This window comes from Ictalurus furcatus, chromosome 8, assembly GCF_023375685.1.
Source record: "Ictalurus furcatus strain D&B chromosome 8, Billie_1.0, whole genome shotgun sequence".
NCBI classification, from domain to species: domain Eukaryota; kingdom Metazoa; phylum Chordata; class Actinopteri; order Siluriformes; family Ictaluridae; genus Ictalurus; species Ictalurus furcatus.
Genome location: NC_071262.1, coordinates 2963389 through 3035477, shown reverse-complemented (window position 1 = coordinate 3035477; position 72089 = coordinate 2963389). Strand labels below are relative to the sequence as shown.

General features: G+C 41.3%; 5 protein-coding genes across 6 annotated transcripts in view; 2 read left to right on the top strand and 3 right to left on the bottom strand.

Annotated features, from left to right (window-relative positions):
• Positions 1-18360: 18360 nt before the first annotated feature.
• On the bottom strand, positions 18361-35590 carry rhogd (ras homolog gene family, member Gd). Its single transcript, XM_053630320.1, has 4 exons — positions 31419-35590; positions 29142-30268; positions 26399-26757; positions 18361-19772 (listed from the first exon to the last, which is right to left on the bottom strand). Exon 2 carries the CDS (start codon positions 30237-30239, stop codon positions 29664-29666), a length of 576 nt encoding a protein of 191 aa, XP_053486295.1. The 5' UTR covers positions 30240-30268; positions 31419-35590; the 3' UTR covers positions 18361-19772; positions 26399-26757; positions 29142-29663.
• Positions 35591-38619: 3029 nt separating this feature from the next.
• On the top strand, positions 38620-46482 carry si:ch211-274f20.2 (calnexin). The gene is made up of 14 exons (XM_053630874.1): positions 38620-38868; positions 38957-39030; positions 39180-39238; positions 40392-40533; positions 40809-40890; positions 40995-41187; positions 41491-41680; positions 41936-42049; positions 42978-43134; positions 43620-43817; positions 45386-45505; positions 45675-45777; positions 45878-45951; positions 46046-46482. The coding sequence occupies exons 1-14, from the start codon at positions 38797-38799 to the stop codon at positions 46055-46057; spliced, it is 1590 nt and encodes a 529-aa protein (XP_053486849.1). The 5' UTR covers positions 38620-38796; the 3' UTR covers positions 46058-46482.
• Positions 46483-47240: 758 nt separating this feature from the next.
• sybl1 (synaptobrevin-like 1) lies at positions 47241-56309 on the bottom strand. The gene is made up of 8 exons (XM_053630873.1): positions 56167-56309; positions 53970-54124; positions 53780-53837; positions 53165-53302; positions 49360-49450; positions 49077-49144; positions 48889-48981; positions 47241-48727 (listed from the first exon to the last, which is right to left on the bottom strand). Exons 2-8 carry the CDS (start codon positions 54113-54115, stop codon positions 48659-48661), a joined length of 663 nt encoding a protein of 220 aa, XP_053486848.1. The 5' UTR covers positions 54116-54124; positions 56167-56309; the 3' UTR covers positions 47241-48658.
• Positions 56310-57083: 774 nt separating this feature from the next.
• polr1d (RNA polymerase I and III subunit D) lies at positions 57084-69343 on the top strand. Of its 2 annotated transcripts, XM_053630639.1 has the most exons (6): positions 57084-57177; positions 60732-60829; positions 61614-61690; positions 66256-66338; positions 68371-68444; positions 69024-69343. In XM_053630639.1, exons 1-6 carry the CDS (start codon positions 57136-57138, stop codon positions 69031-69033), a joined length of 384 nt encoding a protein of 127 aa, XP_053486614.1. In that variant the 5' UTR covers positions 57084-57135; the 3' UTR covers positions 69034-69343. The 2 variants fall into 2 exon arrangements, with proteins under 2 accessions (XP_053486614.1, XP_053486615.1); XM_053630640.1 differs by lacking the exon at positions 68371-68444 and having other exon boundaries at positions 57086-57177; positions 69024-69342.
• Positions 69344-71300: 1957 nt separating this feature from the next.
• Positions 71301-72089, bottom strand: part of LOC128611259 (endothelin receptor type B) — an 8318-nt gene continuing 7529 nt past the window's right edge. Inside the window, exons 6-8 of the mRNA XM_053630638.1 lie at positions 71968-72089; positions 71624-71732; positions 71301-71533 (exon numbers count right to left, since the gene is read on the bottom strand). The exon at positions 71968-72089 is cut by the window's right edge and continues 12 nt beyond it. Coding sequence (XP_053486613.1) covers positions 71396-71533; positions 71624-71732; positions 71968-72089 — 369 coding nt within the window. The 3' untranslated portion in view covers positions 71301-71395. The remainder of the gene's footprint in view (positions 71534-71623; positions 71733-71967) is intronic.

Here is a 72089-nt window from a genome sequence, read left to right as displayed (position 1 = left end):
GAGGATTTAATTGTGATGCACAGACATGTAAATGAAAAGTGATGGAACGCAACCATTTAACACGGAACAGAATCAGATGAAGACTCATTTGTGTAAGTGCTTTATCGCCCTTCCTCGTTTTGTCAAAGAATGCAGAAAAGTGAGTTCCCTGAGGGCTGCAGCAGGGATGAGAGAGGGAGAGGGGGGAGGATAGATTAGCTGAGGAAAAAAAAAGGTCTTGTGCTCCACTGAACTGCACTGTTACACATCTGTCCCTGCCATTAGGTTCACGCCATGTAATGTATCAGTTCGCTGAATGTTAAAGGGGAAATTTCTCATTTTTGTTGCCGTGGGTCATGTGAAGCTAAATGTGTACAATTTGTTTCACAACAAGAGTCATTTTCATCCAAGAGCTTCACAGTTCATCTACTCTAATACTCCTATAAGGGACAGACTGGGATTTAAAATCATGTGAGTCAAGCATTCGAAAGTGTGGACAAACAACACTGTCTGGCTGTGCGTTCAGACAAGAGTGCTGGAAAGCTGGATAAAGTACAGACAGGAAAAGTACAGCCCAAATAGCAAACATTGAGGATTAAGAACATCTGGCTTCCTCTTCAGATAGCCTTGCCAGAGTCCTGTTAAAAAAAAAAAAAAAAAACCCCAACATATTTCATTTAACTTTGCAGAAAATAAAATGTTCAGTAAGTAACACGCTATGTTATCAGGTCATAGAATACACTTGGCTGATTACGTAATAATTTTAGTTTGCATGTTCTCCCCGTGCTGCGGGGGTTTCCTCCGGGTACTCCGGTTTCCTCCCCCGGTCCAAAGACATGCATGGTAGGCTGATTGGCGTGTCCAAAGTGTCCGTAGTGTATGAATGTGTATGTGATTGTGCCCTGCAACGGATTAGCACCCTGTCCAGGGTGTACCCCGCCTTGTGCCCGATGCTTCCTGGGATAGTCTCCAGGTTTCCCCGTGACCCTGAAGTAAGGATAAGCGGTATAGAAGATGGATGGATGGATGGATGATATAGTTGATGTCTACGTATACATGCAAAAATATCCAAGAAATGAGACGCTTTCCTAACGCATCTCGAGGCACCGTCGTGTTCCAAACTCTCTTCTGCAATTAAAAATGTGGCGTGGAAGAAAGAAAATACGTAAATAAGTGCACGCAGAGTGTTTCACTGGGAATCATAACCTCCTCAAATCTCCCTCCTGACATGACAAACACAAACAGAGGGCCCATAAACGTGATTGAGACGGCACTTAGATGATGTGGCTGCCTGCCTAAAAGCTCTGTTCCAGTCGGAGATTATAGCTCCATTCACGGCGAACGTGGTGACATTTACAGCCGTAAATCTGTGGGAGGAAACCAAGCTTTTATTCGAGCACACGCACTATTACCCTGCATTTAGGTCACAGGAAAAGCTTGCATCTACACAGATGTCATGCTGTTTTCTCCGCCACTGATCAAGTGTTGAAAGTACTAATGCTAATGTAAGAGTAACAACATACATACATACATTCATAAATAAATAAATAAATCAATAAATCTTTCTAATACCTAACAGTGTGTTTGATCTTGAGTCTTTTTTTTTCTTTTTCTTTCAATAAAAGGCAGCGTGAGATTCCACACGGATTCGAACGTGGCGTTTTTATCGCGTTTAAACCGCGCACGGTTCGAGATTAAGACAGATGAAAACAGATATAAATATGCATGCTGATGCATACTAAGTGCTAAGTATGCTGCGACAATAAGACCTAAGCTTTCCTTGCGTAAGCGCGTCTCAAATCGTGATCTGGAAAATATGTCTGGCCTAGAATTAACACGTTTTTGTGTTTTGTTTTTTTTTCCTTCAGCGTTTAATCCCAACCGTGCACTGTTGGCTGTATGCATCACACTCTGCAGTACTCCACTGCTTTCCCAAAGAACACGAACGTAACGACAGGCGAAGCTCTGCTAACTCTACATCAGACATGTTGGATTATCTCTGCAATCTGCCAGAGAAGGACGATTTTCTCTCTCTCTCTCTCTCTCTCTCTCTCGCAGCTCCCCACCTACACACGTACACCTACTCTCTTAAACGGTGTTACTAAACTCATACCATGTCGTTTGTTCTTCTTAGAGATGGCTGGCAAGTGCACAGTTAAAAACATGAATGGAAAGTAAATTGCTGAAATAGTCACACTAATGTAATCTCTACTGTGGGTGTGAGGAGTGTTATCAGCGCTATGGGAGTAGTATGGCGTCTGAAACACTTATATATCATAAATGTACTGGTGCATTCTATTGGATACTCCTTCCTCAAAAAACAAACATCTGAGAGAGAGATATTTCTGAATAATTCGTACACGACCTTGCATTCACCTTTCACACTAATGTTGCTTCCTGTTTGTCTCTTGTGGACGTTATTGCTTTTGGGTGCTGCTCATCCCATCCATCTATCTATCTATCTATCTATCCATCCATTTTCTCTACTGATTATCCTACACAGGGTCACGGGGAGCCTGGGGCCTATCCCAGGGGACTCGGCGGTGTCAACCCATCACACACACACTCTCACATCCATTTACACACTATTACACAGTTTAGACATGCCAATCATTCTACAATGAATGTCTTTGGACTGGAAAAGGAAATGTACTGTATAATTTATAGGTATTACTCTATAAACGTGAGGGACATTTCAAGTCGCGCTATGAGATTGGTCTGACGAAGGCTATCATTTGGATTGTCCACTTTATTACTTTGTCACATCTAATATGCGTTTTTTTTTTTTTTAAAAATCCGAAATGTTATTTCTGTTGCTGGAATAACTGCTACTTGTCACGAGGAAATGAACGGTCACCTGTCGCTTTGTCACTTCGCTAGTGTGAACACGGTGTGAAACTAGAATGCAGATTTCCTCCGTAACTCAAGGCTTCCATGAGTACTCATTCACTTATTTTGCACCGGAACTGAAAGGGATTCAATAGGGATTGTTATATATTATATGCACCGGGCACAAAATAGGAACACTTTGGGGGAGGGGAAGGGAGGGGAGGGGAAGGGAGGGGAGGGGAGATGGGGTGGGGTTGTTCACACTTGGTCATTTCTCTGACTAATCACTTTTTCTTTCCAAGTCACTGACATTTCGTGCACGGCCTCCTTTAGCCAGAGTCACGTTTGTGCCATATCCTTTCCATTTTTAATTTAAAAATAAAAATAAATAAATAATGGTGCTCCACAAGATACTTTTATCAACAAACCCTGATTGATACGGTTCCCAAAATTCTATACCGGACCCGTTTGTGATAGCTCCTCGGTTTTCCACGTGTCGTTTGCTTAGGTGTGTTCACTCGCAAACTCTGGGGTTTTTCCAAGAACAGGTGATCACGTGAAACTTTAATCGCACACAGGATCATCTACGTATTTCAGTTCCAGTTCCAGGAGTTCATGGTTCCGTAGGGTGTCCTTGGTACTGTATTTTAACCGTCTCGGACTGTTAAAGATTCAATTCTGACTAGCTAATAATCAAACGTCGAGTTAATAGTATGCGCACGTTAACAATGACACGGACGGTCATTTATGAACATCGTTGAATGACGACTGAAAGTTGTTATAAAGTCTTACTGATCAGTTTTTTAATTTATTTTTTAAAAAAGCGATTAATATCAGAAGAACAAGAGAAATAAGGAATCTGCTCCACTCTGTGATGCATTACGGGTTTCAGTCTAGCAGACATGATGAATAGCTGATTCATGGTCCTTCATGGGTGGTTTATCTCACTAGGATTTATTTTATGCATTCACTCTTACAATGGACTTATTTTATTATTGCTGATGAAAACCAGAGTGTCACATGAAAAATATTTGTGTTGCTCGAAAAGGCGTTCAACTTTCTAATATAAAACAATGCAGCTCTGCACCACATCTTAGGGTTCATTTTGCTGCAGTTTCATGGTTTCAATGCGACATCGCCACAGGTACTGATTGCACCTCAGTTACATTCTGCCCAAAACAGTCTGAATAGCTCAAATACACGCTCAAACAATTGCACGAGTCTTAGCCAGGCACGTGATTAAGCATAGAACACTCAAACAGCCTACGTATAACCTTCTGAGGATCTATTGAACCTTTGCGACGTCACCTCATGCCGAACCTGTTTCAGTGACCCCAGAGAAGGGGGATTTCATAAAACATCCCCAATTTGATCTGACTGACAGAACAGGAAAGAAAAGCAGGCTTTTCTGTAAATCACTCTAGATAAGAGATACCTTATATATAAGAATATAATAAGAATATATATATATATATATATATATATATATATATATATATATATATATATATAAAAGGTGGTAGTGGTTTCTTTATCTGTTATAAGCAGTAAGGAATCACAACCTTAGATATATTATTGAATTATTGTAGTAGATTAGAAGTGTTGTACTAATCCGGCAGCGCAGCAATGGCTTCGCCACCTTCATAATCTCTACAAGGGACATATTCAGAATTGGAAACTTAAGTTAAAACTCAACGCCAGTGCCGTTGCTGGGGGTGCCTCCACCGCCAACAAGTCTAATCCTTCTTCTTACTAATTTGCATTGGCAGAAATACCCTTAAAATATACTTTAAAACGTGAAGGAAGCTATTCAAGCTACTGAACTGAAAATATATTTCAATCTATAAATGCGTCTTGAGTTCCTGACCATGAAGGTGGAAGTATTGCATTTTATCTGCAGTAACACTCTTGGAAAAAAATAAAATAAACATTCAGTCTAGTGTCTATGGAGGACAAAACCTGCAAAAAAAAAGAGAAAACTCCTTGCATGTGGGTGTATCCATAACTGCTACAACCGTGGGAATATGCAAAGTGAGGTTGCGGCTGGAAGAGTAAATTCCTCAGTAGTGAAAAGCCCTCATGGATGGTGTTGGTAATGGTGCCTAAGTTCTCTGTAATTTAATCTAGTCTCTCTGTGTTACGCCTCTCCGAGTGCTCCAGAAGGTCCACCATCGTCCTTTTTATTTGGAGATCCTCCAGTACAGCTGGATCTGTGTGTACTTTTCTCTTCGGCCTGTCCCCTCTCTGGCTGTTGAGCTTCACCTTGACAGAAAAATGGGTTGATTGAAAATGGACCAGTACTTACCAGCAACACATTTAAACCCACTGGGACAAAGACCCCCTCAACTAGGTATACATACAGTCCAATAAAATACAAATCAATGAAAATGTTCTGCCATAAAGTTGCCTTACTCATGGAATCCCACACTGTCCAATCAGAAATGTATAAATTATGTAACCGTTGAATAAATGACAGTGATGACTAAACTTACTTGAAGAAGATCTTTTTGGGACTTGACAACCTCTGGTGATGACATCACACCGCAGCCAGCCATGTCTTCATTAGGACTTTGTGACTCAAAGCCACGGAAGCCACGGAAGCCGGAGTTGAACACCGAGTGCTCGAGGCCAGGGAGTCTTCAGCACTGATATCGACCGTTTCGCGCGTGTTGTGGACGACCCAGCCCATATATGTTCGCACAACTCGTAGAACATGAATATACCTCGTTCGTGGCCACTCCACCGTCCAGAGTCCACCTCCTGTCTATATCTCCCCCGGATGCCTTTCAGCTTAGATGTTACATGAGCTTTGTAAATCGACTCTTTCTTGTGCAGGGAATCCTTCCGTCCTGTATTTTCGCTTCTCAGATAATGCGCTAAAAATGCCTCCAAGATGTCAGAAGACTTATAGAGCGGCCTGACTCACGGTCCACAATTCCCTGACACCTCCTGAGACGCTTTATAGTCCGGGGTCACTTGTAGTAGTAAACCAACCTCATCATCCGTCCAGACAAAATCGCTCGACGCTTTCGCCAGCTAGATTGTGCGTATTCACCGCTCTGTGCAAGAATGCTTATGTGCGCAGGAGCGTAGTGTTTCTTTACAAAGTGACATCGCCAACTACTGGCCTGGCATGCATAATACAGCGTTTTTAGTTAGTTTAGTTTAGTTTGACAACGTTGTCGTCTGTACGCAAAAACGTTTTCAAAAAACGCAAAGGAAAAACGTTTGCGTTTTTACTACATCGTCGGCGTGTAAACGTACCCTTAGAATTGTGTACACTTTTGCCAGGGGATTGTACATCAGTGTTTACCTGTGGAAAGTTATTCTGTAATACTTGCGGAAATGTTCAGAGGTGGGTTACAATTATGAGAATTATAAGAGGAGATGGCAAGGGGAAAAAAAAAAAAATCTAATAGGAGTCTAGTATATTGACAATACATTGCTGCGTGAATTGTCCTACTTGCATTTATCACGTTTGCAAATTGGGTTTAATTGAACAATACGGCTTCCGCCTTCATTATTCGCCGGCTTATAAAATAGCGCTTGATTTAGCACTTCCATTTATTTGGCATTATATTTTTTTTCATATCATGCACTGACAGTTAATTGTGTGCACAAACTAATGAAGCCACCAGTCATTAAAATCGAGGTCATGAAATCATAATGTGTTCAGGAGGTCGTGTATTTTATCATGCTCTTAATTCGCTCATTTGGGTGGATGAATTAATAAATTATTTTTCTTCATTCGTTTCCCGAGCTGCCAGATAATGAAGTCGGACGCCATATTGTTCATTTCAACCAAACCTGCGGTGATTAATGTGATAATAACAACTATGGCTACTCCTGCAGCAATATATAGTCAATATACTAAACTATTCGATTTTTATTTATATGCTTGCCATCTCCTTGTTCTAACAATCCCCCTTTTTTTTTTTTAGGCTTAAAGGCAAGAGCTTGCGTTTAAATGTGGTGGACTAGACGCTATTGTAATGATGACACTGATGTTTCTACTCAAGACAGCACCGGGTGGCGTTTATGAAAGCTATGATAGTGACTTGGACAGCAAATTCATATCAAAACGATGCATCAGTATTACAAAATAACGTGACGTAATATTAACACCGTTTAGATGATTTCATATTAGATATTTGCTGCATGTTCCAATGCCAATAGGAGTTAAAGAGAGCACATTGATATACAGCACTTCATTTGAATATTGTGTCTAATATTATTCTCTGTAAATGACCTGCAGCATACACACACTAGCATATATCAGGGCTTCAGTTTATTACAAACATTTTTTATCGTCTATATAAAAAGTAGTACCCCTCACCCTAGCTAGTGTATATGTTAGCTACAGTAACCCAGTATAGGGATTCCACTTTCCTAGTTTGCACTCTTTATAGCCTGTCACCAGTCTCCAAGCACTTTATCTATAGTTAAACACTGGTCTCCAGTGGACTGTGTTCGACTTGGCTCTTATCAATAATTCAGGCTCAGGCAGGCAGGAGCACACAGGTCACCCTGCGGCTTTGAACAGAAGGGCAGGCCAGGCTGGCATTAATTTAATCCTTCCGTCCGGCCCCCCTTGGAAGAGGCTTCTCCCCATGGAGGTGGCATTCATTAGCCGTTTCTGCCCAGCAGTGTGCTCCCTTCGACATCACCCACAAGACCACCAATCATGCATCCATGGTAAATAACTGAACATATGCCCTTTTAGTTACAAAACGAACACCTGTGCCAAAAACGATCCCTGGGCCTGCGTGTGATTATTTAAAAATCATGCAAAATATTGAAAACATGCCTAGCCAAATTGTTTGCTTCCAATTATCTCGCCAATCTGTTTTTCGCTGAATTGGAATGCGAATACTCGTGCTTTCATTCTTGGCGCTTGAGAAATGAGAGAGAGAGAGAGAGAGAGAGAGAGAGATCTGGGATTCACATTCATCTGGGAGACACCTGGATTCATTTGTGAATCATCCCGTGGGATGTGACCACAAAATGGCCTTGCAGACTCTCCCATTTCTTACTTGATGACTAATGGAAGTTAATCTGGACCACCAAGGATATCACTCCAGGTTTAAGAGAGAATATCACTTCCCAATCGTTTCCCCCGTACTGCATTTACTGATACAGCTAAAGCTATAATCAATCGCTTGAATCAATCGATGAATCTTTGTCAATTCCAGACATTTCCAAACTGTCTCCGAGCTTAACGTCACGCTAAACTTAACTGGTTTGTAACCTACAGTACGGTATATCCACTTAAACAGAAGCAGAAGAGTTACCTGTTCGAAACAAATCAAAGGCCCCGCCCAGCATGTACTTGATGTTAATTGCTCTCGGTCTAGTTAGGATTGTTCAGCGCTGTGGTCGTTGCGTGGGCTGACAAATTACCGAATCTATTTTAGTGCTGGAGAATGAGGAGCGAAGCCTGGCATATGATTACTGTCGTCTCTGCTGATGATGGCGGCTCATGCAGTGAGATAGATTGCAAGATTCTTGTACTGCAGATGTGGAAAGAGACCGAAAGCGTGCAGAAGAATGCCCGTGAATATTTTCCACTCATGAGTGACGGACAGGAATTGTCTGGTGATCACATGCATCACTACACATCAGTCAGGGTGTTGAGACATGCATCGCTACACATCAGTCAGAGTGTGGACTGGAGAATGAGAACGATATTTTACCCCAACCAGAATTTATAGAATAGAACATAGAGTTAGGCTACAAATTAGAAGGGTCAAAGAATGGCGAATTACTATCCATTTATCCATTTTCTGTGTTTATCCTACACAGGGTCACAGGAAGCACCTTGGATGGGGTGCCAACCCATCACAGGGCAAAAAACACACACACACACACGATAGACAATTTAGAGATGCCGATCAGCCTACAACGCATGTCTTTGGACTAGGAGAAGAAACCCTAAAGCATGGGGGGACCATGCAAACTCCTTGCACACAGGGTGGATTCAGGAATTGAACCCCCAACCCTGGAGGTGCGAGGCACATGTGCTGACCACTAAGCCACCACGTACCCCTCTGTGAATTATTAGGCTTTTAAAAATTCGTTTTAAAAAATGTCTAATCCTACACGAAGGTGTCAGAAAAGGCTACGGGTTACAACTACACTTCCGGTCGAAAGTTTGTGGACACTTGACTGAAATGTTTCTCATGATCTTAAAAGCCTTTTGATCTTAACGTGTACGATTAAATGTTTGAAATCGTTGTCGTAAAAACGGACGACTCGGAGCGAAATATTCCCGAAAAGCAGCCGGTAAGTGTCCGGCGTCGGTGGGAACTCCTTTAATACGGTTTAAAAAGCATCTCAGGGAAATTCCTCAAGAAATCAGAAAATGAGAAAATGTCAAGAATACATTTCTGGAAATTCTACGCCAAAAAGCGTGTCTACTTTGAAGGTGCTAAAATACTAAATTATTTTTGCTTTATTTCCGTTTGTGTTACTCCAGAGTTTTGATGATTTTATTATTCTTCTTCTAAAATGTGGGAAAAGAATTAAAAATGAAGAACGAGTGCGTCTAAACGTTTGACTGGTCGTGTAAATCAGTAGTAGAACCATGAAAATGACCAAATGAAGCGAGTCATCGCTACTCAGATGTGTTTAAATACGTCATAATTACGTATGTGAGTTAAAACGATCAGAACTCGTGTATTGAACATTGTCTGAAGAACACTGGTTTGATTCAGTTCATGTGACTCAATGTTAAACGACTCAAATAAAATGACTGAAACACAGACCAAACCGTCTCCTAAACACCTCATACAAATAAAAGTCATTGTTGGTGTGTTCTTTCACTCAGCGTTAGCTATCAAATAGTGAACATAGTCCAGAATATAGGCCAGCGGTATTTAATTAGAATTACTAAAAGGTCCCGTTTCATAACATTTTATTCCTTGTAACGTTCCGGACAAGCGACTATCATGACTGAATGGCGACAACAGTCACGTTTAATGCATGAACATTATTGATTTGCTCACGGCTTCTAATCAAATAAAATAAGACTTAATAAACTATATATTTCACAGCTGTTTTATTTTGGCGGTTTGACTGAGTGAGCTGTTTTACTGTTAGCAAAGCTTTATAAACAAAAGACCATTTTAAAATGGACTCCAGGATAAACACAGGTTTATCCCAAAAAAATATATATATATATGTTTGTTAAATATAATTATTGGCACCCCTATGAAGTCATATGAGAAAAAATATGTTTGAAGTATAATTCCATTGATATTTAAAACAATTTTTAGTACACCTGTGTGACTAGGAACAGGAAATTGTCCAACCATGACTTCCTGTTTCACAGGGGTATAAATATAAGGAAACACATAGGCCAAATTCCCTTAGTTATTCATAACAATGGGTAAGACCAAGGAATATAGCTGTGATGTGCGGCAAAAGGTTGTTGAGCTTCACAAAAAGGGGCGTGGCTATAAGAAAATAGCACAAGCATTGAAAATGCCCGTTTCCACCATCAGGGCAATGATTAAGAAGTTCCAGTCAACTGGAAATGTTATGAATCGACCTAGAATTGGACGTGTGTCTATATCGTCTCAACGCACTGTGAAGAGGCTCAACAACAAAGCTCTCCTGGAACCCTGCTAATGCATGGGCTTCCAAGTTGTCTACTGCTATATACAACACTGTGCGTTTAATGCTTGCGCCTAACTTTCCAACAAGTAATGCAAGATCTTGTATAAGTGGGTGAAGGACCTCAGAGTACCCATGCTGTTTAACTGTTTTGACCTTGCATAAAAGAGCTAGTTGTATTACATGAAGGGAAGAACGATATTTAGGGGGCACATTGGCAAGAACCCAATAGACCGCACAAATTTTGTGTTTCTTTTTGGAGGGTCCCGAAGGGTTTGCTACTTCAAAGTCATGAATATACAGGCTAAGGGCAATTCTGAATTCTTCCGCTGTCAAGAGAGTATTCTTTTTAAAGCGCAGCCCATCCTTGTAGCTTTGGTACACATTCGCCTGAGCAATTTCAGATGAGAGTGCCTTCTCTAAAATATCTTCTTTGTTTAACAAGGCTTGGAGCGTTCGAAGTACAGGAACATACACAGTTGACTGTTGGTCTGTACTCATTAGAAATTCCGCAGGCTTCACTAAAGGAAGCTCTCTTGCTATATAAGATGGTTGACAGGGAGCCCTTGCTTGTGTATGTTTGAGTATAGTATTGTTGTCGAGCAGTGCGTTGAGTATTTCCGTCACAACAGACACATCAACATTAGGACAATGCTGGTCAAGTATCTTCTGAACTGTAGCATATATCAAATGGACACCTTGAAGTACATTGAAAGACTTAAATATATAGACATCTATGTCCTGCATCATAGATGCATTTTTTGAATCTAATGTGCTAAACTACATAGCCAGAAATATCACTGAGTGCAGTCCATTTACTCAGTCATTGAACTAGCTGTTCTTGTGCTGTGCAGACCTTAGGGCCATCATTACGGGCATCACATAATAGCAGCTCAGAGGGTTTTGCAAGCTCTGCCAGGTCTCAGCCTTCATAAACACAAATTATAGCCTGCTCACAGTGAGATTAGCGGTCAGGCCTGGGTTATTCAGATTTGATTACCCTCCCCCAGATACTTCAGGCCATTCTATACATTTTGCGCATATATACATTTTTAAATACATCTTGATTTCGTATTAAAAGATAATCAAACTGAAATATTGTTAAAAACGCACATGAAATGGAAATATTGTTATTGCAATAGTTCCCAACGTACTTGATGTACACCACTGTGCAAAACTTATAGATATAAATTCTTTTACAGTTTTTGTCTTAAATGTTAATTATTCAGATAAAAAATACAATTGAACCTGACAGGAATTACCTGCAGAAACTGAAACAAGTGAAACAGATGAAGTCTACAAAAGTTAAAAAAAAAAAAAATCGACTTACGCAACTAGTCAATTTACTTACAATTTCCTGGTTAGCACGTTCGCCTCACACCTCCAGGGTCGGGGGTTCGATTCCCGCCGTGACCCTGTGTGTGCGGAGTTTGCATGTTCTCCCCGTGCTGCGGGGGTTTCCTCCGAGTACTCCGGTTTCCTCCACCAGTCCAAAGACATGCATGGTAGGCTGATTGGCATGTCCAAAGTGTCCGTAGTGTATGAATGGGTGTGTGAGTGTGTATATGAGTGTGCCCTGCGATGGATTGGCACCCTGTCCAGGGTGTACCCCGCCTTGTCCCCGATGCTCCCTGGAATAGGCTCCAGGTTCCCCTGCGACCCTGAAAAGGATAAAGCGGTATAGAAGATGGATGGATAGAACTACATGGCCATGTACTAAAAAGAATTTAGGGAATTTTAAAAGGATTTAATTAAATTAGGTAAGAGTTTACAGTAGTGTCAACATTTGATAGACATCCTTACCCAGAAAGATTTACATTTATTTCATCTATACAACTGAACAGTTTATTCCTGGAGCTCACTAAACTCCATGACATTTTTTTTTTTTTTACAAAAGAAGCAGTTTATTTGCACAAAAAATGGCACTTTAATTAAACAAAAATCTGTTTGGAAAACTTGCTTTGCATCCTAATTTAATTACCCAGCCTCTGTTATGCCTGAGAGAGACCTGATGTCCTTTAACAACTGTCAACATACACATATACCTGTACTCGTTTGCTTACACGAGCCAAACTAGAAGTTGGTACACGTGTATTTACCTACGATGTACTACTGCAGTCTTCCTGTATAAGCTCAGTGGTTGCGTTATACATGCATTTATAGTTTGCATAACTACATACTAGTATTAGTAACACGAAATAAATTTGGAAAGCATCCATAATCTGTACTGTAATATAAATATACACTTATCAACAGTATACAGTATTATACAATATACAACATTATAATACATTTGCATTCTGCTATCTGAAATGTTACTGGTGTGTGTTTCTGTCTTCATTACTAACTGCACCTGATTTAATGATACCACGAAATATATAGAAAAGCTTGAGAGAAATAATAGTCAACATTTCTGAATGGAAAAATACTGCCATAGAGTTCGTTTGCGTAAGGGATGATGTGTGTCGGTGTTTTGAGATAGCACCTAGATAAGGTCAACCGAGGGCGTGAAGTGACAGCAAGCGTGACCTACTCAATATGACGGAGATGCAGAATGGATTCTCACACCATGTTACGGGGGTTTATCTGTCATTCAAGCGAAAGCGTTATCAACTCGATAGAGGTTAATATTTGGTTACTTGACTATGTGCTTTCATGCATGATAAAGACAGAGAGAGTGTGTGTGTAGAAGAAACTGTGTGTGTAGAAGAGAGCGAGAGAGAGAAAGAAAGAGAGAGAGAGAGAGAGAGAGAGAGAGCGCTCTGTTGTGTACTATCCACTCAGTGCTGTTTCCATGGCCACAGCACGAAAGCTGTCCGTCCTGGTCAAACACCCCCCCCCCCCCACACACACACACACACACACACACAGTACCACAAGATAAATTGCACATGATGCTTGTCGCCAGAAAATACCACGATGATTTAGCATTAAAGAGAACATAATCGATGCCAAAAAAAAAGAAAGGAAGAAAAATAAATAAATAAATAAATAACTAAATACAAGTATGTCGTTAGATCATTCAAATGTGATCAGATGAGCTGCACACAAATGGGTATTAACTAAGTTTGTTCCATGTGACTCCGTGAACCCTAGCAACCAATTTGTTTACCTGCTACTTAAAATATCATGGACATATGAAGGCAACCCTGTGTATTCTCCAAGCTTGGGCTTGTCAGGGAGGATTAGGGTCAAGAGTTCACATCCTCGTATACATCATTGTAGACCTAACCTTTGAGCTATTTGTTCCATAACAACTCTCCTCAATCTCTCTCTCTCTCTCTCTCTCTCTCTATATATATATATATATAAATGGTCTGCACTTATATAGTGCTTTTTTAACCTTAGAGGTTCTACAAAGCACTGTACACTGGTTCTCATTCACACACACTCACACACCAGTGGTTGCAGAGCTGCCATGCAAGGTGCTAGCATGCCATCGGGAGCAACTCGGGGTTCAGTGTCTTGCCCAAGGACACTTCGGCATGTGGAGTCACGTGGGCCGGGAATCGAACCTCCAACCCTACGATTGGTGGATAACCCGCTCTACCACCTGATCCACAGCCGCATATATTGCACATCATATCATATTAACCTAATATTATGTACTGCAATAGGTATGGACTCCACAAGACCTCTGAAGGTGTGCTGTAGTATCTGCCACTAAAACGTTCGCAGCAGATCCTTTAAGTCCTGCAAGTTGAGAGGTCGGGCCTCCACAGATCGGACTTGCTTGTCCTGCAAATCATACAGATGTTAATGAAAGGAGTGGAACCTGATGTGGCCTTCTGTTGTTGTAGCCCATCCACCTCAAGGTTTGACATGGTATGTGACATGTTGTGTATACATTGTGTAAATATAGACCATGGATTCATTTTTTTCTTCTTCTTCTTGCTCTGCTGTGCTAATTCTGGATGCTGATGACCACCACTGGGCTCATTACATCATGGTCCAATGCCATCTACACACACATGGGGTGCAGATCTGGTGAAGCTGGGTCTAATTGCTCCCTTTTTATCACTCCCACTGAGCTCAGCTGGTAGCAAGAGCATAACAGAGCTTATCACCATAATAAAAAACAGCTGCTCTTGCTGAGTGACGGAAAAGATAGGCCAGGAAAGAAAAAGAAAACAGAAATGAAAAGCCTGATGAGTGGCGAAGAGTTTATCTCCTGCACCCTTGCTACATTCCCACTCTAACCTCTCGAAAGATTCTTTCCTGTTTCCTTTTTTTCTTTCCTCCGATGTTTACAAGAGCATTCTCTACATATTCCTCTCAGCTCTTTTTTTCCAGCTCGGCCGTGCTCGGCACTTCATTTTCAAGTCCATAAAAGCTGTGCCAGTGACTGTTAGTACAGCTGTTCAAAAGGATGAAAATGGATCTAATTTCCATACAAGAGCAGAGATCTGAAAACCAAATCAGGGTGTTTGTTTAAATGTTTATTTTTCCTTTGGGAAAGGATGGCCATAAGAACCAGAGACAATAACAAGCCAGAAACAACAGACAAAGCCTCACCGAAGCCCACTGAATCCTCAGTCCATAAGAAGATTTCGGGTGTGCCGTAATCTGTAAACATCATAAACATTCACACGCTCTGCTTAGCATGAGCTAACATTCAATATTGCATCATTTCTAAGTCTTTAGGATCCCTTTCTGAACTCCTTGGGAAAAGAATACATTTTTATTGAATTATGAGTTTAAGATAAGATACTCAATTAGAAACAAGTGCACCACAGAGCTGTGGTACACTTACATATACATAAATACACATAAATACGCATTCCTGTTGATAGAAATGATTCGTGTTGTAGTCTATGCCTTGTTTTAATTTGGTGTGCTTCAGTCCTCACTGTCCATGTGAGAGGTTCCAGTTCTGTATATATATATATATATATATATATATATATATATATATATATATATATATATATATATATAAAAAAGCAAAACAACAGTGTGCACTGGATCAAGTGCTATTTTATAAACAGGAAAGAGGACGTGGAATTACTGTTAAATGAAACCAAATTTAAAGTGATCACTGTGATCATCACAACTAGAACTAGTCATACCGCAATACACGGAGAAAATACCAGACTTCCATTAAATGTTTATGTTTAATGTTAATATTTAACGAACAGCGAACTGCACGCAGATGACTTGCAAGAAAATCAACACAAGCATACGCGTAACCCGTCTCTGAACTTTCCCTGCAAATATAATGTCTAGGGGTTTAACTGAATATGGATATTTTATTTGGATTTAACAAATGCAACATAAATGATATGAATACAGATACGAACAATAGATGAAGTATTTGTTTTTTTTGTTTGTTTGTCTTTTTTTTTAGAAAGTTTGTCAGAAAGCTTCAGACTAGGTACGCACATGGGGATCTCGCATGATGAAACGAAAAAGAGAAGAAAAAAAAAAAAACAGTCACGCATTTTTACTTTAATGTGGAATTTTTTAAAGAACAGCTCATGGGGAAGGGTTGCCAGTTTCAGAACATTTCCCCATCCCAGCTACATCTTAAAAACTGCATAAACTGATCGGGCGTAGGAAAAGGTATATTCATCCTCCCCACCCCTTTAAATCTGGAACCTGGCAACCGTGCACACAGAATACAAAAACAGATACGAATATTTCCAGCACTAAACAGATAAAGATACAGACAAAAGCACTGCATTACACCCCTAATGCAATGTCATGTAACTCTTTGACTTAAGTTGCCAGTTGGCTAATTGAGAAACTGCCAAAGGTCATGCCTTTCATGGCATTGGAGGAATGGCTGGAAGGAGCCACATACCCATTCACCATAAAAACCTGCAGTACTTCAAAACAGCCAAATGCCTCAACGCACCTCAAGCCTTCTGGGCCCTGTTCTTCACCCAGTTTGAGTTCACCCTCTCCTACCTATCAAAAACCGACTGGGTGCCTACCATGCTAGCCACTGGTCACCCCCAGACACTCTGGACCATTCACCATTTGCTGTGAGCTAAATTCTGGTGGCCCCACATTACCCAACTTACACTGCTTTGTGTCCTCCTGCTCTGCCTGTGCCCAAGCAAAGGTTCCTCACACCTTACCAGCGAGAAAACTGGTGCCACTGCCCACACCACAATGACCCTGGTCCCACTGGCTTTATCACTGACCTCCCAGAATCCTGCAACAATATCACATATTGATACTCCAAATCACTACACCTCATTCCCCTGCCTGGGTTACGCACAGCCTTCACCACGGCAGAGCTCATGTTCTACCATTTGTTCCGCTATTTTAGCATACCAGAAGATATAGCAAGTGAATATTTGCATAAGCCAAACCAAACAAACAAACAACAAAAAATCCTTCTGGATTTACAATAGCTTTGGAAAAACTGTTTTCCTTCTTACTCACGTGCATATATTGATCACGTGTGTTCCCGACATAGCTCATTGAATTTAATGACGCCCACAAACTCCGTAAAAGTTCAGGTATACAGCACAAAATGAACAATGACGGTGAAGGCTAAAGAAACAGAAGTGGGAGTTATTTTGACTCGAAATGAAAGATCAGAGCAAAGGCAGACATGGAACTTATTTTGATTCACTTCTATAAAATATTTCATAATTGACAATCTTAATAATAAGCGCGAAATCCTCCATCGAATGAAGCATTTGTTTACGGCTTATGGCCGTGCACAGATAGACTGGCTCGTCATCTGCTTTTACATAACAAATGTTTTCCACAAAATCAAAAACTGGTCAATTACAGCTGTGCATTATCAATAACAAACTGTGATCTTAAGCTAGACGAGGTGAGATTTTGTTACTAACACGATATACTGGATAATATGATGTTCCTGAGATGTTGTGAGTCACCCGGACAATTCAGTAATAGCAATTCACAGTCAGAGCTGTTGGAACATAGTCAGGGGTGTCGGACCAAATTAATGGGAAATTTTATGCATATGTCATATGCCGACTCATCCCGTTCTCACTTCAGGCAGGAGCCTCAGACAATCACAATGTGAGAGAGACTCCAATATTACACTTTCAAAAGTATAAAAAGATCAAGCATGGATGGGAGTATAGCTGTAAAAAATATTTGATTTGTTCTCTAATTTGGTGGGAAGCTCGGGAAGGGAATGGCATGATGGTCCTCGATCATTGTGGAGTTTGTATTTGTAACACAGTTGATCAGTGGAAGGTTCGGACGGTTGGATTTGGAAAGTTTGAAAGGTAAGGAACATATTTAAACAAACGGCCAGGATGGGGTCTTTTGGATCTACTGGATTATTCTTATTTGATTATTTCTATGCCAAGTACCAATCACCTTGTCACTATAACCCCAGGTGGTTAGCCTATCCACCGCAATTTCAGCATTCCCATGGACTCCCATGGTTTTTGGTTATTTCAGGTGACTAGTTTATCTCAACACTGCCTTTGAACATCTCAAAGTCAGCATTAATGGTAACACATTTATGAAGAACTGGTATTGTTTGTACGGTTCGAGGATGCCATAACCATTAAGGCATTACCATTCTACTTCCTTTCATTCCAGACCGCCAGGGCAGTTTCTGTCCGAATTAACGGAGGCCGTGTATCAAAGTCATCACAAGCGTTAGCAACACGTCCCGATGGCGCACCTCACCAGATAATGACAGGTAGCACTCATAAACTGGACCAATACCCTATTTTTTAATTGAGACCGAGCTGTAACTCGTCCCAAAAACCGCGTCAGTTATCGCCTACTTCATGCGCTAAGCTTAAGCGCAAATTGCGGTTTAAAGCCGATTTTAAGTGACGGAAACGGTTAAACATAGAGCCGTCAGTAAAACTCGGGAATGAAGACGAATCGCAGTGTTCAGTAGTGAAGATGACGTGTTAATAAAATACGTTCTTTTTATTTTATTTGCTGCGTGCAGACAAAATGACAAACTGGCTGCTGAGATCTGCGTCCATCCATCCATCCGTCTTATATACCGTTTAATCCTTTTCGGGGTCACGGGGAAACCTGGAGCCTATCCCAGGGAGCATCGGGCACAACGCGGGGTACACCCTGGACAGGGTGCCAATCCATCGCAGGGCACACAATCACATACACACTCACACACCCATTCATACACTACGGACACTTTGGACATGCCAATCAGCCTACCATGCATGTCTTTGGACTGGGGGAGGAAACCGGAGTACCCGGCGGAAACCCCCGCAGCACGGGGAGAACACTTCATACATCAAATGAAACTTTTTTTGTTTTTTCGCACCAGCTTCCCGTTTTTTTTACACAGTTCTCCCTAACGTGAATCCGTTTAGCGAAATAAATAAAGAAATAAATACAAAAATCTCATCTACAAAGTGGTCACATTTAATCAATCTGGCACAAACAGTTCCATACATCTGACCCTGAGTGATTCTTAATCACTTAACACTTATCACTTCTAGCGTCGATCAGAGGTTCCTGCTGATGGTAATGATGAGTTTGTTGTTAAAGAACCTGGCATTTCAATCAATTTCGCTGTTGACAAAAGATGTGTTTCTAAACAACCTAACTGTCCACTATACTTTCACCAGTGTCCACAATCCGTTGATGTTATTAAAGCGTTTCAAGTAGTCCATGGTGGAAACATTGCATGTTCTGTTTAACGTGCGGGCACATCTGAAAATTCTCAATCCGCCTGATGAAGAGATAAAAACCACATCGTGGATGAGCTACCCAAAGAAAACCCTTTAAAATATTTCATGGGGACATTTGACAGGGGTGGGCCACTTTTGCAGGCTTAAACGCATTGACCTGGAATAAATAAATAAATAAATAAATAAATAAATAAATAAATAAATAAATCGACGACTGGGTGGTGTGATGAATCCGTTTCGCATTAGACAGATTGATTGTGCGGAGCGTCTGCCATGCGATTCCCTGTGTATCGGTTGTTATTATAGAAAAGATCATGTATTAGAATGGGCACATGAATATAACCCTGTGCTTTGTCTTGCAGCTGTAGCTACTGCAAGGTCATTTTGATTCATCCCAGTGACTCGAACCTTTTGATTCCATTCGCCAAAAAGATTCAGATTCGTTCAGTGACCCTCTCCATAGGTTATATCATTGCACCAGTATAGGAACCACCAGTGGGTGTCTTTTTACATATTATGAGTAAGTCATTGTTTCGTTCGCTCAATACGTTCATTTATAAATGCTAATTTCTATCACAGAAACCGGACAGAAAAAAAAAAAAAAATCACCTGGTCTTTTTCCAGTCTTCAGCGGTCCAGTTTCAGTCAATCCGCGCCCATGATAGCCTCAGGTTCTTGTTCTTGGCTGACAGGAGTGGAACCTGATGTGGTCTTCTGCCGTTCTAACCCATCCACCTCAAGGTTTGATGTGTTGTGAACATAAAATACAATACAGACCATAATAACAGAGATTAAATTGGTATTTAGATTTAAAAACAGGTGCTTTTACTTCTAGCGTTATTTAAAAGTAGAATCCATAAGCTACGTTTTCATTAGCCGGTCAGATGCAGAATAAAACCTTCAGCAAGAGGGATTCTTCATCGTACAGGAGACAACATTGGTCCAGTGCTCCAAGGCCAGTCACTTACCAGACATGCCAAACCGCCCAGTCACCTTTTCCTTGCTGTGAGAGCTCGCAGCATTCGGAAGGGTACTGATGATTTGCTTAGCACCAGCTGCAGTCAGTTGACAGCGAAGTAACAAAATAGCACAGAGGGAGGTGCACTCTGTCTGTTTTAGTGTTCAGGAGCCCTTCATCACTGGTCTGACAGCTCATACTGGAGAATGTGACAACATGAGGGGTGCTTGCTAATTGGGCTAAAGCTGAGGGACATGACGAAAGCCGCACAGACCTGCCATGAAGATGCCTCAGCGAACAAACAATGGACGCCAAGCCTGAGATCAATCTTAACGCAGGGTCAATGTCATTTGAAACATGGCTTGGAAAGCAAGGTTTCTCGGTTGCATTACAGAGAGGAAAAGGGACGATTAGATAATGTTAGCAGGCCGTTGCGGTGCATAGAGAAATCTATTTACTCAACGTGGTGTTTTTTTTTTCTTCATGTTCTACTGCCATTAGTGTTTGTCTGTTACAAGGTCCGTGTCAGAAGGATAACATTAAATCCGTTTCCACTGACAAGCTGAAATGAAATGACCCGAAAACAAAATTACTCAGGGACCCTCTTTTGCAGCTGACAGATATAGGCTCTCAGCGCACCGGCACAATTAACAGCTGAGTGATTGTAAAGCAACAGGTTCCAAAAGATCCAGGCGCACGTGACTGTGAACGGCCCTGGGGGCTACAGCTGGTCCTCTTCACTGATTGAAATATAAATCGAGAAATAATTTGACGACACACTGTGTTGGTGAATATTGGGTGTAATTGTGCTACAGTTTCAACAGCAACACTTGAAAATAATGGAAATAAATATGGGGTTGTCTCATACATACACTCTGCAGCCTCTAATTCAATTATGTGAGCTTCTGAGTGATTATAAATCCGAACAGACTGTTATTATTATATTTTCTGTGCTTCTTGCTGTACTCGGCTTTCGTGAGACGATCAGTTCCGAGGTAGTGACTGACTGCATGAGTACGTGTCCTGCAGCACGGTTTGTGACGTGAACTATGGGGGCAATTCAACTAGTGTAGACACAATTGGGTCAGCAATTAACCGTGCATGGTATTTTGACATTGTACCACTATACAATGCTAGCAATGCATTAGCCATGGGCTTTACAAGCCAGCTATATTCATAAATAAATAAATAAATAAGAACGGAGACACTGGTGAATGAGTATGTGATTGTGCCCTGCGATGGATTGGCACCATGTCCAGGGTGTACCCCGCCTTGTGCCCGATGCTTCCTGGGATAGGCTCCAGGTTTCCCCGTGACCCTGAAGGAAGGATAAGCGGTATAGAAGATGGATGGATGGATGGATGGATGGATGGAGACACTGGTTGGAGGGTGCGGAACATTCTTTCCTAGTCCTTACTGCTCACTGAAATTTGGAATATGTCAAGTCTGGCTTTCTCCAAATCAGATGTTCACCCTCACATATAAAGCAGTACCCAAGAATGCCAAAGCAGACGCACTCTTTATGGGGGAGACATCGAGCACCTTCCGATCAACCTATTGTACCCCTCGGTTGCTTTGTGGCCCCATGTTCACCGAGAAATCATGGAGGAGATTCCAAAAGCCCAACAAGAACAACCATCACCAACAGCATGCCTGGCAGACAAAGTAAACATTCCCCCAAAGTATGAGAGGTCAACTTATGCAGCGGGTACACACTCCCTTCAGTTCTGGTCATCCGTATATACAGAGAACCACTAATCTTGTTAAGAGTAGATTCTGGAACCCCACGTCAGCTGGGAACCCCTGCCTATACCATAGTGTCCTTGGTCTTACATGATCTGATCATGATCTGATCTGGTATTCATCTACAGGTTCATCTAAAGCATTCTGCCTTGTATCCATAGCCAAGCTCCTTACTGATATGCAAACCACTGAACCTAGTGTTCAAACATATATTCATGTCTTACACTATACCATAAGACACTGTATCCGATAGAGTGGTTTAGATGACCTCACAGTTCTGGGAAGCATGTTTCTAACGACCCGCGAGTCATGAAAGCGCGAGTCTTTCTCACTTAAACAGTCGAGATGTTTAAACAGGAGATCAAGAGATTTCTATGATCTTATTGCGCAAGAAACCAACCTGACTAGATCCAATACCTATCCTGGGCTGAGTATGCCAAAACTCTCGAGCACACTTATTCACCCGCCTTCAAATGTGTATTCCGCGTGAACCGACCGTCTTCCCATGGTCTGGCGCACGCTCTGAAATACCAGCAGTCAATCAAGAAAAGTGAACAACGGTATAACACGTATAACTGGAAAAGGTCAGTCGAAGGCCATAGCAACCAAGACTCTATACACGACACGACACAACTTTCGAAGCGAAAAGAAATGATTCCCCAGTGTACACATCAGCAATAAATAAAAATAATCCTAATCGTAAATTAAGAACATTCACAACAGACAAAACGTGCATTACGAATACAAAGTCAAATACACTGTAAACAAGACATCGGTAATTAAAATGGTTTTAAATCCAGAAGCAATTTAGCGCCGTATTTCCGGTTCTGTTGTTGTGCATTAAATAGTAACAAGACAAAACACGTACGAAAAAGAGCAACGGAGAATAAAGAGCAAATCTCCTCAACCTGAACGTAATCATTATTATTATTCTAGATTATTCCAGACGCACGACTCTTCACAGAACTGAAGCTGTTCGAGACTCCTTTGGCGTTATGCCGTAAACATACGCAGACGCATAAACGCTTAACTGAGAGAAATAAATGAATGCATAATTAATAGAAACAACATTATCTACATTCTCAACATCAGAATTTTTTTTTTTTTTGAGGGGTCGGTGGGGGGGTTGGGCAGAAAGAAAAAAAAACAACAACGTTTGTTTATGAATATATAATCCGACCCTCTTTAAAACAGGGAAAACTCTCTGTGCATCCTTCTACCCATCTCCTTTGCACTTGTTTCTGATCTAATCGGTTTAAAATTCATCTTGCACCGCCATTAGAGTCTGAACATCGCCGCATGTAAAGTTCTTCCTTTTCTTCTTGGACATGGCCTTTGTTTCTTTACGATGTTTGGCCTCGGGTAGTGCTCATGTCCTGTCAGCCCACTGGGCAGTCTTTCATTACGCTTACATGGAATTTCAGTAATCAAAGCAGTAATTAAAGTGCGCCTTTTGAACTGGCATGAAGTACAGCCTAGACAATGGCAATATTTCCTCTTACATAAAATTCATGAATATATGAATAATTCACGCCTGTTCAGGCCAGCATGCATACAAAGAAAAAAAAAATAATAATAATAAAAAAAAGAAGCCATTGCTCGTACTAGTCAAGGGTCATTCAGAATGCGGTTATAGAGAGCCACTGTGTTCTTGTGTGGGTCACACATTGTTCCAATACTTGGGATGACTTTTGGATTGACAGCACTTGTGTCTTAGTTCGTGACTGATGACAAGAGGAACAAAAGGGTATAGAAAATGGATGGATGGATGGATGGACGCTTAAGGCTGGGTTAAGTGTTAAGTAATACTTATGTACAAGTATGCTACATGGACAAGCCTATTTTGAAAAGCATTTTCAATGCTTGTGTAAAACTATAACCGTATGGTCAGGTTGGTTTTGACTTCATGTAGGTTTTAGGAAGAGTTTTAGAGATCTGCTGTGTGGTTTTCTGAACCAGAGCATCACATTGCAGTGAAGTGCTTTACTGCCATCTACTGGATATATAAGAAAAGGTTGCTGCCATGATATCTTCTTATAATTAATAGGTTACTTTTCAAATACGATACACAATTGCTCAAGTATAGGCTCGAGTAATTACACCAACTATATGATTTCGAAACATGACCGAGGGGAAAAGAAGGACGCACTTGCTCCTATCCTGTGACAATGGAGTGATGCACAGGAAATGGATCTAGAGGCAGCAATAGAAGAGAAAAGGAGACGCAATGGTGTGGCGTGAAGGCATGTATTTAATTGTGACTTTATTTCCTGAAGGTCTCGGCATGCACGTGCACACGTACAAGAGCATAGCTAGGTGTTCGGTACCACTCCTGGAGATTGGAAAGGGGTGAAAGAGAACTGGTCTATTTTAGTGTAATTTACATAAACAATGAAGACGTGACTCAAAACTTTCTCCAAATGACGAATTTTTTCATAGCTCAAAATTGTTTGGACTTTTGACTAGAAATTCTTCGAGAGCTGTGATGAAGTTGCTGTTCTTACGCAGGCAGGTAGAGGGTGCTACTGAGCATGTGCGGAGTACGCATCATTACTGTAGCTTGTTGTTGATTGGAACAACTGCCAACGTTACCGCGGACCCTGATTACGACTAACCATATTTTCCCCTACATCCTTCTGAGACCCCGGTGCTGTCATCTTGGCAAAAGTTTGAGACATCCCAAAGGCCATCTTAAAGAACATTTTTGTCCTGGTTAAATATATAACTATTAGCAATGTGATAGTAATGTGATATTATATATATATATATATATATATATATATATATATATATATATATATATATATATATATATATATATATGAAATTCCCCAGTATTAATGGTGTTCCTAAAATGTCTTTAGACTGTTATTTCTTTTCAAGAAGTCCAGCGTGACATTAAAGTAAAAACAACTGTCACGTTGTACTGATGTTCAGATCCCAGACTGATGTATTTCAATCACCTTCTTCATCATCATTTCTGGAATTTTCTTTCAATTTTGCCATAGTGTGTTAGTGGGTAAGACCTTTTAACCAACTTTATGCTGTTGAAAAAGTTCTATTTAAGCGTTGATTTGATTGAACAGGGTTTGCAGTAATCAGTCCTGGTCTCGTCTAGTCCAGCCGAACCTCAGTATGAATGCAGTTTCATAGATTTGTTGAATTAGTAACTAGGGAGGCATATACATTTTCACACAGGCCCAGTTGGAATTGGAGAACCTTTTTGCTTCGATAAATAACTATCATTTAAAAACTGTATTTTGTGTTCACTCCGGTTGCCTTTGCTTTATCTGACATGTTTATTTATTTATTTCTGAAACAATTAGGTATGAGATATACACAAAAACAGAAGAAATCGTTTTTCACAGCACTGTACTGTTACCACCATATAACAGCACATCCCAACGTGTTAAATTCCTTGTATAATCAGTAGCGAGGCTAGAAACTGAACGATGGGCGGGCCTGAGTTAAACAGGGTGGGCAAGGGTTTGGAAAGAAAAGTCAAATGCCTGCAGTCACTCAAAAGAACCTAAATGCTGGCAGAAAGTGGCCTATGGCTATCACTCAAGAGGTTTCTTCTTTTGCCAAGCCTACTTGTGCCCTAACTCACTTAAGTTTACACTTAGAACTGTTGAACACATAGTACAGTCATCACAAATGCCTTATACACGGCTGATATAAATAAAAAAATATTCTGAATTCAAACATAAAGGAACATCTAACTGAAAAAAAACAAATCACAGGAATTCAGCGAACATTTCTTTTCAATTGAGTAGGGGAACCATTATACCGGACTAACTGATCAGTCCTCATGTTTAAATTCAAGCGAGGGCTTCACTATTTCGTAACAGAAGAAACGGCCAGAATGGCCTACTGCTTCATCAGATTTTGGATGACATCATTTCATTCGCTACTAAAGCTAATGTGTAAAGTGCAGAGTCAACATTCTGTTACGCTTTTTTTTTTTTTTTGTCGTTGTTGTTGTTAGTTATAACTGACTTTTTGTTTTGAGCTTGGCACCATGCATTCCTCAACGAATCACAGTCGTGTTCTTCAAGCCTCACATGAGTCTGGTCTCCACTCTGACAGCACGTCCCAGTGTTACCGGACACGCAAATGCACTTCATGTTATTATATCCTCTCATTACACTGTAGGGGTCGCAGGTGGAAAAGGCACGGCCTGGCATCTGTTTCAGAGACAAAGAACTCTTTATTGAAGTGCCCCTAACGGAACGAGCACTTTTCTGGGTGGGCCAGGCCCACCCGCAGCATTTCCACTGCTTACAAAGCAGAGATTTGGCAACAACTACAATTTACAATTAAAATAAATATTATATATTTATTGAAGAAGACCCATCATATTATTCATTGTAAATGGTCTGCACTTATATAGCGCTTTTTTAACCTTAGCGGTTCCAAAGCACTTTACACTGGTTCTCATTCACCCATTCACACACACCAACGCTAGCAGAGCTGCCATGCGAGGCGCCAGCTTGCCATCGGGAGCAACTCGGGGTTTAGTGTCTTGCCATTTACCATCTTATTCATCAATTTATAGTGACATTTGATGTTGTGGAACGTCCGCAAAACAACTTGCATTGTAACAGCAAAATAAATAAATAAATAAATAAATAAATAAATAAATAAATTCTTCACTCACCACTATCGCTACACTATCGCTACAGTTTCAGTACAGTAAAGTAGAAGTACAAGATCTGGACTGTTTCCCCTTTATCATAGAAAGCTGCACCTACAGCGAGAACTCTGAGGAACTACAGTGAGGTGTTGATGTTGTGCTGCAGCAGCTGACGCACAGCAGTAACCTTTGATGTGGCTTTTTGCATGAGCGCAGCGGAAACCTGTTTAAATAACGACACAAGCTTGTGCACCAAAAAAAAAACAAAAAAACAACACACCACGCCACCCAGCTTACCGATCAGTTTCCTCTTCCGTTTAAGGTAGACGATCGTTTCCATCGTCGGACTCCTGACTAGTAACTTTGCATTTTTCCTGCGAGCTCTACAGACACAGCACACGCAGTGAAGAAGAATCGGAAAAAGGGGGGAGGAAAAAAAAAGAAAGAAAGAAAGAAAGAAAGAAAAAAACACAACGAACTGTAAATTATAGTTTTATTTGGCATAATTTAAAAATCCTTACACTGTTAGTTCATTTATACAAATGTTTGTTATAAAAATTAAAAAAATCAAGTTCCCAGTGTATAAATGCAGTACCATACACCAAAGCAGGCAGATAAGAGGCGACATGAGGCAGTGTCTGCTCAATTCCAACAGCGTTACAGAGAGAAGCGGGGAATGAAAGGAACAGTACACCAAACACATGGCGATTCATTCTTACGTTTATCCTTTCGCTCAGAATAATCAGCGACACCGATATAGACTCCATGCGTCCACGTTTTCCGAGGACTCCCCCTCGCTGATAAAACCAGAATACGCATTGTGGAATTCGGTTTCGATAAAGATGAGACAAAAGGCCAAAAAAAAAAAAAAAAAAAAAAAAAAAAAAACACAACAAAAAAACGAAATGTACGGTTATGACTCTTAGAAAAAAAACAAACAAACACAACAGGTCCGCTTTCTCTCCGTGTGCTCTCTGTCTGATATCTTTGTATCCAAAGGCACTCTTTGGCTAAGTATTGTAGTCAAAAATCTAATTAAAAAAATAAAATAAAAAAAGCTAATAGCATTTGAGAAGCCTGACTAACTCTGAGACACTGCAAGTAAGCCTTGATACGTAGAGAAATGTGCAACATTTTCAGCACAGAAAAAAAAACCCCAAAACACATTATATATAAAGTACCACTTCACTTTTGAAACCACACGACTGTTCGACGATGTCAGTTTTTGCATCCGCCACAAACCAAGATGGCGATTACATGTGCAGGCGCCGAAAAGTGATGAAAAGTTGCAACCACATGGCATTTATAACTGCTGCTGAGAAACAAAAATGAAAGAAGAACGCTTCGCTCATGCATAGGCTTGTGTAATGCAAATTTGTCCAAAAAAAAACAACAAAACAACAAACGAACAACAAGTCACCCGCTAATTAAACCGGTTAAGCACATAACACGTTCTGAAGAAAAATGAACTTAAACCAGACAATCTGGATTATTTAGATGATCAAATCAATGAATGATTTTTATTTATTTATTTTTGTCTTTTGTCTATGGCAGTCTCGGAGAAGCTCCGCCCTACGTACCCATACACGACAAGTACTTCCAAGTGTAAGGACCGCTTGCGTTCATATACTTGTATTTCTCGTGCTGAGCATAAGCTGATCCAAGAAGTTTGCGACGTATTCTAATACGCAAACAGTGCTCGGCGTCGTTTACGTGAACTTTTGGTCAGAAATGTATTTATATATATATAAAAAAATAAAAAAAAAAAAAAAGTGACCATGATACTTGAGATGTTACATACTTGGGGACGTCTCGGTCTCTCCGAATTTAAAGCATGAAATGAAATCGTTGGGACTGATGCTTGTGGAAAGAAATACACGCTCTCGTCAACACCTGCCGGGGCTGAGCACTGACTCACTGTGAAAAGCTGTGAAACACAGTGATTAAGAATGAATCACTGAGCGTTAAGAATGAAGCAGACACACACACACACACGCCTGGCACTAAACCTTCCCAGTACAGAGGACAAATGCTCTATTTACAGCTTTTTTAGCTTTGTTTGTCACTCTGTAAGTAGATAGTAATGAAATGTCTGTTCACTTGTTCGCTGGACTCAAGGAGTCAATTCTAAATAAGTTGACTCCGAGTCAATTCTGTTCGACTCGATTCGGTTACGGGGGGGGGGGGGGGGGGGGGATGGGGCAGGATTGTGGATCAAATCCGGAAACAAGTCAGGCACTTGGAATTAAACTGGCGAGGCAGCACTGGGTGCAAAAAAAAAAAAAAGAAAGAAAGAGTAAAAAGAAAAAATCGTGAGCAAGGCATTTAAGATATCTAAATTGTTACGTGTGACGGAAAAAGAAAGTCAAACAAGGAAGTCTGGGCATCAGGCGTACAAAGGATCTGATACAAAGCACTGCAGTCGTTTATACAAGACAAGACATGTAATAAAAAGCTTGTGTACTGTCATGTAGGCACTGTATTAGGTCGCAGGCGTTTGTTTCGTCCATACACCGTGTGACCTTTTTCATATAAGGCGTATAACTCGTCAATATAACGGCGCACCATTCTTACACCTCATTTCACAGGAGCAAAGAAAAGAATAATGACATTTCGGGGGTAATAGTAAAACACAACGAATATCTGAAAAGGTTTTTTTTTTTGCAGGTAAGCTTTTCATTCTCAGGTGTTAAGCGCTCTATATGCGTATAAATATTTAATATCGTTCCTCACGTTGTTTTCGTATCAGGAGAGGATTTCAGCTAACCTGTTAGGCGCAAAAAAAAAAAAAAAAGGACAGATCGGAGACGACAGGTGGTAGAAACGAGATGCTTTTCCTTCTCAGACGCTGCTCGAGGAAAACAATGCCACGCCATCCTCCAGCGCGACTGGGCGAAACTTCTTTTCCGTATTGCTTTGCTTCATTATTAAAATATTGCCATGTGTCTTGCAATTGCATTTTTTTTTTTAGCCATGAGGTAAGTGCGCGTGATCTTGACAACCCACATCCTTCCAAGGAGACGAACGAGGACAAAGGGGAAAGTGGTTTTGAAATCAACAGGAGTTTCTTCAGTCCTGGTAAAGAGTTTATACTTTGGTGACTGTAGAAAAGCAAAAAAAAAAAAAAACAAAGAAAGAAAGCAAAAAAAAAATAAAATCAGGGAGCCAAAAACAATACCTAGAGTGGTTAAAAACACGAGTGAGGAAGAAGAGATGGCTATTAACACCGGGATCATCCGTCTGTCCTCTGAGCTCTCCGAGTCCATTTCCACAAGTCTCCAAAGCCAAACTACAAGAGGACGCACTTTTTGGGATTCTTTTTGGTGACGGGATAGAGAACGGCACGCACGGCCTCGGCAAAAACTTCCCTGACGCCTTCTTGGAGCAGAGCCGAGCACTCCAGATACTTCACGGCGTTGATCTGCTTAGCCAGCGCGGTGCCCTGCTGCTGCGTGGTGGGCGCCAGGTTCTGCTCCTTTAACTTCTTGACGGTCTCGGCGTCGCTGCGCAGATCGCGTTTGGTTCCCACGAGCAGCACAGGCACGCTGGGGCAGTGGTGCGAAACCTCCGGGAACCACTTGTGCCGGACGTTGGCGTACGACGACGGACTGCCGATGGAAAAGCAGATAATGAACACGTTGGTCTGAGGGTAGGAGAGCGTGCGCAGCCGGTCGTACTCCTCCTGACCCGCCGTGTCCCACAGGTTCAGGCTCACCGTGCGTCCGTCGACGCTCATCTGGGCGCTGTAGTTGTCGAACACGGTCGGGATGTACTCCTCGGGGAAGGCGTTGGTGGTGTATGAGATGAGAAGGCACGTTTTCCCCACTGCCCCGTCGCCAACGACGACGCACTTTATCGTCTGCATCCTTCTTTAGGCCACACCGGCAGGGACACCTACAGTGCAGAAGACCCGAATTTCCATCCATTATTAATGTTTTCAATTCAAATTAATAAATCAGCCATATTTGTTTATTCTTTGTGTGTGTGTGCTTCCAAATCCAAATCTAAAACCCGGGTTCCTCCTTCTTTCTCACTCAGGTGTACAACAAATACTCCACTGATGGGTTCAATTGTCAAATAAACAAACAAATACATAAATACACACTTTACAAAACATTAACCTGAACTTAAAAGCTTAATACGAGTTCAGAAAGAGGTAAATATTTCAAGAAAGGGGTGGGAAAAGACCAAAAAAACAATCCAAGTACATTGTTTTGTTTTCATAACCATCAGCGGAAGGAAGTTGAGGAAACTAGCATCTACTCGAGTACTGTATCCAGGAAGCTAAGCTAGCGTTAACCGGCTAACGCTACACAGCTAGCCTGCTAGCAACTAGCTAAAGCGGCTAATAAACGGACAGAGAAAGAGAGAAAGAGACAAAAAACCCACAAACAAACAAACAAACAAAAACAACAGCTCCATATATATATATATATGTATTTGTAAAACACCACTGCTACTACCCAGGTTTATACATCACTAACTAAACAAACCCGGGGCTAGAGTTAGCTCACACAGCGTTAGCGCGGCTGCTAGCCCTGCCCGGCTAATTCATTTCCTCTTTCCTTTCAATTCAAAGCTGTTTTAGCTAGCTATTAATAAACAACGACATGTACAACCGCTGTAAAGGAGATATATTACTGTCACGACATATAACAGAGAGGTTCATCAAAACCTACGCGTTAACACTTCACCTGAGCTAACCTACATCTAAACCTGCTCATAATATTAATATTAATAATAATGATAATGATAATAATAATAATAATAATAATAGGATTCAGGGTCCGCCCTCACAAACTCTGAGTAGCTCTTTAGCTAATTATCGAGGTATTTATGTTGTTTTCCAGAAACGTCGACTCATTTTAAAACTGTGCTGCAAATATGTCTAGATAAATAAACACTCGCTTTATTTACCAGCCGGTTCTCTACTGGACCTGACAGAACCTCTGGCGGAATGTTTTGTAGCTCAGGTTATGCAAATAATAATAAAAAAAAAAACATCAAATAAATTAATAAATAAAAGCTGAAATGAAAATCTCACCGCCTCAGAGATCCTCCCGCGCCCAGGTCTAGCGCCGCTCAGAACTGAGGAGAACAGCGACAGAGCGAGCAGGTCCAGCCCAGAACCTTCAGAATACAAGTCCAGTGTTGACATCGGTATGGTACTCCTCAACTTCACTGTTTAAGAAAATTCATTATATATTTACAGGTGCATCTAAAAAAAATAATAATAAATAAAATAAAATAAAAAATTACAATATCGTGGAAAAGTTTGGTTTTTTTTCCCTGTAATTGAATTAAAAAAGTGCAACTTTTTTATATATTGTAGATTCATTACACATAAAGTGAAATATTTCAAGCCTTTTTTTAAAAAAAAATCTTGATGATTACAGCTTACAGAAATCAAAAATCCAGTATCTCTAAATATTCGAATAAAGAATTTATAATACAGAAATGTCGACCTGATGAAAAGTGTGTTAATTTATGTGCTGATACTCGGTCTGGGTTTTAATCCTTTTGCAGGAAGTATTGTATCAGTGCGGCGTGGCATGGAGGCGATCAGCCTGAGGCACTGCTGAGGTGTTCTGGAAGTCCAAGTTGCTTTGATAGCGGACTTCAGCTCGTCTGTATTGTTGGGTCTGGTGTCTCTCGTAGATTCTCTATGGGGTTCGGGTCAGGCGAGTCGGCTGGACAATCAAGCACAGTAACACCATGGTCAGAAAACCAGTTACTAATAGTTTTGGCACTGTGGGCAGGTGCCGAGTCCTGCTGGAAAAGGAAATCAGCATCTCCATAAAGCTCGTCAGCAGATGGAAGCATGAAGTTCTCTAAAATCTCCTGGTAGACGCTGCATCGACTCTCGACTTGAGAAAACACACTGGACCAACACCAGCAGATGACACGGCAACCCAAATCATCACTGACTGTGGAAACTTCACACTGGACTTCAAGCAGCTTGGATTCTGTTCCTCTCCACTCGTCCTCCAGACTCTGGGACCTTGATTTCCAAATGAAATGCAACATTGACTTTCATCTTCCCCGTGATTGTGGTCGCGTGTACTGAACCAGACTGAGAGATTAAAGACTCAGGAAACCTTCGCAGGTGTTTTGAGTAATTAATTCGCTGATTAGAGTCTTCTCAGGTTGACATTTCTGTATTATAAATTCTTTATTCGAATATTTTGAGATACTGGATTTTTGATTTCCGTGAGCTGTAAGCCGTAATCATTGAGATTAAAACAAAAAAAACAAAAAAAACAAAAAAAAGGCTTGAAATATTTCACTTTATGTGTAATGAATCTAGAATATGTGGAACTTTTCATTTTTTGAATTCAATTATGGGAAAAAATGTCATTTTCCTACAATATTCAAATTTTTTTAGATGCACCTGTATGCTGTGTAGGTTTGGCGAAACGCTATACTGTCTTCGGTTCTAGATAACCGTGTATAATTCAGTTGAATATGATCTGTATAAGGCTTTTAACAATAGAAAAATTAAATGCAAAACACAGGTGGTATTATTTTGAGGACAGCGTGCCACACTGAATAGCAAAACCTTCATTACATTGCTTGTTCTCTTTCTTATAACACAAAATAAAACATAAAAACCAGGGTATTGCTTTTAAAGAAATAAGTGTTGAATGTATCTGCGTTAAAATCAATCTATAGCATTGCATTTCACGGTGTGATTGCATTTATGTGCAATACAATACACAAACTAGTGCGTTCTTTACGATATTTTGAAATATCTGTGAAATTTCGATATTCCGTTGCTCTTACGTTCCTTGTTCTTTCAAAGAAAAGAAAAAAAAATATCAAAAGTGGCTTGCTTTCTTAAGAATGAAACGATGACTTTGTTCAGAAGTGAAAACATTTCCCTGCTGCGTTGCATTTCACTTTCATCGCTGCATTGAACAATGGTTGTATTTGGAAAAGAACACGACGGGTCTGAAAACTTCATATTCCAGGAGGTAGACCAAAAATACTTACAGGTCACAACAGGGTTAGGGTTGGGGTTAGTAAAGTCAGTACTAAGCGTGGTGAAAGGATGATGAGTATGAACGTTATAGTGTATCATAGTTTATGGTTGCAGCTAAGTCTACAGTCATCCAGTGGAGATTATCTTCTTACCGCGCTTTAACTCTACTATAATTATCAATAATAAATCGGCTTTCAGGGCCCGATCTAGGGTGGGTCGGTTAATTCTGTAAGTAGGCTCTCCAGTTTTTATATAGATTGTGTATGTAAGGTTTTTTTCTTCTTCTTTGTCAACATACTATTTGTCTGCTTGCTGTGCTTTGAAAGTCGAGAGGAATGCATTGTGGGAGAGGAATCATATAAATGAAACTAGCATGGCATTTACATGTATTCAGTTGATGCTTTTATTGAGAATGACATACAAGTGAGGCAGACTACAATACAAGCAGTTAAAGGAGCAGGCTGACGAGATACAAGCTCATAATAGCTGTAGGAAGAACAAAGAGAGAGAGAGAGAGAGAGAGAGAGAGAGAGAGAGAGAGAGCTAAGGTAACACACCCACATTCATGCAGAAAGAGCTACAACAGTGTAAGTGGCTGGAATAAAAACGAAAGAAAGAAACTAGTTTGCTTTTTCTGTAGGGTTAAAAAAAACAAAACAAAACAAAAAAAAAACCCACTACACACGCACTTACGTAGAAAGAGCCAGAACTAAGGCCTTTCTGACATTTTACAAATTGATATTAATTATGTAGTTGACTTCAGGATGTAGCTAATTTAAGTTAGCTACAAACAAATTTAGTTAGCTTAGCTTGTCAGCCAAAATAGCCAACCACGCTAATGCATTGTGACCTAATGTTACATTGCTGTACGTTTTTTATTGTTCCCGTAATAGATATTGAAAACTAGCTGTGGTTTCAGCTGCTGTTGTTAACTACTTTCATATGCCAACACCACACAGTAACAAGTGAAGGCAGAATAAATTTGCTTTGTTACAGGGGTCATACATTTCTGCGCATTATAGGTGATGTAAATGTAAATATGCACTGATGATAAATTAATTGGTTTTAACAGCTGGAAATCATCATAATATCATCATAAAAGCAAGGCCCGCCAATCTTAAACAAGTGTTTTACTGCTACTTTTAAATATTTCTTTTCAAAATAACTACATCTATAGCTTAATAATAATAAATCAGACTAGAGATCCTTATAATTCCATATAATGTCCAGTAACTGACCTGGTTCAACAGCTGGAAGGTCACAGACACAGCTGACAGAATCTATCGAAATAGATTTTAAAATTAAAAAAGGTGGTGACTCATTTAGCGTTGGATATAGCAATGTAACTCAGCACTGAAGGTGGTCTTTCACTCACTGGTCATCGGAGTTCTTTGTACCTCAGTATAAGGATTACATGGACAGTGTTTTGGCAAGTTCCCAGCAGCCACCTTCTATAGTCTGAAGTTCAGTGATGAGAGCCTTGCTTAATACGTACATCAGGACTGAAGGGCTGTTTTATTATTAAGTGCAGACATTCTGACAATTGGCTAAAAGCAGGGCACTTGGCATGACTTGAGACATGGGGAAATATCAAGTGTGGCTGGCACGGTCCACATTTCCTGAAGCTGCAGAATGACCCTATGTGGTCTCCTCACATAGTTCTTGGACAGATCTTTGGGTCTGAGCTCAGGCTTTAAACTCGCAAAGCCAGAGAACACCACGATCAAGTGAAGCGGCCCTACCTGAGCACCCCTGATCCATACTGTTTCAGACCCCACGCCCCACAAAAAACTCCAATTCCACCATTGGGTCCCAACCTTCTCTGGGCTTGAGACCATATCAGTCTTAAATCTCACGACCAATCACCCGATCAAAAAAGTAGATCCCATCATTCAGAACAAGAGGTTTCACAAATCCAGGGAGTCAGATGCAAGTGCAGAAGTCTTCAATGATTAAACAACTCAAAACAAACAAAACACAGGAAAAGGACCAAAAACTAGAAAAGCTAAAACAAAGGACTAGACTAAGGCAGGACAGGGCACGGCAAGGAAAAACCGAACACAAAAGCTACTCACAGTGCAAACACAACAACATAACAGTAATCCTACAACGTATGATGCTTGTCAATTCAGGAGGGAAAACACAGTAGTTAAATAGGGTAACTAATTAGGAAAACACAAAACAGGTGTGAACAAATACAGGAAGTGAGGCAGATAATAAAGGAAGAAATAAGAACATTTGAGTGAGGATGCCCTCTGGGGGGGGGAGTGAGGGGGAGTGAGGATGCCCTCTGGGGGGGAATAGTCCATGGTGAACATGACATAGCACCCCGTTAAGGCGCAGCTGCTGAAGCACCCAAAACATAGGAAGGCCTGGACCCATGGGCAAAGCAACGTCCCTACTGGTGCCAGAGCGGGGGAGTGATGACCACAGCGAGGACAGAGGAGGGAGTGATGATAACAGTAAGGCCAGAGGGAGGAGCGACGACCACGACAAGGCCAGAGGGGGTAGCAATGAGCGCACCAAGGCCAGAGGGGCGAGCAGTGACCATGGCAAGGACTGGGGGAGCGACGAACATGGTGAAGCAAAGAGGTGGAGTGACATCCTCAGCTGAGCAGGGGGGCAGAGCGACATCCTCAGACGAGCTGGGAGGCAGAGTGATGTCCTCAGCGGAGCCAGGAGGGGGAGTGACATCCTCATTGGAGCAGGGAGGTGAAGCAATGTCCTTAGCTGAGCAGGGAGGTGGAGTGATGTTCTCAGGAGAACGTCCTTGAGGAGCAGGACCTGCACTATGAACTCCTGCCTTAGTACCCCCAATTCTGTTGCATCCATGTTAAAGCCAAGCATTCTGTCACAAATCCAGGGAGTTGGATGCAAGTGCAGACAGGAAAAGAACCAAAAACTAGTAAGACTAAAACAAAGGACTAGACTAAGGTAAGACTGGGCAAGGTAAGGAAAACTCTACAGGAAAACAAAAGCTACTCATGGTGCAAACACAACAACAAAACTGTAACCCTATGATGCTTGGCAACTCAGGAGGGAAAATGCAGAACTTAAACAGGGTAATTAATTAGGGGAACACAAAACAGGTGTGCACAATCACAGGAAGTGAGGCAGACAACAAAAGTAGAAGTTGAGAGGTTCTACTCAACGTATTTTGTTTGGAAAAAAGATGACTGTTTCCATCCCATTGTAGATTTGAGAGGACAGAATTAGTTCCTGAAAGTCCTCCCTTTTCATATGTTAAGGTTATCAGAAGTTGTTCATGCTGTGAGTCACATAACTGTATTTCAACATCCCCAGAGTACAGGTGCTTCTTGAGCTTCACCTTAATGGGACGTGTGTAACAGTTCAAAGTTCTACCCTTTGGGTTGTCTCTAGCCTCACAGGTATTCTTAAGATACATTTAGGCTGCATTGTACTCTCTAATGGCAGAGGTGTCAGGGTTCTTACATCCTTGTATAATTGTCCCCTCTGTGCCTCCACCAGAGAGCAGGACATGTGGGACACATCGAGTCTCCTTGCACACATCTTGAAGCTTGGTCACAGAGTGAACTCGCAGAAGAGCTCCCAATCTCCAAGGCAAATCAGTCATTTTATTGGCATGAGCATGACTCACCTGCCTGTTAAGTGCAACAGAGCAACTGGCAGTGCATACGTCCAGGTGATTGGCACCTGTACCAAGAAGTGGTGCAGCAGATCTGAATAAAGTTTGGTCAGGCACTGGTGAACCTCTTTTACTGACGTAGAATCAACTCACTGTCGAGCCTTATTCACTCTGACGACGCCAAATGGCCCTCTTCACATTACTCTCACTAGTGAGGGGAATGCCCTGGTAACTTTCTCACTGGGTGGACTGTACAATTCTAGAAGTTTGTGTAGAACCTACACCAACCTGTATTCTGCCCAGTGCCTAAAGAGTTACCATTTTTGCAGGGAATGCTAAATACAAGTCCCCATCTATGTTAATGGTGTATGTGGCGGCCATTTCAGCTCATCCTGATCCAGCAGATGGCACTTTCTTGGATTCTCATAAGCTCATATCAGCATTTCAGAAAGAAGCCATTTGGTTCCTCCTGACATGCTCCCCTATGAGCCTGGCCTTGGGATATCCCCTTTTGTTGAAGTCCATCATGTCCTCTCTCTTCTCTCAGGATGTTGATCTAAAATGTGTATCATTCAAAATAACCCCTCTGTTCGCAGTCACCTCAGCAAGAAGGGTGGGATAATTGCATACCTTAGGTCATCTTGCCTGCTTCGGTGGCCAGATGATTCCAGATCGACTGTATGGCCAAATTCTGGGCTCATGCCAAAGGTCATGTCACTCGTGTTTGTGAACCAGGTGAATGAACATGCAGTATTCTGCAAAGATCAACCTGCAGAACATTCACTCCTGTGTCCAGTATGAGCCTTACAGTACTATTTTAACCAGCTATTCATTCGTTGGACCAATTATTCATTTGACATCGTGCACACGTGATGCTCGCCTATCTATGAAGAGATTGGTTAACTGGGTATCAGAAGTCACCACCATGGCCTACTAACAGGCTGGACGCCCAGCCCTTACCGTGTCATGCCATTCCATGAAGAACATGTCATTCTCATAGGTATTACTGTGAGGAATTTCACTCCAGGCGATCTGCACCACAGCTAAATGGACTGCACCATAGAGACTGCTCCAGGCTCTATAAGATCATCATCGCCTTTCCTGACAGTGTGAGTGTGCTGATCATCTCTGAACACCTTTCCAGTCGGCCATAGGTGAGTCAGTTCCTGAAGCCCTTAGTGCAGAGAGGTATCCAGGTGTTATGCACTGCCCCTGGTGGTTAGGCGGGATGAAATAGAACACTGGTTACGGATGTAACTGTAAATTATTTTGAAAACTATATCCATTTCTCCCACCACTTCAGTATTATGGGTTATTTTGTGTAGCGTCATGACATTTCATTAAAACAGATGCATTTATTTATCCGGTTGAAATGCTTCAAAAATAATAATAAACAATATCAAGGAATACTTAAGCAAGGCACTGTAACTGTACTGTAACTATAAATATTGTCTAACGCGCATGAATAATGACAGTGTAATATATATATATATATATATATATATATATATATATATATATATATATATATATATATATATATATATATAGGACAGTCAACTGGAGGTCAACACTGAGCGGGTAGATGTTACATTTACAGGTCTGTAAATGGTTTAACACCGACCAAAGTCCACCCTAGATAACTGGCAGTATTAAGGAAACTTCTTGTTTGAGTGCAGCGTGACAGAGACCTCGTTCGTGTTCGCCGCTTTTCATTTGGCTCTCCTTATGTTATTAACACTTACAGAACAAGAACAAAGGCGAACACGGCATTATATTATTACAGTATAACAACCGTTTGGGAAGTTTCATGTCCATCTGGAAAACCTGACCATGCTAATCAGACAGGGGGCGCTCATTGCTTTCTGTTTCTGTTCGACTTTGATTGTGAGCAGGGAGGAGCAGGTCAGTTCATCCTGTTCAGTAATAATAATAATAATAATAATAATAATAATAATAATGCATTACCGTTCCTTCTTTTTCCAACTGTAAGAGCATTTCCAGATCTGTCACCACTCCAAACCAGGCATATTTCGCCGAAACTTTTGACACAAGCCCATTGGATAGGTACTCTTCTTGTACTCGTTATCCCTATAAGTAGCCTGCACTGTAAAGATTTTAAAATCATGCATGTTATTTTTGGTAATCGATCGTTTTTGTTGTCAGAGCTGAATAATAGTTGCATCTCATATGTCTCCCATTTCTTTGTGCTGAAGAAAATGGGTTCTTTCCCAATCACTGAAAGAAGGAGATTTGGACATTTATAAATATGATGGTAAGATTAATGTTGTGCTTCTAACGAATCTGTTTATATCTACGTGTCTGTGAAATGCGTGTCGGTGGAAATTGATTTGTAAATGTGAATATGTGAGGAAGGTAAGCATGAAGTAATTCATTATGGTTACCTAGAGGTTTATAGTTAGTGCTAATTTCATTTCCCAGATTAAATACTGAAATAACACTAACATTCAGTGAGATTATGGGACCTTTCTCCTCTGCAATTTTGCCTCCAAGGTTTAAGTGTTGAATATATTTGTGTGGATTGACCAGTTTGGACAAAAGCTGCTACCCAGTGTATAGTAGCTAACAATCCATATTATAACATTGGTGGCTCACCCTTAGGAGCAGGACGGGTAGCGCGCCATCATTTATATTACCAGCTCAGCGAATGTGAACGGCCATTTCCAAGTCCTCATTTAAAGCTCCATATATGTTAAATTCAGCTGAAATGCTGATCACTTTTTTTTTCTTTTTTGAGTGACCGGTGACCCAGCGTATAATCCAGTGTTCCACGGATTCGCTCTAGATGTTGCGACAGCACGCTCGCTGGCCTACTTAACATCTATAGAGTTATTATTGCAGCTAGTGATCGAAGATGGGAATTGCAGCAAGCAATAATGGAGGCCCATTGGGGCAGGAATCACACTGCTCTATGCTTGGGGAAGCACCGGACCAAACAGTTAATGGGGTTGCCAGATTGGGCTAGTTTAACAGTACTCTGTGGCCACCAAAGATCTTATAGCAAATCATTGGAATTCAATCTAATAAAGTGCGTACTGTGTGTCCATGATGTACAGAACCATCTCTATTGTAAAATCGAGTGAATTCAGATATATTGGAACAATTTTCAGTTATCAGGCCAGAAAATAAATGTTAAGTTTACCTATCCCAATTTACTGGATCTCCCAGTTTAACTGAATCCACCCGATATTCCTATATTATTTGAGGAGGAAAACGGGGAATATGGAGTTTAAGGTACTTCTAAAACCCACTCAGAACGACCTATTAGACTACATGCCGGATGACTGGATATCGTCGACCCTCAACTGCGTTTAGATTTTAATTTAAAAATCGATTTTACACACCTCCAGTTGGCAAACCCTGGTCTACATATAATAAGTGATGCTGCGATATTATTTTTAATTTAGGAGAATGGCTTTTAGAGGAATCCAAGAATAAAGCATCACCAGGAAACAAGGGCCTCGTCCTTAAGTCTCCCGGCCGTCATCATGCTATTTCTGCATACCTACGGACAGTGTACCACTTCAAAGAAAAACCTCTGTTCCTACAGTAAGCCTTTTCGTTCGTTCATCTTGGTTAATCACACCTTTACTTTATTTATAAAAATGATAGCACCTTGTAATGCTATGACATACCTGTGATGTTGCTGTAGTTCTAATCGGGTTTATATTAATGTGCTCATTCTTAAACGATACCGTTTCTATCGTAACAACTCAGTTACAAGTTCTGGTATGGCGGACGGAATGGCAGAGGTTTAATAATAAACGCTCAGTCCAATCACGTTTTATTGCTTACTGGACTACGTGTTTAACTGATCTCCACAGGTATGAAGTTTTCTTCCAAAACGGGATTGACTGTGGAGGAGGCTACATTAAGTTGCTGTCTCATTCAGACGACCTGCGTTTGGTGCGAGCATTACTAACATCACGAGCACGGTTCACGATAAGCATGCTATCATTACGTAGACTGGACTTTTCATTTATTTATTTATTTTTTTCGTATTCTTTTAGAGTCAGTTTAACGATGCCACACCATACACCATTATGTTTGGTCCAGACAAATGTGGAAGTATATACAAAGTGCACTTCATCATCCGCCACCGGAACCCACTGACGGGGATGTATGAGGAGAAACATGCCCGGCAGCCTGAGACTGACCTGAGCGACTATTTCACTGACCACGACCCTCATCTCTACGCTCTCAGTGAGTATTAACGAGGGCACAACATTAGGCCTGAAATCACTGAGCCGGGCTCGGGTTGGATTGAGAACCTTTAATTGCATTACACAATGTAAAACAAGTAGGCGGTATCAACAATTTCATCATAAAGTAGTCCAATACGATTAGACGACATCAATTATAACTGTCGACGGCAAAAGTATTAGACAACGTGGAAATTCCATTAATCTGAGGAATGTTTTTAGTTGTCCTACGCAGCTTTGGTGTTTTGAAATAAACTATGACGGAGGACCGATAAAGAAAAAAAAAACCACCTTTGTTTTTCAGATTTGTATCCTGACAACACATTTGAAATTTTCATCGACCAAACGTTAGTCAAAAACGGCAGTCTCCTGGAGGACATGGATCCCCCAGTGATGCCTCCCCGTGAGATAGAGGACCCGGAGGATACTAAACCCTTTAACTGGGATGACAGGCGTCATATTCCAGATCCCACCGTAACGAAACCCCACGACTGGTACGTTTATTCAAAATGTTTTGCAAATGTCTGAAAAGTCATTTGTGCGAAGGAAAAGAACTGTGCATATTGCCTACGATTATGCTAATGCTCTAAAAAGGGATATACTAGATGACGAGGTCGAAGTTGAATCTTTTTGAAGACTTCTAAACACGTGCCGTTATGGAGAGACTGAAATACACACTCCCTGTGTTTAATACAGTAACCGCACTAGGTATTAATGGCAGATTTAATCTCTCCGTATTGTGCACGAAGGGATGAAGAAGCTCCTCGGCTTATTCCTGACCCCACGGTGCAGAAACCTACCGGCTGGATAGAAGAGGAAGAGCCTTTTATCCCAGACCCAGAGGCTCAGGCTCCACATGACTGGTGTGTAAGGCAGCTCCACAGCACATGACAGCGTTCACGAGTCACTCTTCACACTTTACACCCTCTCTTTATCCTGTGACTCTACTGATACCATCCATCCATCCATCCATCTTCTATACCGCTTATCCTCTTCAGGGTCACGAGGAAACCTGGAGCCTATCCCAGGGAGGATCGGGCACAAGGCGGGGTACACCCTGGACAGGGTGCCAATACTATACTGATATGTTGTGTTATATTATATATATATCCATTGGTACGATCTCAAATAATCACAGTCCAACGCAGTTAACTCAGCGATCCATGTACAGCGAGAGAGAGAGAGTGAGGCCCAGGTGTCACTAATTTAACCCTCATGTTCTGGGAACCGGGGTTTCCAATCACCCAAACAGATTTCATAGCAATACATTTACAAAATGAATTTAAAATTATTTAATTCTAGCAGGCACGGTGGCGTAGTGGTTAGCATGTTTGCCTCGCACCTCCAGGGTTGGGGATTCGATTCCTGCTTCTGCCCTGTGTGTGTGTGTGTGTGGAGTTTGCATATTTTCCCAGTGCTTCCGGGGTTTCCTCCCCCAGTCGAAAGACGTGTTGTAGGCTGATTAGCGTCTCTAAATTGTCCGTAGGTTGTATGTGTGTGCGTGTGTGATTGTGCCCTGTGATGGGTTGGCACCCTGTCCAGGGTGTCCCCTGGGATAGGCTCTAGGTTCCCCCGTGGTACAGAAAATGGACGGACATTAATTATAGCTTACCCGGGTCCCGGTTTGATCCCGAGCTATGGAGTTTAGCATGTTCTCCCCATGTCCCAGCATTATTATGTCTACGACTATTGTTATGTGATGTAAATGTGGTTTTAAAGATTTATTTGTCATTAAATTTATTTTTTTTTTTTTTCAGTCTAACGGTGATATTAATTCCTTTGGCTAAACAGGTTAGTGGAGATGGATGGGGAGTGGGAAGCTCCTCTCGTTGCTAACCCTGCCTGCTCCCATGCTGCAGGCTGTGGGCCGTGGAAGCCTCCCATGGTGCCCAACCCAGCATATAAGGGGAAATGGAAACCACCTATGATTGACAACCCAAATTATCAGGTAGACCTGCAACAGAAGGCAACAGTAGGCTGATACTCAGGTTTAGCTGTAACTCTTATGTTCTTGTCTCAATTTCACTAATAACCCTTATTCTTGAAAAATGATCATTACATTACACAGACCACAGATACGATCGGATCATTCTGATACGAGAATTAACAAGACGAACAATTCTGAGGCAAAATAGAAACAAAACGTTCCGGTACGTGCTGTACCTGTTTCAGGTTTCATTTCCTTTCACATAACCTGTTATTAGCAGTCACATGTGCCCTCGCACGTGGTCAAATCTGCAGGCTTTCCCCGAACTGGAATATCTTACAGTACGGACAGTCTTAAATATATCTTCAAGTCAAAAGATATTACGAGTGTGAATTTGACGTAGAATATCAATGAGGAATGTCAGTGGGACATCAAACTAGCGAAAAAGAAACAACACGAGGGATAAACTTTGTAAAACTGACCCTGCTTGCTGGTTTCTGCATTAGGGAAAATGGCTGCCACGAAAGATCCCTAACCCGGCTTACTTTGAGGACACTCGGCCATTCAGAATGAGTCCTGTGTCTGCAGTAGGGTTTGAGTTGTGGTCCCTTACTGGAGATGTGCTGTTTGACAACATCCTGCTGTGTGACGACATCGTGATTGCCAGACGCTGGACAGAGGACACCTGGGGACAAAGGCAGACAGTAAGATGTTTTAAGCTCCCTAGATTCACTAGACCCTACCAACTTATTGTAAAATCTAGAAACCTGAATGAATGGAGCTTAAACTGTATTGCCAGTTGGCACTGACAGACAAAGTGTTGCATAAAATGGCTCAGAGAAGGACATCAAGAAGTTTGGTAATGTTGCCAGAGCCGTATCTCCCTGCAGTTCTCGCCTGGTTTCTCACTGGAGCTAAGCAGCGTTGAGCCTGGTCAGTACCTGGATGGGAAAACTAAGGTTGCTGCTGGAAGTGGTATTAGTGAGGCCAGCAGGGGGCGCTCACCCTGTGGCCTGTGTGGCTTCTAATGCTCCAGTATAGTGACAGGACACTGTAAAAGCAGCACCGCCTTTCGGATGTGACATTAAACCGAGGTCCTGACTCTCTGTGGTCATTAAAAATCCCAGGACACTTATTGTAAAAGAGTACGGGTGTAACCCCGGTGTCCTGGCGAAATTCGCCCTTGTCTATCATGGCCCCCTAATAATCCCCATTTCTGAATTGGCTTCATCACATCACAATAATATGTGTGGCGGACGTTCTGGCGCACTCTGGCTGCCGTCGCATCATCCAGGTGGATGCTACACACTAGCGGTAGTTGAAGAACCCCCTCCCGCTCCCCCTCCCCCTCCCCCCCCATGTAAAGAGCTTCGAGTGTCTAGAAAAGCATATATATAACTGTAACTAACAATATTAGTTTATTCATATATGTTCAGTAATCACTTTATCCTTGTCGGGGTTGCAGTGGATCTGAGCCGATCCTGGGAACGCTACACCCGACACACATATTCACACTCATCCACATCTACAGGCAATTTAGCATAGCCAGTCCAATTCCCAACATGTTTTTGGGAGGTAGGAGGAAACTGGATAACCCTGAGGAAATACATGGAGAAGAGAAACTCCACAGAGACAGTAACCCAAGCTCAGGATCAAATTGTATTGAATTTGCCTGTGGGTAGCAAATAAATAAACACACTCATAAACTCTAGCTAATAGTTAGTGGAATAGTGGCTGGAGGAGTTCTTGCCTAAATGGATTGGTATCCAGGACACGTGCAAATACTTTTTTGGCTTCGGGGAGTTCAATATATTGTAAAGAACGTCAATATCTAGGCTCGTTACAGCTCTTGGAACAGTGTTCATGTCTTTCCATGAAGCGATGGTAATCATACTGTAAACAACGATATGGTTCTTATTTCTTTCATATTTCTTATGAGATTATCATCAATCAAATATATGTCAGCGGTTATTCGGCTTGTTTTAGACCGACTCGTTTCAAGCTTGAAATTTGTTTAAAAAAAAAAACAACAAAAAAACAAACCACCAGGTCTATAAATATTAGGTTTAATAACCTTATAATTGGTGTATTGTAATCTTTTAATAGGAAATGCTAGATAACTGTGACTATATTAAAGACATTTTCACTCGCTAAGGTGCCATTATTTTTTTGCAGTGCATCTGTAGAGCAGATTCAATAAGCTAGATCTTCAGTAGGTTAATGGGAAACTTGGTGTTGTGACACACTTATAGAATTTGAATGCCTCTTCTAGCATGGACTTGTGGAGCGGTTACTGTTCGCCACAGAAAAGCGTCCCTGGCTCTGGGGTGTGTACGTCTTCAGCGTGGGCCTCCCCATCATCCTCTTTATCAGTTTCATGTGGCCTGATAAGGTAGAACCTGTTGGATATTTTGCATATTTTAGACAATCATTACACCAGATTCATTTATAGTATCGTTTTATATCCGAGTCATTCGATTGGTGAGATGATGCAGTGTTCACCGTATTCTTTAGCGAACTTCGGGAGAAGTTCATACATGACATGTCTATTTGTGTGTCAGCGATTTGGCCCCTCGGATCAGGATTATTACTACAAAAAATCTGACGAGCCTCAGTCGGAGAGTCCACAGGATCCAGAAGGTCACCGGAGTTTCACTGACTGTGGTGGGTACATTAGATTTTAAACGTTTGTTTCAATCGTAGTAATAAATTGCAGCGTTTTCTGAATTGTACATTGATTTTTTTTTTTTATATGATGATCAAGGACCCAACAACTCTACTGGCCTGAGGAAACGGGGGGTCAATAATGTACAGAAAAAATCAGACTTGGAGTTAAAGGTAATTAGGTAGTTAGAGATAACTCAAATTTCCAATGGTTTGGAAAATTTTTTTAAACTTCATTTAAAACATCTTTGTTTGTTCCTGTCTACAGGTCATCAAATGATGCAGCTCTTTGTGGTTTACTGAGCCTGGCATGGATAAAGCAATGGAAGATAAAACATGAATGGTTTCTAAGCAACATCCTACCTAAAATATTCTAAACTTCAAATCAATTCACCTAGACACTCCAGAGGGGGGAAAGAAATGCCATTTTTATTGGACTTTAAAAAAAAAAAAAAAAATTTAAATAGTGATCATGTGACTTTCAGATAGTCTTGATGGGATAGTATAGAAATGAATTTTGTAAGATGCGTTCTTGTGAACTGTAAACGTCTGTGTTTCAAATAAAGCTTTCACTTTCAGAGTCAAATGAAATATATTGTTGGAACGTTTTTTCCCTAAACGAGAACGGGCTACATTTACAGTTTTCACTTATTTATGATCAGAATTATCTCACAAATGATACAATGTCATGGTTTTTAGTCCTACTGTACTCAATTTTAGAAGAAGGTTCAAATACTTATTCCCCCAGCGTCACAAATGACTCGTTAAATGATCCGTTCTAAACGATTCATTCGGAACTCCTCCTTTCAGAGAGCATGCTCTGCTCTGATTGGTCAGATATCCCAGTCTGTCGTGATTGGTCTACCGCTGTCAGCGTGTTTCAAAAAGGAAACGCCCACTACCGTAACGAGTTTTAGCTCCGTCTGTCAGCGAGCGGCCGATGAAGACCAGCGGCGGGGCTTTTTGTTACGTACCTACGTAGGTTAGTACAGGAAGTAAAGTCTGGAATCACTAACGAGTCGATTCAGCTGTTCAGAATCGGTTCCTTCTTTTGGGAGTCAATGACTCCGTTTGTCATGCGCTTTGATTTCTGAGACTTTGCAGATGTTCTAACATTCACAAACAGCTCTATAACACGCTACATATCTGGTAATATTTGGGAAAAAACCCATAATAGGTGCACTTTAAGATCTCTCTTGGAACTACAAGCTCTGGGAAAACAATCCTAGCTGAACTGGTCACTGTGTCTATTTGAATGGTAGTACTGTTTATAAATGTTTATACCCGCACACAAGTTATAATAAGCAACAAACTACAAGATAGTAAAAGCAACCGTTCACATTTAGTTCCATTAATGTACTGAGACACATCTAAGGCCAGCCCAGAAGTCCGGAAGAATCATTTTAAATACACCATCAATGTTTTCAACATGTTTTCATTCCTCCATTTTAATACAATACAACCACTTGAGATAGAACTTTATTCTCTTTAATCTGATGAATAATTAAATAATTACATGATTCATGGCATATTAATAATTACATTATTATGACAAAAAGCAAACAAAAAAAGTGCACTGTGGGATGAATTGGGGGAAAAAATTTTTTTTTTCAACCGACACATATGTAACAATCAATCAATTAGGGAGACTGAAAATCTCCTCCCACTCACCAGTGCATACTAGTCCTCGTACACTAACTGTACATCTGCAGCTGGGCTCAATATGAGTCGAGGCATGTGCATAATAGAACTGTGGGAAACACTGTAATTACATCTACGTTTACGGCGTCTGGCAGACACCCTTATGCGGAGTTAATGAAATTGATCTCAGTTGAGGGTTAAGGACCTTGCTCAAGGGCCCAACAATGGCAGTGCTGGGATTTGAACGACCTCACGACCTTCCGTGAGTTCGGTAATCCGTCGTCTTAACTGCTGAGCTAGCACTGCCCCGTTCCCGTGGTATAATGTACGTAACGTTTAAGCATATAGTACAACTTTAAACTGTGACAGTATTTGTGACGGGACCCGCACACACCAACTGTACACGCGAATGGATTAACAAGACGAACAAACGGGACTTATACCATCCCACCATGTTAGAACCGTGCATGGGTTATTTTTCTCCTAAAAAGGAAGAACCATAAACCTGTATCCGTGAGCTTCACACACTCCTCGATACACACCGATACTGATTACTGTTTGGTTTTCTCACATTTTTTTTTTCTTCCTTCAAATATTAACACTAATACCATGGATACGACGATATTGGGATTTCCAACCACTTCATATATCATAGTGATCATAAATAACGTGTATTAATTCTCTTCTACGCGTACATAATATACCAAACGTCGTTTGTTTTTATTATACAATTACGCCGTATGCAGTAGGCTTCCGAGTAGTGATGATTAGTGAGTCTGTGTGTTGATTTTGCACAGATTCCGTGTGCATAAACGTGTGCCTTGCTAACAAAGATTTCATGTTAGAACTTGACGTATATGTTCATCACCAACATAACTGCTTCACAACATGGGATAAAAGAAAATGTTCTAGAAAGGAATCGCATTCGTTCACAAAACATTCGCTGATTTGAACGCTCAAGGAATGCTTGGGGGGGGGGTTGTTTTTGGAAAGAGGGTGTTTAATTTCCAGGCTCTCCTGAGTCCTGTGTGTGTGTGTGTGTGTGTGTGTGTGTGTGTGTGTGTGTGTTTAAAGCTACGCAGTCATTGTTAAGAAGCCTGCACCTGAGAGAGCCAGGCTAAACAGAAGACAGCTCAGGAAACACCGGATTAAATGTACAGATGGCGTAATGGTCTTGAGCGAGTGGTTTATTTCCCTTCAAGATCAGAGAGAGTGAAGGAAGAAGCTCCAGCTTTGCTTCCTACTTGCTCCGGCAGTTGGGCCAAGTCACACCTCCGCATGCAGCTGTTACTATGATGAACAGGACCACCTGAACACACAAGGGATGAATAAAAATAAAAGGCCTCGTCAGTTTATATAATGATTATTATTATCATTTTTCATCTGCAGACCCATCAGTATCTATCTGGTGAGCTGAGCTTTCTATTTTACTCTGCAGTATTCCTGCACAACGTTTCATGTTTTACTCACGAGCGCTGCAATTATGACGATGATCGTCAATTTCAGGTTCTTCATACACATGGCGCGGGCTAGGTTGCGACTCGTCGTCTTGAAGGTGACGGACTGTATTTTTAAAAAGGAACAAGAAGCAAAGGAATGCATCCTCGCGATCACGTTCGGCAAAATGGCAATATGCGGGAGTCAAGACAGACACTCACCGAGTCCACCAAGTTCTCAGTCTTGTCAATGAGAAGTTCCAGTTTCTCTCCTCTCTGTGCCACCAGATCTAAAGGGAAAACGTCGCATTCTGAGATCATCTGATGTTCAGCACGATTGTAAAGAGCGCTTATTTGAGTTATAGTAGCCTTCCTGTCAGCTCAACCCAGTCTGACCATATATATATATATATATATATATATATATATATATATAAACACTAGACAAAAATGAATAACACTGCATCGAAACAAATTTTTAAAAAATTAGCAGTCGTCGTCTCACCAATGTTCCGGACCATAATGCCCTTCAAGTCATCAACCTGCATTTGCGTCTCTGTCAACCGATCCGAGCCTCTTGGATCTGAGTGGTGTTTCTGTGAGAGGACAAAATTCAAATGAATACTTGCCAACACATATAGGGCTGTACAGGACAATATATTACTGATTTTGGGATAAATTACATTATGCTTTTATTTTCCCTACATACATATTGATAAAAACCTGTTTTGAACATAAGTGAATATTATTTTTTTTTTTTACTTATATACTTGTTTTTGCCACACAGAGATTAAGTTGCTAAACAAAATTCTGAATGGCAACCAAATTGATTTCCCACTACCTTATTATTGTTGTTGTCAATAAAATGAATACTACTACTACTGCTATTACTACCACTATTACTACTACCACCAATACTCCTACTACCACTATTACTACCACCACCACCACCAATACTCCTACTACCACTATTACTACCACTACTACTACTCCTACCACTACTACCCCTACCACTACTACTACCACCACTACCCCTACCACCACTACTTCCACTACTACTACCACTACTTCCACCACTACTCCTACAACTACTACTACCACCACCACCAATACTCCTACTACCACTATTACTACCACTACTACTACTACTACCACCACTACCACCACTACTACCACCACTACTTCCACCGCTACTCCTACCACCACTACTACTACTACCACCACTACTCCTACCACCACTACCACTCCTACCACTATTACTACCACCACTACTACCACCACCACCCCTACTCCTACCACCACTACTACCACCGCTACTCCTACAACTACTACTCCTACCACTTCCACCACCACTACTACCACCACCACTACTCCTACCACTACTACCACCACTACTCCTACCACTACTACCACCACCACTACTCCTACCACCACTACTACCAGCACTACTCCTACCACCACTACTACTACCACCACCACCACTCCTACCACTATTACTACCACCACTACTACCACCGCTACTCCTACAACTACTACTCCTACCACTTCCACCACCACTACTACTACTCCTACTACCACTACTTCTACCACCACCACTCCAACCACTACTACTACCACCACTACTCCTACCACCACTACTACCACTACTACTACCACTACCAGCACTACTCCTACTACTCCTACCACCACTACTACTCCTACCACTACAACCACCACCACCACTCCTACTACCACCACTACTCCTACCACCACCAGCACTACTCCTACTACTCCTACCACCACTACTCCTACTACCACTACTACCACCACTACTCCTACAACTACTACTACTACCACCACTACCCCTACTCCTACCACCACTACTTCCACCACTACTACTACCACCACTACTTCCACCACTACTACTACCACTACTTCCACCACTACTCCTACAACTACTACTATTACTACCACCACCACCAATACTCCTACTACCACTATTACTACCACTACTACTACTCCTACCACTACTACCCCTACCACTACTCCTACCACCACTACTACTACTACCACCACTACCCCTACTCCTACCACCACTACTTCCACCACTACTACTACCACTACTTCCACCACTACTCCTACAACTACTACTACTACTACCACCACCACCACCAATACTCCTACTACCACTATTACTACCACTACTACTACTACTACTACCACCACCACTTCCACCGCTACTCCTACCACCACTACTACTACTACTACCACCACTACTCCTACCACCACTACCACTCCTACCACTATTACTACCACCACTACTACCACCACCACCCCTACTCCTACCACCACTACTACCACCGCTACTCCTACAACTACTACTCCTACCACTTCCACCACCACTACTACCACCACCACTACTCCTACCACTACTACCACCACTACTCCTACCACTACTACCACCACCACTACTCCTACCACCACTACTACCAGCACTACTCCCAGCACTACTCCTACCACCACTACTACTACCACCACCACCACTCCTACCACTATTACTACCACCACTACTACCACCGCTACTCCTACAACTACTACTCCTACCACTTCCACCACCACTACTACTACTCCTACTACCACTACTTCTACCACCACCACTCCAACCACTACTACTACCACCACTACTCCTACCACCACTACTACCACTACTACTACCACTACCAGCACTACTCCTACTACTCCTACCACCACTACTACTCCTACCACTACAACCACCACCACCACTCCTACTACCACCACTACTCCTACCACCACCAGCACTACTCCTACTACTCCTACCACCACTACTCCTACTACCACTACTACCACCACTACTCCTACAACTACTACTACTACTACCACTCCTAATCCTACTACTCCCCCGATCCTGTTCTCAGCAGGCCTGGTCCCAAACATGTCAAACATCTTTAATTCATTAACTTGTAACTTGTGAAGTGCCAGTTTATTATTATCCACTTTTACAAAAAAATTAATAAAAATGTTACATTCCAACAAGTACAACAATCACATCACTGCAGCATGTGGCCCTAACATGTCCCCAAATGGCTAATGCCTGGGTTTTTCATGCACAGGTTCAAGTGTTTACGAAGACTGCTACTGCAAAAAATATATATAAATAAAAATAAAAATAAATAAATAAATACAAATAAAATGCTTGGGAATCCTGTGGGTCACAACACAGACGTGCCACGACTAGGCAAATCCTATACAAATAAAACACGAGTATGCAGAATTTCATAATTATCAAATGATCATCACTTAATGATCAGACTTTGTCTTGAATGAACTGAATGCTATCCAGGCAAAACTTTTAGGGTAACCACTGAAGAAAGTGTGAACAGCACGGCACGGCTAAACTTCAGCACAGACCATTCATTTCTTCATGGCTGCGGTTTATAGACACTAAGACGCGCTCTTCCAGAATGAAACATTTTCTGTACCACAATCCTACTAACTGCTCTTATCCAATCAAACGCTCTGATATGGAATCCCACATGTTTTTAGGTTTTATCATCACTACTGCCTTTAAAAAAAAATTAATAAATAAAAAATGATACTACTACTACTAATCATCATCATCATCATCATAATTCTTTCGTAACCGCTGCATGGATATCGTGTCATCCCAGGCAGTTCTCAGAACAAACATTCCCGATCTGAGATTTTGGGCCGAACCTTCTATCAGAACTTGTTTCTTGCACTTCTTTGGTTGCAGAGGTACTAAATCTGTCAGCAGTAATCATGTCATATGATACAACGGCGATCTTAATTCACAAGGAAGGAATTGTTTCAGGATTTGCCTTACGCGGACAAAAATCTTACAGTGTAAAGCAGCTTTTTCATGCGCACATGCAAAAGAAACCCATCAGGACTGACTGCAGTGAACACTGATTACGTTTACATGCACGTCAAATTCTGTTTAAGGTCCATATTTGGGTTGCGGCCCTATTCCGAATACGGATGTTTATATGCGTATAGGCATCGGGATATTCCTGTATACGTGGTTGTTATGAGTTGCCATTCCTAAATACCTAGACTACAGCTAAGCATCTGCTAGCACCCACAATTCCTTGCGACCTGAGCACGCGCTTATATCTCCCATCAGTGGATTTTCTGAATAAGGTGCAACAGATTTCAGATTACAACATTCATACTCCAGAGGTGCGAATCAGAATTTGGTGGAATCAGAGTATTGACTCGGTATTGTGCAGACAGGACAGGAAGCTTGCGTTGGAAAGTGGGATGGAGATGTTGTGTGAAATGTCACGTACCATTTGTGCGGCAAGAGTGCTGGAGAACTCGCTGTTCATGGCGTAGGGTAAAGCCGTCTGAGCCCGAGAGCCATAGGTGGTCTGGAAACGTTTCTTGACTTCGTTGAGGAAACTGAATGCGCGCGACCTCTCAAAGTCCTGCACGCAAAGCCACAGAACAGGATCGTCTACGTCGTCGTTAGCACGACTTGTGAAAGATCGAATGGTTTAAACGCAGAACGATGGTGTTTTTTTTTTCTTTTCCCACTGTACATTTAAAGACAGGTAACAACAGAGCTCAAAGAGGTGACTTGAACAGCCCGGGAGGGCCTGTTAGCTCCGGATCATAATAACCGACATGCATAATACATTATATGGTTACACAACAATGTTAGAACAGTTAAACCGAGCTCTTTAGAAGATTACAAACGACCACAGCCTCATGCCTCTGCGATGTACAGTGCTTGAGAAACTTTGTTAAAACACTGACAAGAGAGACTGATTAACAGTTTTTGAGAAATGAAACCTTTTGTACAGGTTGACACAAAGAGCACAAGCAGTTCTGGTACTCTGCGCAGTGGAAAAAGGCCTGAGCCATCATGGAAATTCGACAAATAGGGAACATGTCGTACTCACGTCATCTGTGATGCATAAATAGATAATTCTGTCATGACAGATGTAGTGGAAGAGATAGCTGAAAATAAGAGTGATGATGTCAGGTGTTATGTTTAAAAAAATTTTTTAAATAATAATAATAATAATAATAATAATAATAAATTGCCCATTCAGTTGAAGAGAAACTTCAAGAAGGATTCACGTTTCTTACCTGCCATGCGAGTAGGTTAATTTGTTGTTTTCGGATGGAATCCTCGCCAGAATTTGCTCCGTCACCTCCAGGAAGTTTCCTCCGCACCAGGCATGTTTGGCGAGTATGGTGGTTCCGCGGGCTACCACAGCGAAAAGGATCGCCATAGCACAGAGCTGGAAACGTGGGAAATGACTTTGCTTAAACAGAGCGGTTAAATGGGTCCTCGCACGCAGAGTGCCCGACGGGCATCGTTGCTAAACTGACGGGATTATGACATCTTGGTCGGCTCCGATATTGCACCGTTTAACCCCCATCTGTCACAACGGTAACTGAAAATATTCTTATTTTGTAAAGTGTGTAAATCCTTAAAAAGGACTGCCGCTGCATTTCGAGTAAAAATTAATAAACAAAATAATTAGGAGGTTGGCTTGATTTCATGCGAATATTTATGCAGGTAATGTAAATAACTCCAAGCGTGCGTTATGAAAAGAAGGAAGTAAAATCTTACAACACAGATACAACTCACAGATCTGCAGCATTCTTTCAATGTTTTGAGGTTTTATAAAGGTTGAATAAGGTTGTGTGTTATATATATATATATATATATATATAAACGATTACATTATTCAGAATAAACAGATTGGTTAGAAAGCTTGCTAGAAAGGTTCATATGCTATTTAATAAAACGTTTAAGTGGGAGCTTTTTTTAATTTATATATATTTTTTAAAATTTTCACATGGCTGAGAGGTTTCCTGTGTTTATTTACTCATCAGTAGTAACTGCCCGGTTCTGGTTGTGGTGATTTAAATTAGGCTACTAATTTGTTTAGATCTCGGGGAAGTATAACTAATAAATAGGTTTAGAAATTGTCAGGGGAAGATACAAACCAAAATAATACCGTTCTGGATTTAAGACCCGGAATACATATGAGGATATGAATATTCGGAGTACTGAGCAGATACAGATAGCTGGCAGGGCGTTACACCTCTCCTATACGCTCACTGTTCAGTCCTTCGTAGAAACAAACGCAAAAAAAAATAAAATAAATAAATAATCAAGCAAACGCCGCAATATCCGGAGGAGCTTGGGATTTTTCAAAATGGCCGCAGGTTTGGGTCGAGACGCGTCACACGACCTCATCAGAACTGCGCATTCAAGCCAAAGCCCTCCTCAATTCGTTTACAGCTAAACAAACCTCACTGCGAAAGACCGTGCAAAACAATTTCGTGCGATTTCGCAAAATTCAAGAAGTTTTCCTAAAAAAGAAAAAAAAAACCTCGCAAATTTTTGGCCGCTATAATCACAAACAAACAAAAACAAAAACTGTGAAATCCTGTACGGACTGCTTTTTAAAAAAAATATTACCAAAACTATTGTTAGATGAGTGTTTTCAAAATACTTAATTACTGCCCTTGTTTGTAGATCTTAGGGTTAAAGTAGATCACAACTCAGCACTGCTGAATGATGAAATCTGATTGGTCAGAAGGTGTTGATTAATGCTCTATAAGACAGTTGATTAATGCTCTGAAAGTAGTGCCGGCTCTAATTCAAATAACTGGTGTATATTAATGCGCTCGTTACGAGAATATGCTACAGTTTCTATAGTAACAGCTCATACACAGGGTATTGGATGGCGGAGTAACATTTACCCCAGACACTTAATACGCACGGCAGAAATCCCCTGATTACTCGATCAGCTTGGCTAGCTACTGAAAATAAAACCATGCAGCTTTGCTAAAACAACACTGTCCGGTTCTTCTTCTTCTTCTGTCTTACTAGAACTCTCTATAAACTCACCCCTGACCAATCACTCACCACAAACATCACATGACTCAAACCTTTCAAACTCACTCACTCGCGACTTCTTTTCCACACCTGTATTCCCACAAACCCCGCCTCATGAACTCTGATCGGCTATCAGCATCCAGCCTGAATTAGCTAATATTCTATTCGCTCTCAAATCCGTCAATCTGCGACTATTCGGAGCTACCAGCCAATCCTCTATCGAACGAGGCGGGTTTATCGGAATACGGGTGGGGGAGAAAAAAAAAAGGCGACTGGCATAGCTGTTTAGCCACTAGCATAACATGAAACATTCTGGAAGCTAAGCTAGTTAAGGCAAACAAATCGACGGCAATCTCTCCTTCTAGACAGACAGGCAATTTATAACGACACTACACTCCTATAGGGATTAATAAATGATAATAAACATACCTGATACAGTTTTAATCAAAGCGTCGAGGCTTTTATTTGCGTTGTAAACATTAAAAAAGCTTGAACGCTGCTGAAAGTTCCTTCCGCAGGTTCCCAGTAACTTCCGCCCCCACTGCATCCCGGAAATGACGTTTACTGCAACCGCATAGTTTCTATTGTAAAGTTAATATTTTTTAAAATCACGTATATCCGTTGATACGACAATTTGGTCACGTGAATGATTTTTTTTTTGGATAAATTGCACATCTCTTAAACTGTACTAATAAATAATCGATGTTTTTTGTTCACTCGCTACCACTGCGTTATCTGAAACTCTGTTTCAGTCGATCAGTTTCTTTTATAAACCCTATAATTCGCAGTAACTAATGTGAAAGCATTAAAATGTATTGTGGCTCAAAATATTTTTTTCCCCAGTCCTATCCCTTTTTGGAAGTACATTAATGATGGATGTTCCCCCAAAACGTTGATTGTTGTTGGATTTACGTCCAATTTTCTACTGAAAAACGAAAATTAATATATAAATATTTTTTATAATAAATATATATATATATATATATATATATATATATATATATATATATATATATTATTAAGGACTTTACTGAATCAGAATAATACTGTTAATGAATAATATATATTTTGTTCTGGGGGAAACGAGGCTGCTTCTTTTCAAATCTGAATATTCTAAACAGTCGAAACGGTTATTTATTATTATGATTTTTTTTCAACAAATTATGTTTTTAATAATAATTTGTTGAAACTTAACGCTTCTCTCATTAATTTATGCTTCATCCCAAATAGCTCCATATTGGTCATACAGTGCACACCCTATGAAGTACACTATTCAGTAAGGCGCCATTTTGGGATTCGGTTATTCCTCGGGGCTCAGCGAAAGGAAAACAAACAACGTCACGTGTCTGAGTCGCGGGCGAAACGTCATCTCTAAGCGACATCTTCAGCGTTCCAAGCATGGCTGGTACTGATACAGAAAAGAAGCCGGTTTTGGAGATGGTGAGTCTTATAAAGATCCACCCATTTTACTTAGTAACCGGCTTTAATGTATTATTTTTCTGGGCATTACGTTGTAGTTTGTGGAATACCATAAGTTTTGTAAAATAATGCAGCTTTGCAGAAGAAAAATGAAATTGGGCGCTGAAATGCACACGTTTATCAATAGGATGATGGCAGTACAGTGGGAATGTTTGATTGTGGTTATTAGATTTGGGAATTTAATATGGATATGGAGAGAGGACCTAACAGACACTGGTTGTAGCAAGTAATATAAGTACCCTAAGTACTACAGATAAAGAGATCAGTGATGTGTTCTGAAAGGAGTATTTGTGGTAAGTATAGCTGAATGGAGAGTCAAGCTTTCTGCATAGAAAGTTTATTATTTTCCTATAACAGCACACGCTGAAGTGTCTTATTCTTATACCACAGAAATCCACCAGTGATTGCAGTTTTTCCATTAATTAAACAAGTAATCATGATTTTTTTTTTCAAAGTCATTTGTATACGTACATTTAACGCTGTGGAACTCGTTCGAATCGATGTGGATCCTGTTGTTATGTTATGTTATTATTACATTATAGCAGCGACGAGCAGTCATTCCCTCACCGGCCTCTTTTATTTTCATTCTCTTGAAATTAATAATAAGACAAAATACACAGCTTTTCGTGTTACTGACAAACTCGTCTATCCTGAAGACTCCCCCTTTGGTGGAAAAACCTACAGACCGTTACAAAGCACCGACACTGGAGACTCCTTCCATATACAAGAGTTAAATGAGTTATCATTCACTTCAGTAGTGTTGGATAACTAGCTTGTTGCTGGTTTATGAGCTTTAAGTGCTCAGACAGAGCAAATAAAAGGCAAGTTTCATGGAGAAGTTCTTGTTTTTGCACAGAATTCCGAGCTCCGTCTTCCCACTTCCGAGTTCAGGCAAACACCGTATGATTTCATAGTACAGCTGCAATCAAAATGATTCAACCCCCAGTGCAAATCAGGTTTTGTCAAAATGTACAGACTTTCAGCTGTGTGCGATGAACAAATCAAACAAAATCAATTGAAATAGTTCAACACAGCGAATGCTTCAAGTGGTTTCCCCAAATTCAACTGAAAATGCAACTTATAATGACTTCTCCAGTTTCAAAATTATTCAACCTCTTCACGGCGAGCATCTTTAGTACCAAGTAGAGCACCTTTTTGCTGTTATGACCTGCTGCAAACAAGATAGCTTAGCTTCTGGCAACGTTCCTGAGGAATCTTCTCCCATTCCTCATGAGCAATGGCCTCCAGTTCAGTAATATTCTTGGGTTTGCGTGCCTGATTTGCAATGAGGGTTGAATAATTTTGATTGCAACTGTAGGTGTATGGAAAGGAGGAGGCAATAATTAAAATTCCTGCCATTTTATACTTTTCTTCACTAGAGGGCACTGATGCAGTGTGTGGCTGCATCTAAAAGCTTTCTTGTGTAGTACTTTACCAGAAAGTATGTATATTAATGCTTCATGGGGTTGTCCAATATCTGATTTTACTGTTGAGTTAAAATAAATAAATAAATAAATTATTACTGAAAGCATGCCTCAGGCTTAAATCTTAAATAATGTTACAAACCAGAACATGCAGTGTTTTTCCCATTATGGAATTCGTCTTTACTTTGGCTCAAGCAATCTAAAAAAAAAAAGTTCAGTAGCGCTCAATAATAAGTACTTGAATGTGCACTAATCACATGCTTATTATATTTCTTATGTATTGATTTATTATGTATCAGAATATGGACGAACTTCCATAAGTCAGTCTGAACAAGAGTGTCTGCCAAATTGGTTTCCCAACCAATATCACATCATATTTGCATTATTGATACAGTAGAATGCACATACATACATAAATAGGGGAAACTAACAATTGTTCAACCATGACGTCCTGTTTCACAGGGGTATAAATATGAGGTAACACACAGGCCAGATTCCCTTAGTCATTCATAACAATGGGTAAGACGAAGGAATATAGCTGTGATGTGTGGGAAAAGGTTCTTGAGCTTCACAAAATGGGAAGTGTCTATAAGAAAATAACACAAGCATTGAAAATGCCCGTTTCCACCATCAGGGCAATGATTAGGACGTTCCAGTCGACTGGAAATGTTATGAATCGACCTGGAATTGGACGCGTGTCTATATCGTCTCAACACACTGTGAAGAGGACGGTTCGAGTGGACAAAAAATCTCCAAGGATCACAGCTGGAGAATTGCAGAAGTTAGTTGTGTCTTGGGGTCAGAAAGTCTCCAAAACTACAATCCGAAGTCACCTACATCACCACAAGTTGTTTGGGACTGTTTCAAGAAAAACATCTCTACTCTCATCCAAAAACAAAAACCTGACTGCCTCTGCCAGAAAGCTTCAAATGGGCCGTGGTTGGATCTTCCAGCAGGACAATGATCCAAAACATACATCAAAATCAATACAAAAATGGTTTACTGACCATAAAATCAAAGTCCTGCCATGACCATCCCAGTCCCCTGACCTGAACCCCATAGAAAACCTGTGGATGAACTGAAGAGGAAAGTCCACCAGCGTGGACCTCGAAATCTGAAGGATCTGGAGAGATTCTGTATGGAGGAACGGTCTCAGATCCCTCGCCATGTATTCTCCAACCTCATCAGGCATTATAGGAGAAGAATCAGAGCTGTTATCTTGGCAAAGTGCCACTAATTGTTGGACATCTATATTTAACAAAGATTTTTTTTTTTTTTTTTTTTTGGATAAACCTGTGTTTTGTTTGATATCCATGAGAGCGGATTATTTCTGTGAATTTCTCCGAACAGAAGATCAAAAGGTTAAACAATAAAGACAACACCAGAAGAAAGGCCTCTGTGTATTGAGCAGAACTTTCAGTGGTGAGATTTTCACTCGGGCCGAACTGTCTGACTTTCCTCTGATCTGCTGTTTGATCTGATAAGCAGAAATTGAAGTTGACCACCATGCTAATGTCACTTTAATCCATCACCCTCTCTTTATCTTCTTCCAGTTTGGACTCAGACTGCCCCTCCTGTCCTGTGTCAACAGATCTTTCCGTCCTAGAACAGGAAATATCTTATGATCAATGGACTTCCCTGACTTTCCTGACCTCTCCACCTTTCCTGTCTTCTATTAACAGTTGATTCTCCTCAGTGATTTGGAGCCCACATTAGCTTTTATTAGTTATTATGCATCGGGTATTTTGGCTTACCGTTTTCCGAAGTCTCAGTGGCGATCAGGTCATTATAATCACTGGAGAGCATGTGGTGAACTTCAATTATTCCTGGAGTATTTGTTAACACAAAATAGTTAAATACGACATAAATAATGCACTAATCAGTCTGAAGGCATGTTGTTTGATTTCAAAGGATACTAATAAACCAAGGTCAATCATGTCAGGGCTTTATTTTAAGAATAATCAAGACAACAGCTTGTTGCATGAAAGAATTGCTGTGTAGCTATAGGTACTCCATGTCTCCTCCTAGAGGGAAGCTTGTTCATTGAGTTTACTCAACTCCGCTGTTCTCGTGTTCGGTATTTGTGAATAGGTCCAAGCGGACGGCGCTGACGAAGGCTGCGTGACGTTCGTCCTGCATGAGGAGGACCACACACTGGGCAATTCGCTCAGATACATGATCACGAAGAAGTAAGAGATTGTTCCCGTTTGTTAAGGTTTATTAAAATCATGGGTTGTTTTCTGGGAAATAAACAATAATGCCATTTTCCCCAGACCTATGGATGTAGAAGTAGAAATCAAAAGTAGTATACAACGATTTGTGGAAAGATAACTTGGCTATCAAAGGGTAGATGCAGTATTAAAGTGTGTATGTATGTGTGTGTGTATATATATATATATATATATATGTGCATGTAAGCTGCAAGTTAATTATAGTCTCTCTCATTATTCTGCCTGATCAAAACTATGTGGACATGTAAAATGGAAGAATACTCATTAGGAAGTTCATCACTGACAAATTCTAAATGATAAAAAGGACCAGTAATATTTTTGCCCCCACACGATCACTGTTGTATGTCAATGTGGTCCTTTGACTAAGTGTATTTGCTGGGATGGAACCAGTGGTGTTTTCCCATGTGCTCATTCCCAGAGTGCCTCGTCATCTCTTTACTTGTGACCTTACGGGAGTAGCCCATAACAGACTGCTTTTCTTTTTCCTGACCGTCACTGTGTCACTTTAGACATTTTCATAAGCGGCAGCACGGAGCTTGCTCTCTTACCTTTTCACCTTAAAAAAAACAGAAAAAGTGTTACACATGTATGAAAAGATAAAGTGTATACAGAGTCACCACAAATTAGGTATACAAGAGGCATGAAAGAACCTGTAAAGATTTAGTCATGCTACTGTAGAAAATCAATTTAGCTCAACAGGTTGATGTGACTTGCTGGTGACTTGTTGTTGTTGTTTACACAGTCCTGAGGTGGAGTTCTGTGGCTACAGCATTACACACCCATCCGAGAGCAAGATCAACTTCCGCATTCAGACACGAGGTGAGATTTGGACTTCTTTGGAAATGTTGTAAAAACTGGATCACCTACCATTTTCTTCTTCTTCTTCTTCTTCTTCTTGTACTACTTCTTTCGGCTGCTCCCCTTACGGGTCGCCACAGCGGACCACGCGTGTCCAGTATGGAAATCCAGTTTATATGTGATTCATCATGTGAGTGCACTAGTTTGTGCAACCCCTGTGTCTGGGTTTGGTGGGGTTCAGACCCAACATCCTAAAAGTCTCATGCTCTACCGACTGAGCTAGGACCGGGCACGGATCGCGTATCTTTTACGTTGCTTTAATAAAGTACTCAACATTCATAGTAATGTTCTTTATTTGCATTGTTCAAGGATGAATATCATCCTCTATGATCAGTTAATGTGATACCAAGAAGTGGAAGAATGGATTGTTTTGGGGGTTTTTTTGGTTCTTTTTCATACCATTCCACCCTTAATTTGGTCTTACTTTATGTAGTTGATCGCATTTTATTAAGGGTGACGATGAGAGACGCTTCCTTGGACCTTGAAGCAGACCCCCCCCCCCACACACACACACCCCCCACCAACTCTAACTTTCTTTGGCGTGAGATGAGTTTATTTCATGCTAATTTGATTATTCCTGTACTGAATGAGGATAGACCCTGAACAAAAGCATCTCTTCAGCTGCATTGGAGTAGGCTCCCAGGAAGGGACCTCCCCCCACCATACATGTGTGTGTGGTGTCTTCCAATCCACAGCATTACTGCCTGACACATACACAAAAACTCTGCTGTAAATTGCTTAATGTCATTAGCCACAAGCAGAATTTAATAAGACTTATCAGCAGGGTCAGTTCACGCATTGTTACTCTTCTTGGCTCAACAACCTGGAACGCATGACACGAGTTTTTGACTCTTATGGAATTCTTTCGGCCCAGAAGCTAATTGGAGTCCGGTGGTTTGTGTGCATAGAGCTGGTGGCGGAGCTCTGCCACGTCTACGCAAATGCCTCATGCCTTCATCCAAGTCTACTTAAACTGATCAACAGCGTGCACAGAACCAGTTCTGTTTGAATTTTGTGGATCGAAGACTTGTTTCTAACTCACAGTTCCATAATAATATATTGACTCATTCAATCCAAGTGGATCAAAATTCCTTGTTATTGTAACAAACAACAGACCTACGTTCAGATCAGATTAGATCAGATCATCTGGCCAACACCTTTGATCTGATGATTAGGAATATTTCAATCAATATATTGATTTTATCTTTCTTAATGCTTTTTGTTTCATGAGATGAGAGAAATTTATACTTAATGGGGGGGGAGAGAATGTTAATAATGATGAGAATTTGTAACGGATAAATAATATTGGTGTCTTCATTTGAGTTCCTGACCTAAAAGTTGCACAAGACCCTCTCATATCCAATTATGGGTGGGAACTTCAGAAAAAGTTTGGATACCAAAGTTTCACACGTGTTGCGACCTTCAATCAAGGCAGACTAAAGAACAGAAGAAGGATCTTAACTGTCCACCAGACAAGTGTAGGAGGTAATTGTAGCCAAGTCCATCAACACTGATCCCCTAGGGAAAAACTCCAGTGTTGCTCCACTATGGACTTTCTGCCACCTTGAAGTAAAGGGTCTGAGACATGCTATCACAGCTCCCAACTAACACATCCCACAGATGCTCGATCAGATTCATCCACATGAATGCCAGGACCCAACAGAACACTTCCCGGAGCTTCACACTGCCTTCTCCCCATGGTGCATCCTGCCCCATACGCAGCAAGCTGTGATGCACTGTGTGGTCTGACACCTTTCTATCATAGCCAGCATGAACTTTTTTGGGATCTGACCAGACGAGCTAGCCTTAGCTCCACATGCGCATCAATGAGCCTTGGGCACCCAGGACCCTTTCACCGGTTTGCCGGTTGTCCTGTCTTGGACCAGTTTTGGTATGTACTAACCACTGTATACTAGGAACACCCCACAAGACAACACCCCATTTTGGAGACGCAATCGTCTAACCAGCACAATTTGGCCTTTGTCAAAGTCTCTCAGATCCTTATTGGCAAGTGCCCATTTTTCCTGCTTCCAACACTTCGAGAACTGACAGTTCACTTTCTGTGTAACATATACCACCGCGACAAGATGTGCTGTCCTAATTTGGAAGCGCTCTTTATTATCTGTAGGCCATTCTACGTGCCGCGGGAGTTTTCCTAATTTATTCTGGTGAGTGTGTATATCGCGCCAAACGTGAGCGTGAGTGCAGCGCTGCAACAGCTGACTGATCAATTCACAGACACGGAACAACAATATCCGGACTCTGTTATTATTATCCTTGGGGATTTCAACAGATCAAATCTCACATGTGAATTGCCTATATACAAACAGCACTTTACATGCCCAACCGGGGACTGGAACATCCTGGATCATTGCTGCACAACAATAAAAGATGCATATCGCTCTGTCCCTAGAGCAGCTTTAGGACTCTCCGATCACTGTCTGATTCACCCTCTCCAACCTACAGACAGAAATTAAAATCACCCAAGCCTGTAGTAAGGACTGTAAAGAGAAGGACCAATGAAGCACAGCTGGAACTACAAGCCTGCTTTGATTTCACGGATTGGAGTGTTTTTGAGGCTGCAGCCACTGACCTGGATGAGCTCACAGATACTGTTACATCATAGATCAGTTTCTGTAAGGATATGTGCATTTCTACTAGGGCTTATTTCACGTTCAACAACGACCAACCGTGGTTTACAGCAAAGCTCAGGCAGATTCGTCAGGCCAAAGAGGATGCTTACAGGGGTGGGAATAAAGTCTTGTACAATCAGGCCAGGAACACAATGAATAAGGAAATCCAAGTGGCTTAAATAAGATACTCTAAGAAGCTGGAAAACAAGTTCTCAGCTAACGACCTGGCATCAGTGTGGAGTGGCATGAAACAACTTACCAATTACAGAACTCCTACCCCCAACCCTGTGGTGGACCAATAACTGACTGACGACCTGAATGTGTTGTTTTTCTGTAGATTTGAAAGGCCCATTCTTACCCCACACCCGCTCTGGCCTTCAGAGCAGATCCTGTGCTATCCAGCTGGCCCCCATCTTCACACACATCTTCAATGGATTATTGGAGCAGTGTGAAGTCCCATGCTGCTTCAAATGCTCAATCATTCCTGTCCCAAAGAAACCAATGGTCACAGGACTTAATTAATGATTACAGACCTGTCTCCCTGACATCTGTGGTCATGAAATCATTTGAGATACTGGTCTTGACCCATATGAAGGACCCTTGCTAGACCCCTTCAATTTGCTAATCGAACAAACAGGTCTGTGGAGTATGCAGTCAGTCAACATAGGATTGCATCATATCCTGCAACATCTGGACAGACCCGGGACATATCCAAGGATCCTTTTTATGGACTTCAGTTCAACACCATCATCCCAGCTGTACTCCAGACCAAACTACACCAGCTCTCTGTTCCCACATCTATCGCACAGTGGATTACCAGCTTTCTGACAGACAGACAGCAACTTGTGAGACTGGGGAAATTCACTTCCAGCACCTGTACAGTTAGCACTCGTGCCCCCCAGGGATGTGTGCTCTCCCCACTACTCTTCTCCCTCTACACCAATGACTGCATCACCAAGGACCCCTCTGTCAAGCTCCTGAAGTTTCCAGATGACACCACCATCATCCGAGATGACGATGAGTCTGCATACAGAAGGGAGTTTAAACAGCTGGCTGTCTGGTGCAGTCAAAACAACCTTGAGCCGAACACGCTCAGGACGGTGGAGATGATTGCGGACTTTTGGAAGAACACCCCAACACCGATCCCCCTCACCGATCTAAACAGCACTGTGCCAACAGTGGAGTCATTCAGGTTCCTGGGGACTACTACTATCTCAGAGGACCTGAAGTGGGGAAACCCACACATTGACTCCATTGTGAAAAAGGCCCAGCAGAGGTTGTACTTCCTTTGCGAGTTGAGGAAGTTCAACCTGCCACAGGTGCTGATGATACTGTTCTACTCGTCAGTCTGTCCTCTGTACTTCAGTAACTCTCTGGTTTGGTTCAACTACGAAATCAGATATCAGAAGACTGCAAAGGACAGTTTGGACTGCTGAAAGAATTATTGGTTGCCTCCTGCCCTCCCTTCAAGAACTATACACTTCCAGAATGAGGAAGAAGGCTGGAAAAATCACTCTGGACCCCACTCACCCTGCCCTCTACCTTCAAGAGCAAAAAACCGCTCTTGAACCTGACAGGTTTGGTGCTCAGAGCTCTGAACTGTCGGTCAGAAGCCAACAGTTCAGAGCTCTGAGCACCAAACCTGTCAGGTTCAAGAGCAGTTTTTTCCCCCAGGCTATCCATCTCATGAACAGTTAAATTGCCCTATGTGTATGTATACGTGTGTGTGGAAGCTCCTGTTACCAAGACAAATTTCTTGTATGTGCAAGCATACTTGTAAATAAAGCTGATTCTGTTTCTGATTGTTTCGTTGTTGTTGTTCTTGTTCTTGTTCTTGTTACTTGGCCTCCTGTGTATTTTCAGTGTCTACATTTTTTTCCTTCAAATTCCCAGGAGGTCTCCCAGCAACCGAACCTCTGCGCAAGGGCTTGAACGAGCTCACCGATGTCTGTAAACATGTCCTGCACACATTTGAGGTGAGACTGAACCCAAACGCACACACATATCACACCTCTTCCTCAGCCACCTGCTAACACCCAGATAAAGCTCTCAACCTCTTTTCCTGGACTTCCTGTTAGTATTGGCAAGCTGTAAACACAGCTGGTCCTCCAGGCTCTTTTTGACACTCCCTGTGGAAGCAGTGGTGTGTCGTTTTGGGAGTGGCCCAAAGATTGTATCTGTGCAGGATTAGCAATGTAGTGTAAAAAGAAAAGGCTGAGTTAGAGGTATTTTTGTATACAATTGCTGTAAATAAAGATGTGTGTTTTTATATACATCCCTTGCAAAATCTGGAAAATATTAATGCATTTTTTTTTTCAAATAAGAAAGATCATTAAAATTGCATTTTGTGTTTTATCTAGTTCTGCCCTGAAGAAGCTATTTCACATAACAGATGTTTAAATATAGACACGATACTAACTGAATTTACACAAATGAACCAGTTCAAAAGTTTACTGTTATAATCAACAGTATTTGATTATGTTTTGTGAGAGTTCTTCACGAGTCCCTTGTTTGTCCTGAGCAGTTAAATTAAATCACCGCCGTAACATAACTCGCCTCCGTCACATTCTTAGTCTTAAAGATGCAGGAACTCTCGTCCTTTCATTTATCACATCCCGTCGTGATTATCGCAATGGTCTTTTTATTGGTCCACCATCAAAGGCCATAACTAGATTACAATATATTCAAAATTCGTCAGCTATAGTCTGCACTGGCTACCTGTAGTTTCTTGGATTAAGTTGAAAATCCTCCTGCTGACCTTTAAAGCCCTCCATAGCCTTGCCCACCCTTATCTATCTGACCTCCTTCAACCCTACAGTCCCAGCACGGACTCCGAGGGTCCTTTCACACTGAGCACGACGCGTTAAAGCGACGCGAACCGCCGACGAACGGTGCTTTCACACCGAACACGAAACGATCGATCGCCTTCAGCTAATTCACGCCTGCACGATAGATGGCGCCGGTCGAGAACGCATTTTACGCCTGCACACTAGGTCGAGCAACCCATCATTCAGCTGATCGGCCTATCGCCTTTGACCACTAAAAGAAGAAGAATCGCGTAAAATGTTGGCGCGTAGCACCACAACACAAACCGTTAAGAAGCACAGAAGCTAATTTTGGGAGGAGGAGGGGGGAGAAACCAGGTTGTGAGGATGCACACCTGGCACCCATTTGGCTAATCAGTGGGAGAGAGAGAGATAAAGGAGCGACTGGAAACGCCAGGGAGAAAGAGAGACGCACGTGTTTTACGTTATGTTTGAGTTCTGTTGATTATTAAACTTTAGGTTTACGTTCCGGTCCCTGCCTCCTCCTTGCCTGTTGCGATTCACCCGTCGTTTCAGCGGCGTTTACAAGTCACCTACACAGTTGCGTATTGCATAGTAAAAGCAACCTGTATCCTGTGCAATCATCGGAGTCTGAATCATCTGAACAAAACTCTTAACTCCGGAATACTCTTCTTCGGTGTTTACGTTGGTTTTCAAACAGCTTCCTGTGCTATAGCGCCACCATTCTCGCCCTTATGCGCAACAGCAGAGTGTCCGGGCACGTGATCTAAAGCTCAAATGTAATTGGAAGGATCGCGCCCGGCGTGCATAGCTCCATAGAGATGTTGCTTCGATTCAAGAGCGTCATCGCGTCATACATTCGCGACCTTTAGGTCCTTTGATTCAAGTCTACTCCTTGTAGCATGTTTCCGCCTCTCCACCGTGGGTGGTAGATCATTTGCCATCATGGCTCCAAAACTTTGGGATTCACTCCCCCAGAACCTCCGAAATGTTCCCTCTATCTCGACTTTTAAATCGCAACTTAAGACATTTATTTCTTCAGTACTTTGTCTCTAGTCGTTGGTGGGTTTTTGTTTTTTTTGTATTTTTTGTACGTTATTGTTCTTCTCCTATGTCTATTAGTTTGGAATGTAAAGTGTCCTTGAGCTGTAGAAAGTCACTATATGAATAAAACTATTATTATTATAACAAAATTTCCAGCATCTTCTGCCTATTTGAACAGCTTCTATATGATGTTGAGCTCCATCTATTCGCCCTGAGGACAACCGAGGGACTCGTACACGACTATTACAAAAGGTGCAAACATTCACTGATGCTCAAGAAGGCAACACGATACATTAAGAACCAGGGGGGTGTAAACTTTTGAACAGGTTGCTTGCTGTAAATTCTTATTATTTTGTCTTCTGGGAAACATGTAAATATCTCAATTAGCTTCTGAAGGGCTCGTTTTGGACTCGACCGTACATATGGCTCGTCAGGATTTGATCGTGTAGTCTCCCAAGGATAGGGCAAATATTTTTGCACCACCTGGGAGCATTGTTTGCCATTTTTTTATTTCTATTATTTCTATTGCTTACTATACTTGCTATAATTATTAATACTCAGTTCAATTATTTACCATCAAGCATTTTTTTTTTGTTGTTAAAATGGTATGCTCGAACACCGGCCCGTATCACCACACAGATACGATGTATACGTTTTAATGAAACATTTCAAACGAATGGATTTTTAAAATACTCATGTTTTTAAATCAGATTTGACTATATGACGCAACTTTGATGAATAAAGGTCTGTGTGTAAAGAAATGCTCGTCGTGTCGCGAACATTTTCAAGAATTGGCGGATTCCGCTAACTGCTGAATGCTTGATTCGACAGGCACAAGTGAAAGACTTCAGAGAACAGCAAGGCGAGGCCATGGAATAATCCAGACCAAAAGGATCGTCATGTGAGCTATACATGACGCCGGACTGATATTTGCAGAAAGCCAGAGAAACCACTCGGATGATTGTCAACAAACTATTTTGTACAGCTAAAACCTTTTCTTTTTCTTTTCTTTTTTTTAAATAAAAATCTTTTTCTCCATAAAGATCCTGTGTATATTCACTTCGCTCGACGTGATTGCCGTGATAAAATAAAACAAAACACGCTCTTCCAAACAAACTACGGCATTGCAAACGCTGGCTACGTCCGTGTGATAAAATAGCATTTATTTCAGCATATTTGACAATAAGTAGGTACAATATAAAAGCATTGTTAATAATGTCGAATAAAACCCTTCTAGGAGGACTGACAATGTACACAATGGGGAAAAGTAAATACATCAAAGGTCTGAAAATAGTATAGAACAGTTGAACAACAAAGCCGTTAATGTCATGTTAATTCACACTAGTGTTAGTAGTTCAGTACGGAAATGGAAAGATGTATGGAATAAAAAATATTTATATATATATATGTATGTATTCCTTATTAAGTTTGAAAAATGAAATATATGCTAGCTTATATCTATAAAGAATATATTAAAAGCGAAACACATGACAGTCTGCCTGTGTCCTGTCGGTCGATACAGAAACACACGAGCACATTTCCAAATTTTTGCGTACAGTGAGTTTTAATTTCTTTTGGGGCGGATATAAGGCCAACTTGATGACGTGATCCCGTCAAGTCACAGGCGTCAGTCGACACTATGTTGGTTCTGATGGTTGTTGGGCCGCTGCTACACTTTATTTTTCTCTCTCACGATTCAAAATCAGTTTTTGGAAAGACTGTAGGGATAACATTAGCTAGCTACCTAATTGTTTTTATCCAGATGTGCGATAAGAAATGAGCCAGGTGAACGTTCAGTATCACTACATAATAATAATAATAATAATAATAATAATAATAATGATAAAAAGCTCTGCCATTTTGATCTGACCAAACAGTCCACACTTCCCCGCACTTTTTTTTTTTCCTTCTTCCTTTTTGTCTCGCAACACAGAGGTTCATGAATTCACAGGTCACCTGGATCAAGTTAGCATAATTAAAGAAAACGCTACTAGAAGCAAACGAGCCTTTCCTGAACTACGTTTCCCGTTGGCTTGGTGTTTTCCGCTTATTGAATTTCATCCGCCTTTGGCCTGACTGCTACTTTTGCTTTACAAAAAAAAAAAAAGGACGTGTCTCCCATTTTGGGAGGATTCAAAAATTGTAAAACGTGAGAATTAACAGTGCATCTTCAATTTGAAATGAGTTGTTGCGATGGGAATGTGGAAAAACGTTTCCATGTGTAGAATGGGACGTCCCATGGGACATCAAGCATGATTGACTTGCTTTCATATTCAATCCCATCGCTATGACTAGAGGCTACATCAACGTTCCATTATATACAGAAATAATATATTAGCAGTGACCTTGGTCTTTTCACGTCGGAGGTCCCAGTGGTATTTTACTCCAAATCAACATCATAGTATTTTGATAGTCTCACTTTTGATCGTTTCACTGGACTCCCGTGTTTGAAAGAACTTGGAAACGTTCTATATATGCTTATATCCAGTAGTTTCCTTTAGTAGTAGACAAATCGGTTACACTGCCATATAGATGAGATGTTGATGCAGGTGGCCAGTGCGGAGAGTCATGTTCGTTACAGATCTGTGCTGTAACTTCGTAAAATACGATAATAATAATACATCTTGCGCCATTTATTTCAGTGTTGCACATAGTGTTTAACACAATACTTTCTTTTATGACTCATTATTGCTACAAATTGGCAAGCAAAATCACATGTTGTCGGTGCTGTCCCACTAGCAACACTTTATTTGTTTTATGGAAGTTCTTAAGCTTTGTCTAATGTAAAGATGGACACCAGAAACTCATGGAGCTTTACACTCACTCCAGTGCAGTCTCACTGAGTATTTCAGTCTCATCGTGGGCCAGTAAAGTCCCCTAAAATGGAGTGTTCCAATGGCATATCTCTATTTAGACCTCCAGGATCCAGCCTGCATGGGCCACAAGTGACTTAGACAACTTACAACACTTATCCAGTCTGTGATTTAACCTGTAAGTGTGTTCTTTGTGCTGGAAATGTTCTTGAACAGAAGTGATTTTGTGACTCCGCTCAGCTGTCCTGGCCCACACCGTAGGTTTGAAGTGGAAGTCCGATGAGAATCGATGGGAATTTGAGTCCTCAGGAATGATGAGAATCGACGATGTGGTACTGAGGGCAAACCTAGTTGCTGCTAAGCGCAGGAACCTCAGGTAGCATGGAGTATTTAGGAGGAACTGTACTTCTGACTAGACCGCGAGCTAGATCGATCCAGACCATTTCCGAGACTTGACCCTTTCCAGCGGACTCCTGAGACCTGCTCAATGGCTGGAAATTTCCTCTGGCACCAGCAACAGAGGCATGACTAAGGGATTAGAAGCAATAGACACAATTAGAGCTTAATCAACTGCTTAGCCACGTCAAATGCGACGCAATGCAAGGTTCGTTTCCATACCTTGAAACAATTTTTGAACTTCTGACTGACAAAGTAGAGAGCCACAGGGTTGATGCATGAGTTGAGGGAGGCCATGTTGATGCCGATGTAGTCCATCACAAGAAGGAAGCTAGCAGCGCAGACGGGGTTAACAGGGGAAAGTTGAGAGAGAAGTAAACAGGAAGTCAGCTGTTGGACTGCATTGAACGTAATTGAACTGCACTGCAAATGCCCTGGCAGGAAGATCTGCTGATGGCCCACTATTTTATCCAAAATCGCCACTGATGAGAAGTATCCAGCTGTGCCAAATGAATTCGGACTGTAAGCTGGTAGAAAATCAAGTAATGGAGAAAGTTCTTACTTACCTCAGGAGCTCACAGCGGCTGGGGTCGTTCGGATTGTAGATGGTCTTTTTTAGGATGCGGCTGACGTGCAGGGGCAGCCAGCAAAGAGCGAAGACTACCACGAGGCAGAATACAGTTTTAGC

Coding starts and splice junctions, on each gene's coding strand:
- sybl1 (XM_053630873.1), bottom strand. CDS start 54,115: ATGGCGATCCTTTTCGCTGTGGTAGCCCGCGGAACCACCATACTCGCC. Junction 53,838..53,969: donor TTAACCTACTCGCATGGCAG/GTAAGAAACGTG, acceptor TCTTATTTTCAG/CTATCTCTTCCACTACATCT. Junction 48,982..49,076: donor CTGAGAACTTGGTGGACTCG/GTGAGTGTCTGT, acceptor TTAAAAATACAG/TCCGTCACCTTCAAGACGAC.
- rhogd (XM_053630320.1), bottom strand. CDS start 30,239: ATGCAGACGATAAAGTGCGTCGTCGTTGGCGACGGGGCAGTGGGGAAA.
- si:ch211-274f20.2 (XM_053630874.1), top strand. CDS start 38,797: ATGCTAATCAGACAGGGGGCGCTCATTGCTTTCTGTTTCTGTTCGACT. Junction 38,869..38,956: donor TTGTGAGCAGGGAGGAGCAG/GTCAGTTCATCC, acceptor TCCAACTGTAAG/AGCATTTCCAGATCTGTCAC. Junction 43,818..45,385: donor CCTGGGGACAAAGGCAGACA/GTAAGATGTTTT, acceptor TGCCTCTTCTAG/CATGGACTTGTGGAGCGGTT.
- polr1d (XM_053630639.1), top strand. CDS start 57,136: ATGGCTGGTACTGATACAGAAAAGAAGCCGGTTTTGGAGATG. Junction 57,178..60,731: donor AGAAGCCGGTTTTGGAGATG/GTGAGTCTTATA, acceptor ATTTGTGAATAG/GTCCAAGCGGACGGCGCTGA. Junction 60,830..61,613: donor AGATACATGATCACGAAGAA/GTAAGAGATTGT, acceptor TTGTTTACACAG/TCCTGAGGTGGAGTTCTGTG.